Here is a 72089-nt window from a genome sequence, read left to right on the forward strand (position 1 = left end):
GGTCATTTGATGAGTCAACCTACCTGGTCAACAAATATAAAAATAAATAATTAAACAATATTCAAATTGATTAATATAATTTTGATTAATTTTATTTATGGGGACACATGATGTTTCAATGTTAGCAGTTTTCAAGGTGTAATTCCAGAATCTACTCATTGCTTCTAATTGCTGTTTGCATCAGTCTTTGGTTAAGCTAATAACTCAGTAATGACTTCATGAACGTGGCCCACCATGAGCACACTTGTTTTCCCCCTAAATTTAGTTTAAGGCAGCTGGATGCCATCAGGTATTTGTTTTAAGAAAAGTCAGGTAGTTAATACTGGTACTAAATCAACAATGACAGGTAATTCACATATCATTTGCACTGAACATTCAGACCACACAGCGCCATGACAGTATGTCGGTTGTGATGACAGACGGTGACAAGGTGCATGCCCATGGTATCCTGCAGATTCCATATGCAGGATAGAAGAGAATATTACTGAGGTAATATAATTCATTTGTTTGTGTGGGGGCTGCAGTTTTAGGGTGACCTGTTGGGTCTATGTTAAATGTTCGAACATCCAAAATGTCGAACATTACATGATCGAGACCAAATGTTAAACATTTGGATGTTCAAACATAAAAAAAAAAAACAAAAAGAAAACACAGAAAAAAATGCCCCCCCCCCTACTTAAATATACCAACTCCGAGACCGCACTTCAGTGCAGAAAAGGGAAATTCTCTCTATTTGCACTGTACGGTGCCATTGGAAATCTATCTTTGAGCACTCAACATTTTGAACATTTGGTCTCGACCATGTAACATTCGAATTTTTGAGCATTCGAAGATTTGACAGGTACCCGACCTGTCAGTTATAGAAGAGCAGACATACAGATAAGTACAAGGAAAGTGAGAGAAGGGGGGTAGGGACTAGGGTGAATATTAGCAGCATACATATTTAGCCTTCTGTAAAAGCAATAACATTAACCACTCTTACTTTTTAAAACTAAACAAGGGTAATAAAACACTCTATATGCTTTCAAGTCACAAAATCCTGACAAACTTTAAAAAAAAATTCAAATAACAGTTGTGTTATGAACTACTGAGGGGAAATCCAGAATTGATGGGATTAGGTACTGAATAACTGTAGTTAAAGAAAAGGTTATTCAGTGTATCAAGAGGGAGGCATAAAAACATTGAACAAGAAGCCTTGAATGAAATCGAACTCATGTGATGATAGCTGTCCACACCATGCAATTCTGAGGTAGAATGAACTCCTAAACAGTGATAACTACTTAGAGTCACGCAGTATGTGTGATACAGGAAGTTTTGGTGATATTGAAAACATATATATTTTCAATTTTACCTGTATTTGTAATTGAATTTGTTGCTACTTAGATACAACTCTGCTCCTGAGGAAGTACCTTGCAATCCAAGTACAATAGTTGTCAGTCCTGTCTTCAGGCAAATGAGATAGTCTCATCCATGCACAGTATAATTTGGGAAAGGAATGTTTTTATACCTTTAAGAGGACAGGATTAAAAATCAACTGAGGATTAATATCAGAGGGCAGAAGCTCTGAGTGTTTTAACAGCTTCCATTGGAAGCATTTAGAGTATCTTTTGAACCTTGGAAAGGTAAAACTGAAACTGCTTAACTCTGTCAGCTGAGAAGACAGTGTCAACTGATTTATTAAGCTGTATCACTTGCTTCATAGGTTCATAGGTGTGTACTAGGCTAATGGCCCTGGAGCCTTTACAAGCCTAGCCCATAGAAGTGCCCTGGTATCGTGTCACCCAACGTTAGTTTCCAGTGCCTCTATCAAGTACAGCCACTGGAGTGATCCCTGGGGGGAATTTTCTATTTCCCATCCACTCATCAAGATTTCTTAAAGAGGGCCAATGAGGTGCTCTTCTTGACATGTATGGGAAGTCTATTCCAGAGCATGGGCAGTCTCTGGGTTATGAACCTGTCCCTCCAGCATGTTCTATTGATTGTGGTAATGAGGCTGAGGTCTCTGGAGTATGTGGTGCGGAGGGATTTGGGATTTCTTTAGATGTAGCATTTCTAACAGAGCTGGGTCAGACATGGCTTTGTATGTCAAGCAGAGATCGCCTCTTCCTAGACAATATGAGACAGGGATTTTGCTCTACAAAAGGCTTCTGCTGCCTCATAGAAAATGGCATCCTCATAGAAGTGAGCTAGGTTTGGGGGCTGTGGGAATAGTGCATGTAAGCAGAAAGAGAAAGAAGGAGAGAGCTAAGTATTGCTTGAAGCCCACTTATTTGAGTTAAGAGTGATGATGGGCAGTTTGAGATGCAGCTTGTGACTTGCCTTTAAACAATCCAAGGACACTAACTGACTAAGATATCGGGTGATAGTTTCATAGCAAGAAGAGCTATCCAGCTTCAAATAAACAGGTGAAAGTTGCAGCTTTCCAGGAGCTGTCCCAGTCCTTGTAAGATGGTGAATATAAACAAGGACAGGCTAATTAACTAGAGTAAATATTCTTGTGCATGGAACAGCTGATTACTTCAAGTTGCATTAAGTGTTAGCAGTTTGCAACCAACTACTGGCTAATTTGCTAGGTGTAATTTAGTAGAAGGGAGGCATTAGGTTTGGGAGCTTCAGTGGTAGTGTGGGTTGTACCAATCCTAGAGACAGTTCTCATATCACAGTAAGAAGCAGACAAGGCAGAACAAAACAGTGAAAGGTGGGCACTTGCAGCGCAGGTCCTATGGTTTGGAATGACCTAAATGAAAAGGAATAATTAAACAAGTAGTCTGAATGGAAAAAGAAAACAGCTATGCAATGTCTTTTTAGTTTGATAGAGGTTGTAATAAATGGAGGGAAGGGAAGGAACTCTTGTTATTTTTTCAGAAGATGTTTTTTTTCCTCAGAAATATTTTTTATTGTTTTTAGAACACCCATACATATACACCCCATACATATATATATATATATATATATATACGTGTGCAACAAAAAAAGTTACAACAGAATCAATAAAAACAAATACAAATAAAAGGCAAAAATGAATTTTCTGTTACACAGCTATGTACACTATCAACAATATAAACAATGAGAAAATAACTATACATACAACTCCCAACTTCTTTTATCAATAATTCTGGACAAAGTAAAAAATAATGAGTGGACAAATGGCAAAATCAGGGACCAATTTTATATATTGTTCTTATAAAATTAGAACCTGCTGGCATAACAGGTTTTGCACTGACATGCTTATCTACAGGATATGATGTTCAAAAGTTAATGTCTATCATTAGTTATTATAATCCTCCATGGTTTACCAGGAAGCCACAAATTTTATGAGGAAAAGATCAAATATATGAGTCAGAAATATGGATAGTTTCCAAAATTCTGAATAGTTAAGAAGTATTACATACAGGCAATAAAAATATTCATACAAGATTGGCAGGGGTGTAGCAAAATATGCATATGACTAATGAATCTTGATTACAAAATGTTGAAAAAAGGTAAGCTAACGAATTCAGTAAACTAAGAAACCTGCATGTCACATTGCTATCTTCTTGGGTAGACCAGCTATGTACTTACTATCTTATATAAAATGTTTGCAAGAACAATGCCAGTTAGTAACTTTTATTAAATGTATTTGTTAACTTATATTTAAAAAAAAATATTAAATCTGATTTCATTTAAAATTAACTTCTATGTTGATATAAGGTATATTACATAAGCTAAAACATAATTGACTTAAACGCATTTCTTCTTCTACAAAATAATACTGGCCAAGCACAGAATGACTAGATCTACAGTTTCAATAAGAGTGCTCCAACAACATCCCTTTTCCATTAAAGCATGGCATTACTAACATGACAAGGCATTAATTAAATTATTGCAGTCTCTCCTGATAGATGTGCTCAATTTCAAAGCAAGATACAAACATATTCTAAAGCTGTATCAAGGTCTAACTGACTAGGGACTTATCCTAAGGAAATATTAGGCTACAGACTGTTACAAGCTTAGCCAATAAGCAGAGATCAATAACTCTGTACCCTGCATTGCTGAGGTAAAGACTAACACATGCCAACCCTTTCCCTGCTGCTATTTACTGGAGGCATTTGGCATTAGGAGTATGTATTAATAATTATTGACAAATATGATAAAAGATTTAAAGCAACTGTTTGGGTGTGTCCCATACTTATGACATTGCTATCTCATCTACCTACTCATCTAAAAGCCAGTATTGCAAAGGTAGGATTGTCTGTTACAGAGCCTATCATAAAAAACAAACAAACAAACAAACTCTGGCATGAGATAACTTGTACTGTATGTTCTTGTATTATTTCACAAGCAGACTACAGAACTGCATTCCTTTACTGTCCTTGCAAAAGGAAAAGTGCTAACGACAAACCAGATCCATGGATCATGCCTAAACTGAATCAAGCTTTGGCTTCTTGCAAGTTTACCAGAATAAAGCACAAAGACACCATGTTGCATGCTGACCATCAGCAGTTCACTAACAAATGAATATGAAAGAATTTTCAAAAAAATGATGTTTTGTTTTTAAGCAGCATAAATAAATAATGACAGTCTTTATATTTGTGGAAATAAATAAATAGCAGACCAGGTCTGATCTCTAAATGTTCATGGTATTGCTATTTGCATAACAGATGATACAAAAGAACCAGAACCAGGCCATGCCAATCTCAACTCTTGAAGTTCACAGTTCCTCCAGTTCTCATCATTGAGTCGGTGCTGCATACATCAGTTCTCTCACACTATGTCTGGGCAGCAGAAATGCAATTCTGCATGCAGATGACATTGTCATCCAGGAATCAGATAATTTTTTTATTTGTAAATTATCTCAACTTCAAGCTATCTTAGCTTTGTTATTCTTGTTGCCAGTTGGGATTTAGAGTTACTCCATGAAAGACCAAGTCAATACTATCTGATGTACAAATTCATTATCACATTCATATCAAAATTAAAAACCATTGGGTTGGATGGAAATTCTCTCATAAATGAGCAGATGTACAAATATCTAGGAGCCTGGCTTGATCTAAATTCCACAAAAATGGAAGCTAGCTCAGTGAGACAGCCTCTACCAGATACTATCGGATGTAGTGGTGAATCATCTCTGCTTTTGTCTATTTTGTGTACTCCACTAATAACCAGAGTTACTGGATCATTAACTCTCAAATAATCATATAAGGCTTCTGTGATGCCTCTCATCTTTAACATGTCATACAAGGTACTAAAAAGACAAGAGCCACTATTCCCCAGGTACCTCCATTGCAAAAAAAGCAGAAATCAAATTATGAAGAACAACCAATGCAGGCAAAGCTCCAGGTTCACAAACGAACTTTTAATGAAACACACAAATGCTTTCACCAAATGCTTCTTCAGGTGTGACATTAGTATGAAAAATGTAAAAAGCAACAAGTTAGGCAGAGATTATCAAGACTTCAGAGATGGGAACATTTTTCAATGGCCAAAATCACAAGGTACTGCCACTATGGAGAAAAGTAAGGAAGAATCCAATGATAATGGAAACAATTATGTACTACAGCACTCATCTGCAAAAAAACCCTCCCTCCATATGAATAATGCAAGGGATGATGAGTCCGTCACAATGCAAGGAGTTATAGACCACACTGCGCATCTTAAATCCACCTTGGACTTCTTGAACGGTACAGCTAATTACAGCAACCATCAGAATGGAGAGAGGAAACAGATCGAGAGCAATAGAACCAGCACTAATGTGGAGTTGAGCACTAGACCCAAGGATAAAACTCTTCACATGCCATTTTTTGGGACTTCTTGATCCATTGAAACAACCTTTTGTACACAGAGATAGGTCTCACAGCAGGAATAGGAAGAGACAAATATTAACAACATGAGTGAATCCAAAGAGTCCCTGACAGTGAATCTATCAAGTAGTCAGCTGATAGAGGCACAAATTTCTCTTTTAAATAAAGGACTTTCTTTTATTCCTGCACTTCGGTCAAGGTTGAGTGAATTTACAGTAGATATCAAGTGCTTTGGCAGGAATGTTGCCTTAAGGTATTACTTTGGGAATGATTGTAATGATTATAATTTAAATTATTTCAGAAAGCCGAGTGTTTTTATGCCCCTTTTCACCCTGTGATAGAGACCTTTATGCGTGTCTGTGAGAATGAAGTAGTCAGCTATGATATGGAGGCAACAATAATCATGGTTTTTATGACTTGAATTGATATGAAAGGGAAGCCCTACAAGAGTTGTTACAGAACAGGATTTTTAACCATCAGACCAGCTGATAAGAGAGTAGCTATCGTGATGATGCAAACTACAGATTATCATGACAGAATGCTGAAAATGCTTAGTAATGAGACTACATACAAGAAGATACCTAAATGCAAAGTAGAGATGACAATAAAGAAAGTTAATGACACTTTGTATGACAGGTTAATGATGAGAGGCATCACAGAAGCCTTATATGATTATTTGAGAGTTAATGATCCAGTAAGTCTTGTTATTAGTGGACTACCCAAAATACACAAAAACAGAGATGATCCACTGCCACATCCAATAATACCTGGTAGATGCTGGATCACCAAGCCAGCTTCCATTTTTGTGGAATTTCAACTGAATAAGGCTCTACCTGGGATGAGAACAGTTCTATGAGATATGTCTCATTTCCTACACATATTACATGACTGTGTATTGAATTTGGACAGAAAAGAAGGCCTTATACTAGTAACAATGGATGTAAAAAGTTTATTTACAGTGATTCCTAATGAATATGGGATAAGATCTGTTCTGAGAAAGCACACAGATTTTGATGGCCCTACTATCTCACAGATCTGCTCATTATTGTGAATTATACTGGAGAATAACATCTTTGTTTATAGAACAGATCATTACTGGCAAAACTGGGGCATAGCTATGGGCACCTCATGTGCCAATAGCTACCGCAATTTGGTCATGGCGTACTGGGAAAATGAGTTTGTATTATATGAGCAGAATCATTGGCTGAGACACGTCATCTTGTATGGTGGATTTGTTGATGACATATTTATTTTATGCAAAGGTAATGATAATGAACTATCAAGTTTTGTGGAATACTTGGGGAGTACTACATCATTTTTGGAGTTTGATGTCAGGAGTTCCAAGAAAGAAACAGACTTTTTGGATGTGACTTTCTTATTGGATGAAGACACCCAATTTAATACATGTCTCTATAGGAAAGAATGTTGGAGAAATCATACTTTGCACAGTACAAGTATGCATCCTAAACATGTGTATCCACAAATAATAAATGGCCAGATGCTATGTGTATCCAGGCTTTGCACTGGTGATGAAGTGCACCAACATAAACTGGAATGATTGCAGAATGATTTATTACACGTGTCTATAAAGATCTTGAAATTCACTGGGGAACACTGAAGGCAAAGGCACAGAGAAATGATAGAGGGAGACTTGATTTCTCAGTCAGAAGAAAGGATGATATGGAAAAACATAATAGGGAACGGACTGGCATGAGATAACACACAGCAGCAACATATTGGCTATTTGTGAAATTGTTAGGAAGAATTGGAAGATTTTATCTTCAGATGATAGCCTAAGAGATATTGTTGGTGATGTTCCCAGATTCACTTTCAAGAATAAGTTGAATCTAAAGAGATTGTTATGTCATAAAGAAGATACTGATCCACTTAGCCTTAAGATGGGCATTATTCCATGTAGAAGCTGCAAAGCTTGTACTTTATAGACCCAAGAAATTGTTTGAAATATCCTGTAACAGGTCATACATACAAATTAAAGACATATGTGGATTGTAATACTAAGAACATAGTATATGCAGCTACTTGTGATAGCTGTCCAGGGTTTTATGTTTGGAAAACCAATAGGCCTTTGAAGGAGAGGATTCTGCACCATCTTAGTGATATTGGAGTTAATGTACAGAGTAATGCTTTGTCACAGCAAATTTAAAAGTATTTTAGACATACATTCTCCTTCCTAGCCTTGGAAAGAGTGCTAGATAATATAAGGGGAGGTTATCTATCAAAGAAAACTGAAGTCTTGGAAACACACTGGATAGGTAATTTACAGGAAGACAGGAGCCCTGGCCTTAATGGAGTGGTGCCTTTAAAACTGATATTGAAAAGCAGGAAGCTCAGGAGATGACTTGATTGGATTAGTAACAATATAAAAAAGGGAGGTGCTTTAGTGTGAACAGGATCTGATGAAGGCACAGCTGAAAGCGTTCATCCTGTTTGTTTGTGAGGCTTCATATCCTGTTGTTTGAAGGATTTTTATCTGTTCATTATTAAATTGTGCTGGTTTTATTTTGACTTTATCTGCTGAACATGCAGTCTACTCTCTCTTTGTGGTGATATTGCAGTGTTTGTGTTTAATCTTCAGTCATTGTTTTAACACTGCAGTCTTCAATGGTTAGTGTTTTTTTGTTTGTTTGTTTTTATATTCATAAACTGGGTGGGAGGGTGTAAAAACTGTACCCTGCTACACGCTACTGTGCCCTAATATACAGTATTACAGGCTTAAAACTGGTTTTAAATTGCAGACTGAGCATTTAGTTTGGCAGTTGGATCTTCTCACCTATGAACATGCTATTTCAGTTGTCATTTCTGTCTCATCCTGCCGCTTAAAAATGGCTTTGGAATATAGAAAACAAAATGTACAGATTTGTGACTGGAGAACATAGGAAATAACTTTGGTGCTTCATAATTTGTGAATCGGTGCCCTCTTCATTAGCCGCTTAATCTTTAAAATCCTGAATATTGACTACAGCAGTGCCCCCTCCCCCCAATCTAGACTAGTCCTTATTTTGTAAGACTAATAACTTCTCTATCAGAGGACAAATGGTCTGTAACTTCCTTCTCAGAGAAGTGTGACTGTACTTTTGAATATTTAGTTAAGGAACCTCAATACTGTTAATGCTGATATATGCTATGCTTCATATTTTGTGTACTCAAGTATTGTTTTTAATGCAAATCTGTCTTAAATGATAAGGCCTCAAGAGGTCCAGTTCACCTAACTCTTGAATAAATACAAATACAACACTTTTAAGTTCCTCAGCTGATAAACAAAATGTACTTGGCAGTTAGACTTAAATGTAAGGGTTTAGATAGTGCTGTATGTAACTCAAGTTTTTTATTAATTAAGACTCAAGTCAAATATTATTGATTTCTGAAAAATGTGCTTGATCTAAATTGTGATATGATCTGCTAGCTTTGAGAAAGGAGGTGTTGAGAGAGACAGAGACAGAGAGAGAGAGAGAGAGAGAGAGAGAGAAAGACAGAGAGAGAGAAAGAGAAAGATAGCTGACTCAGTTTGCTGAAAATAATGGAGGACAAAATGATCAACAATTATGGACTAATCATTATAAGAAGAGGTCCTGTGGTATTAATTATATCAGATATTAACAGCAATGGATGAAGGTGGTGGATGCTTAAAATTGCACTCTTTTAACTTTAAGACTTTACCATTCATTGAAAAACCAGCCTGACAAACAGAGATGCTGAGGAATAATTAAACAGATTTACAGTGAATATTTTGAGTGGACAAAGCATAGGGTAAAAACCCTTCTTTTTTTAAACCTGACTAAATGAATAATAAGTAGGTTATTTTTGACTGAGGTTGGGAAAAATCAGACATTTGATTTATTCCAAAATTTTATGACTCTGATATGAAATGTGCAACAAGAACACTAGCCTTCCAAGGAATCTATCATGTTATGAATTTTGTCCCATTAATTTAGTCAGATTTTGTTCCCTTTAGGTATAAAGAAATGTTGATTGTATCTTCATGGAGCCAGGATTAACTTAAGAATAATCATAAATTCAGCTTAGCATGCAACTCTACTGGCTCCTATATATTGATAGCTGTCTTTTAATAGAAGGTAGACTGGAGGGAAATGAATGTTGTATGGAAAACACAGAATAAAGAAAACAGGCACAGAGAAACCTAACCAGAAAAGGGGAACACAACAATGTAAAATACCTTAATGCATTAAGTATGCATTATATGTTTAAGATAATTTTTGCCAAGCTTTATTACAGAGTTAAGCTATCTTTTTTTATCTATGCATAATTTTTTATTGACTATACACAGACTCTAAGAATATATCCTTGTCTCTGGCATGTCTTATTGTGATCCACTGGTTTCTATTTTTCTAACTCCTGAACCATTCCTGATAACTATCCATGATTTTTCACAACAAAAAGAAAATACAGATACCATTTAACATAAAGGTTTCTTAATGTGTGGATTATAATGTATTGCTTGATGGACAGAGAACCAAGGTTGCTCTGGATGCAGACCACAATACAAATTATACAATGAAAACTAATTTAGATTTAAAAATATGCGCACTGATTGGACAAAGCAATCAGCATGCCCAATGTAAATCCAGCATTACCTACAACAATTTTGGCTACTTAGTCTGTAGCTACTAAATACAAACACCACAGCAATTGCAGTCTCTGCTCTGTTAAGTAGGGATGAGAAACAGGTCTACTTCAGAAGACTGAAAAACCAAAAGACTGAAAATTCAAAATGCTGAATGATGAAATTTGCCCCTTTTCCACTGTTCTGCGATCTTGGAGTTGGTATATATAGTTATCAGGGGGTGTGGAAAGGGCATAGCCCTCCACATGAGGGGTACAGGGGGGCTTACCCCTGCATTAAAATGTGTTCATTATTTGGAATGTTTAATCCTTTGGGATTCGGTCTTTTGTTTTGTCAGTTTTCTGAAGTAGACCCAGAGAAAGACATATGAAAGCTTGCTCAAAGACAAATTTCCTGTCCAGATATGCAAACAAAACCATCTCAAAAATGTTACTAAAAGTAAATTAAAGTTACCAGCATGATGACAGAAGCCCACAAGCATCTTCATATAATCAAAAGAATGCATAAATACTTCTGAGCCCTGAAAGAAAAAAGAAATGTCACAAACTGCATGTGCTACAATGCACTGTGCAAGTGTCAGTATTTACATGTTTCATGTATTTGCTGTACATTATGAAGGCAACCCCAGCTGCAGAAAGTAGTGAAAACAGAAAACGCAAAGAAAAAGGTTGCAGATGTAATGCTATTATTTTTACAAAGTAAGCAATTTCATTCTTTTCTTTTTTTTAAATAAAATTGTTAAGATAGCAATATTATATTAATAGATGATGCTGGTTTATCCATGATCACTTTGGATTTGCTCTTGTCAATAAACCACAATTTCCTTGGGTAACCAACATTACCAATATCCAGTCAGAGTTTATTGCTTAATCAAGAGAGGCAGTTAGTCACAGACTTAAGCAAATCTCTTTCTGTGCCAATGTAGTAAACCATGTATATAGTCCTCCTACATGTCCAGGTTAATTTCAATACTTAATATATGGCCACGCTTACAAAACTGAATGCATCACAAATAAAATAAAATAAATTCAGAAAAGATGTAGTGTTGTTAAATAAGTACAGCTTGCCAAAAGTGTGAGGAAATATCAGGCCCTACAAAGATGGGATAACACCCAACCTTACTGAGCTAAACATAATAGATCATTCAGCCTGAATAAAAAAATATCAACCACAAAACATGAGAACTTTATATCAAAAAGACTTTATATAGTAAACTCAACCCATCAAGTCATACCTTCAAGAAGGAATCGGATGACTACATCAGCTTTCAAAAGTTTGAACATGGGATCCACAGACCAGGCCTTCAAGGTCCTTGACAGTCAATAGATACTGAGTTTGATCAACAAACTTATGAGTATATAAACTTATGAATACATTCATACTAATATATATATACTATACAGTGCATATAAAAAGTGTACACACCCCTGTTAAAATGCCAGGTTTCTGTGATATAAAAAAATGAAACCACAATAAATCATTTCAAAACTTTTCCTACCTTTAATGTGACCTATAACCTGTACAATTCAGTTGAAAAACAAACAAATCTGTTAAGGGAAAAATATAAAAAATCAAAAACATACAATATGCTGGTTGCATAAGTGTTGTGTGTGCACACCCTTAAACTAATACTTTGTTGAATTTGTGTGTGTGTGTGTGTGTGTGTGTGTGTGTGTGTGTGTGTGTGTGTGTGTGTGTGTGTGTGTGTGTGTGTGTGTGTGTGTGTGTATATATATATATATATATATATATATATATATATATATATATATATATATATATATATGGTTCCCCTTTATAATCACGAAATACTGAAATCTCGAATTTCAGTATCTCAAAACCATAAGGGCGAACGCTCAAAATCCCAAAACCCCAAAAGCGTGAAACACAAAATCGCAAACATTAACACACCATACACCACACAACACATACACCATCCTACCCACACTACAACAAATCAAACAACAAAACATACACAAACACAACAACACAAATCAACACACCTACACTACATATAAGCAGGGGGACAAGACCCCCTGCAACTCCCATGACGGGGGCCATGCCCTCCACACCACCCCTACTTATATATACTAGCTCCGAGATCGCACTCACACCCAGACATTCTACAGTCCTTCGCACACACACACACACACACACACACACACACACACACACACACACACACACACACTCTCATCACACATATACGAACACCAACACATCCAACACTTACTTTCACCTGCCTACCCTAAACCACACGTACAACTTACAAACACACTCACATACATACAAACTTCTACCCAAAACCCTTACAAAATACTCACTTACCTTAAATCACACCTAAATCCACGCACTGCACTGGACACCATCTACACAAAACACAGCATATAACGTAGCATAAATCCATAACTGCAAATTCGAGATATTCGAATTCGCGATTATGCACTTTCACTATTTTAAAATTTTGCCTTTATGGTCTGGAGATACTGAAATTCGAGATTTCAGTATTTCAAGATTATAGAAAGAAACCATATATATATGGGATCACTACATAATCTCGAAAGTTTGAAATACTGAATTTCAAAGTTTTGAGACTATATAGCTGAAACCCCTAATTACTGAAAGACCAGAAGTGCGAATTTCAAAATCCTGATCATCGGGCATTTGACATTCGCTCTTCTGGTGTTGCGGTATGGTGGAAGGTCAGGTAAGTATCTATGTTTAAATGTGTTGGTTAGGGTTTAGTGTGTGTTGTGACTGTGATGTGTGTGTGTGTGCGTGTGTGTGTGTGTGTGTGTGTGTGTGTGTGTGTGTGTGTGTGTGTGTGAGGGGAATGTAGGTGTGTGGTGGTGTTTCATGTGTTTGTGTATGTAGTGTGACCTTGGAGTTAGAATATCTAAGTAGGGTGTGCAGTGGGCTTGCCCCCCCCTGCTTGTCTGTAGTTTAGGTTTGTGTGTTTGTGTCCTGGGGGACAGTTTGTGTATGTGTATGTGTGTGGTGTATGTTGAGTATAGTTTTCGGTAGTTTGAATTTCGCGGTTTTGATGTTTGGGTATTTTAGTGTTTCGGGTATTTGCTCTCGGGATTTTGGGCGTCGGTAGTTTGGGTTTTCGGGTTTTACTAGTGGTTTTATATATATATATATATATATATATATATATATATATATGTATATATATATAAATCTCAGATTGTCAGTAGAAATTAAAAAACATACAAAAATACAAATTAATTAGTTAGCATATACTACACAAACCAGCAGCCTCATTTGATGCAAGTAAAACCTGTAAAGTGTAAAACCATTGTTTATTTAGTAGTAAAAGAATGGCTCTCCAATACCTTAACAACAGCACCAGCGTTATTATAAGAGCCATGGGGAAACTGAAACCACTGAGTATAAAATGAAACTGCCATTTTAAAACCACTATTTAGTTCTTTTGTTATTTTCCTCATACTTTCTTCCCCAGTTCTAAAGACAGACATTAGTGGTTTTCTACATGTGCTACAACCAGGAAAGTGCGTAAAGAGCTACAATAACTGTATGTTGTGTTGTGTTGGGAGAAGCAGTGCTTCAGAGATCAACATTTCATCGCACGTGAAAGAAACGTTCTTTATGAATATGAAAAAACATGGTTTATAACAGGAAAATGAAAAGTTTCCACATTACAGCTCTTAAAATTTCAACTTTCTTTGATGAGGACCTTTTGAGCGTGACATTTAAGCATGCAACATTGCAGAAGGTATTTCTTCTAAATGAACCCTAATAGCATGCTTAGATGCAGCCCAGTTTGTCAGATGAGCTAACTGGACTATAGTTAAATACCACTGCACACATCCTTGGAATAAATATGCTTTTGTATTTCTAATAAGGATTGGGTAAAAAACACAATGATCTTTAAAATGTAAGCTCTTAAAATCAGGTTCCCAATTATATGATCGAAGAAGCATTCTTTCGAATGTGTCTTGATCGAGCTTGAAAGCACGAAATGGCAGAATACCAAAACGGCATATAAGCAAATCCTTTCCCTGGGAAAGAAATCGCTTGGCCACCTTCATTATTTTGTCATTTTCGTCACTGTAGTGTGATCTCGGAGTTGGTATATTTAAGTGGGGGGGGGTTCTTTTTTGGAACAGCAATTTTTCTCCTTGGGGAAAAAAATCACTGTTCTAAGTGTTCAGGATTGTAAGCTTTTGCTTACATGGGGTCGATAAATCAGCGTATGCTTTTTTAAGCATTCGCTGATTTAATATAGACCTAAAAATCAAAGAGGGACCAAGTGAAAGTTGCAAATTGTTACCTTTTCATTTAATGTTGTTTTTTCATTTTTCTGCTTGTCCCACCTGTTATTCATTTATATTTATGATTTTTAAAACATTTGACATAATGGCTAAGGTCTTCACCTCGTAAGTACCAGGTAGTGTGTTTGATTCTGACTTCTTGTTACTGGCTATGCATGTAATAGTCTGCAGTCTAATAACCTAGTATTTACCTGTTTTGGTCTGGTAATTGGTGCAGAGGTTAAGATTGCAAGCTATAGTTTCTGTGGTACAGGGTTTGAGTCCTTCAGACTTTTTGGCGACTGTTTGATCTTAAACAAGCCTCTTACACAGCCATTGCCCTGTGGTCACCCCTGAAAAGGCACTGAGGCCTGTGATCCTTTCCTGGTTAACAAATTAAACCTATTCTTAAAAAGATATATTGCAGCAGAGGGTCAAAACATTTGCTGTTAATTTTCCACTGACTTGGGCACACTTAAGTGTGCTTAAGAATATATTATTCTCTACTTTCATACTGATTACTAATTCCCATTTGATCAATGAGGCATCATTTACTTCACTAGTTAGAAAGATAAAACAAATCTCTGCTGAATAATCTCTAGATTCTTCTGATTTGATTCTACTGAATCTCAAAGGCATGTTGTCCTGTGTCTATGACTGCAGATGCCAGATACATCTTTCAACAACACTGATATCCAGCACCTAGGGGCAAGAGGATGGCATGGGTTTGTGCCTATGCCTTGAGTATCTTACAGACTGACCCTGTCCATAAGGGACATAAGCACTACCCCATTTGTGAATTTCCAATTCGCCATTCATTGATCAAAACTGTGTTTGAAGAAGGCCAGGGAAGGGCTCTGCTTAATGTGAATAGGAAGCCTGTTCCAAAGAAGGCACAATCTCTGGCACTCCAGCATGTTTTGTTTTTGTTTGAGTAGCTGACTAAGTTTAGATCCCTAGATTGGGTGACCCTCATGCTGTTTGACTTGCAGATGTGCAACAACTTCATCAGGGCTGGATTTCTGAGTGCCTTGGACATCAGGCATAGGTCATCCATTAATAATCAGTTGAAGACAGAGTAAAGGGATAGGGCTATTAGTCTATCTGTAGAGGACATGTTGTTTACACCCTGTATTTTCTATGTGAGGAACCTTTGAGATTGTTCCAGCTGCTGCAAGTGTCTAGTCAAGTACATTCCAAATGGTGCACTGTACTAGATTATAATGAGGGCTGAGAACAGCGGAACAGTAATTTCCTTGGATCTGAATGCCATAACTTTACTTATAAGTTATGCTACATAGAAGGACATCCTCACCACTGTGGAAACATAATGGTCAAAGTTCAGGCTACTATCTTCCTGTGTACTTATCTCTCACCCCTGAGTCTACCCTTAGGGGTCTGCTATTGATGTTATAATTTGCAGAGGTGTTTAACTTCCCAGAGGGTATGATAATACATTTTTTCACATTTGGTTTTAGGCCATGGTTCTGGCAACAATTATTTTTCTGATCTAGACCCTCTTGAAAGATATCTACATCATTGGGGAATTCAGTGATTTTCCCCAGCTTGCAGTTGTTGGCAAACTTTGTCACCCACAGGCCTTTCACATCAGTCTTGACTTCAGAGAAGCATATTCCTAACAGGAATGGTCCCAGCACTGAGCCCTGTGGCACACCACTATTAACTGGCCTCTTGCTGGATCTGGAGTCACCCACTTTAACCACGTGTCCTGTCTATGAGACAATTGGCTATCCATCTGGTGATGGAGGGATTTAGGCTCAGTTTTATGAATTTATTTATAATACCTGAGTGAGGAATTGTGTCTAATGCCTTGTAGGTCAAGGTTGGTGGTATGTACTGTTTTATCCTCATCCATGGTCTTACTGACTTTCTTAAATCCACCAGATTCAGTAGGCATTACCTGCCCTTGACAAAGCCGAACTGGGTTCAGTCCAGTGTTTGGAGGTTTTCTATATCATTATTTAGCAGGTCCATGATTATTCTTTTCAGGCCTTCTATATAGGACTAATCAGACTTATGGATCTTTAATTTCCTGGGTCAGTAGATATAAATTTCCTTTTATACCTCTCATGGTTACCAGTATAATGTTGTCACATGAAAACAGAGACTTACATGCTGGTATAGATGATGTTTGTCTTTTCGACTTTTCCCCGGTAAGGGGTCACCACAGCGGAACTCCGGTCTGCTAATGATTGGCTATAGATTTTTATGAAACGCCGAGGAGCCAGTTCGACACCCAACCTTCACCGAAGGCACGCCCATGCTGCTAAAGATTATAATCAGATGAATTCAGCTCTTCTTTCCTGTCTCACTTGCTAAAAATGTAACCTGTTTTCTTGAATGAAGATAAGCTGTTAGCGGTATGCAAAACACACCCGTAAGTCACTTTCTTGTCTGATTCCGATTTTAATGTATTTTAACAAAAGACAGTGACATTCTAGAAAACACTAGGTACAATAAATCAGCCTGCTAATTATAGTATGACCACTGGCCTGTGTAAGAATTTCACATTCTTATTGTAACTCTAGCTGTACACAACATTTCATGCAGATTGTCTTTCAGGCACAGATTGGATTAATATTGCTCGATAAACAATTTATCTAGAAAGTGTATTATATTAACAGAATATTGGTGTGCTATTATAAAGTTCAAAAAATATTTAGTAAATTAGTTTATTACTTGCTAAATATAAACCAAGTTATATGTACACACGGGGTTTGCTTATGACTCGGTGATATGAATTGTTAAGTACATGTACTTTAAGCAACAGTAAACAATTCCAGTAGGACAACTATAATAAAAATATTTGCATAGTTCTGTCACAGTGGTTATGTTAGAATGTTTTTTTCAGCTATCTATGTCAGAAGTCCGGTTTTAACTATCACAATCTTCAAATATTTTTTCTGAGAAGACTGCAGAGTTCTCTTCTTTGGTAGCTTATGATCACATGGCCCACTAGAAACAGTCTGTAGAAGGAACTTGGATCAGTCTTGAGTTAGTGATTATACTTGAAATGTTGTGACTAGAATACCTTGGATGACCTAATTTCACTTTCTACTAACTTGAAAGTCAGATAAAATGAAACAAGTACATATCTAGTGTCTGTAATGTACAGCATGAAGTATACAGAAAAATTGTTATGCTGCCTGGACCTAGCTTGGCACTTAGTGTGAGTAAATGGATAATTTCTGGTCTTTCCTACGATAATTCTTCATCACTGCAGGAAGACAACAAAACTGGAAAGAACTTGTTCAGTCTTGTGATTTGCAAAGCATACACAGAATTCATTACTTTACAAAACATTCCTCTTGCAGGACCCAGGCTTTGTTTAGCAAGCTTTCTTTCACTAGCTATTTCAGAAAGTGAAAAACACTTGGGTTAAACCCATCTTCCTTATTGAAATGCAAGCTCTTGGACAATCACTACCTACAGTATAGCAAATTTTCAAAGAAACAGTTAGATGTTACAAAATGAAAACATTTTATTTTTAGTCGTGCCACATGTAATCTTTGCAAGCTGACTGTTACTGACCATGTGTGCACTTCTCTAGTTATAGCACAAAAACGAGGAATATTAGAAGCTGTGGCACTGCCAGGAGCTAAAGAAAATCTAATAATTGTTGTACGTAGCCATTCTCAGAACCCAGGGACAGTGCAGTCCTGCAGAAAGGAGAGAGGTTAGCCCACACCAAGGTAATTTTCATTATCACTGAACATAAGAACAAAGGTAAAGCAAAGGGCCCCAGTCATTAATTTGTGATAGCGATCCACCAAGGGACAGGAATATGAAAAACATAACTATAAATATATAATTATCAATAGCCACTTATGAGCTGATGTGGAAAAAATGCTGAGATATATTATTTTACATAGAGTAATGATTTCTGGAATAAATGTTTGGCTTCAAGTACATCCACTGCCGTCTTCAGAGGACTAATTTCTTTGCTGCCTGCCCCCAGGGACATAAGAGAGCCCTTCATTTTCCCCACTTCAAAGGTTTCATAAAGTTTCATTTCTTTCTGTGATAGAATTTTGGAAAGGATAGCAAAATATTTAAGCCACAGTGAAACAAGGCTCCATTTCCATACATTTTTTAAACTTAACCCCAAAGGTGTACCTTGAGATTTAAGTAATTAGGTATGACAGGGTGTTTGTTAATGGGGATTTTCCCATAAGTTATGTTATATAGCATGATATATCATGAGGTATAAGTGAGCACATTAATCAATTAGTCACATGAGATGTGGATAGTTTCCCAGTACCTACACCCAGGGGTATAATATTGCAATTATACAATGAATGCCTTTTAAAATGTGCATCTTTTCTGAGTTTGTAAATGTTACTGCTGTAAAATGTACCATGAGAATGTGTTATGCCAATAGGATAACGTCCGCAACCTTTTTGCATAAGTCACATCGACAGACTGAGCATTAAGATCTATAGACAGTAAGACATCCACTCTCTGGAGTGCCTTGTAGAAGTTTTAGAATTCAGATATTTGTTCAAATAAAGTAAGGTTATTAATGACCTAAGAATATACATTGCACACTGTAAATGCTTTCCAAGTTGTCATAAACACAGAAACAAACCATACTAGCAGGGTAAATACAAGCAGCAGTATCCTGCAACATCACTGCAAAACATGGACTGGACTGCTTAGAGCTTACAGGAGGAGCAATTATTACTTCAGTAAAGTAGGTGACATGCACCCTGACCTCCATCCTCTGCAACTCCCCCAAAGTTACAGTCACTTGTTCTGGTTTACAGACCATGTGTTTGATATTAAGACCATAGTATAATGTTCTTATAGTAAAAAACTAATTTTGCATTCCATTTTAAAACAATTTTTATGCTTACATACTTCACAAAATTTGCTCAAGTTTTGTGGACATCAACAGGTGCTTGGATTCACCACAGGACAACAAATAAAGCAAACTTTTGACATATAGTCCATACGAGCTATAGTCAAGGAAAAATGGTCTTGTCAGCAAGACATACTCCACTGAAATGAATGTGGAATTCTGTGCCACACTTGCCCATAGTGACAAAATGGGGCATGACAATGCTATAAATATGGCAGAAACTACAGCCTTATACAGTCCAATACACATACTTTTTTATTTCTTGACTATAATCAGTATTTATTTAATTTAACATTTGTTTACAAGGAAAGTTCAACAGGAACAGAGCCCATTTTCAGTGGAGGCCTGGAGAGAAACACCCCAGACACATGTCTTTAGAATGTGGGAGAAAACTGGAGCAGCCAGAGGAAACCCACACAAACACAGAGATGACATGCAGACTCCACACAGAAGGTACCCCAACTAAGAATCAAACCAGAGACCTTCCTGCTGTGAGATGACAAAGCTAACCATTGTGCCACCTAGAATGAATTTTGAATATCCATATGTAGCCTAGCTACGAGTTCTAGGAAATACTGTAGGTAGGTTTACCCACTTTTATTGTAAAGGAGTATACTACCATCCAATAGGGAAAATTAATTAAAGGCATCCAGACATCAAGCCATAATGTGAAGGAGGCTAAATAGTTATACTATTTAACATGCAATGGAAGTTTATTCCAAAGGTAGAGAATTCTTTGGTTAATGAGCTTCTCACTCCAAGACATCCTAGCTATGTTGCAAAGTAAGCTAAAATATTTTAATTGAATGGTCCTAGATTACCAGTGTGTTTCTGAGGCAGAGAAAATATTGTAAAACAGGATGTTTTACAGCAAGATAGAGATCTCCATTAGGTGTTTGTATGAGTTAGAAAAAAAGTGAAAAACTTTTTAATCTGTCCAAATAGATAAGGGTACCTAGACCCTTGATTTTCTTGGTTAGGAAATATTGAGGTCTTTCAAGCTGCAATATATGATTAATAAGATGCACACTAATCAGAGAGTTGGACTGACCTAATAAGGGGGGGAATACAGGAGGCTAAGATCTCCTTGGATCTTGAGGATACCTTTGATAATCAACTTTGTAATAAAAACATATTTACTGTAACTGATACTTGACAATCAAAGGATGCTTCCTTGTTTATAAAAGTGACTAAATCCCTAATAACTGAATCAATTCTAAGTGAGGTTTCCTCAATGTAACAATTGGTTGCCAAGATATGTTTCCCAACTGTGACTGCATGACATGTTTTATATTAATTTTAAGGTCATTGTCAGAACACCAGATGCTGACACTGTCTACCCCTTCATGGAGACTATACAAGTTTGAGGGGGATTATAGGTTTATAGATTTATAGGTAAGTACTAGGCTAGCTGCCCTTGTGGACCATTTTAAGGCTAGCCAGTTTCCTTTATTGAGAATGAGACCCTGTACCTCTTGTCTGTGAGGTAAACCACTTAACTATTATGCCAATCTTCGACTGCAGGATTCAGTAACGGCACCCAGTTTGCAGTCATCCACAAGCCCGGTCAGCCACAAACTTTGGACATCTGTTTTCACATCAGAAGAATAGATACTAAGTAGAAGGGGAACCATCAAGTAGCCCTGTGGGTCTCCACTAGTGACTATTCTGCTAAGTGAGAAGATGTCATCAACTCTCACACTGTGTATATGAAAAGAAAGCCAATTAGCAAACTCTCTTCACTCTAGAGAATGCTGATATCTGTGAGGTTACTGTGACGTTTAAAACCATGAATAGCACACCAACATTTCAAGGTTATTATACCTTCCACACATTAATACCCACTATTACACAGACAGGGTCTACAGATGGAGGTGTCTCGATCTACATAAAAAATAAATATACTTCAAGGCTGGTCAAACACAAACTGTCTGGACCAGATTGTCAATGCACCAGCCAGGGGTGCAACCATACTGGATCTGGTCTTCACTAATATGGATGAGTGCTGCACACCCCCTAGTGTAATGTCTTCTCTGGTAAGGTTAGACCATAAAATAGTCTCCTTTGAAGTAAAACTAAAACCTGGAAGTAGCTAACACTAGAATATTCAAGAACTACTCTAAAGCTAACGTCCTACTGTTAAGTGCTAACCTGGCAAAGTGTCAAGCCCCCATAAACCCTGAGAAAACTGCTGCCTAAATGGAACTGTTCACAGAAACGCTATGCAAGCATATTAATAGCTGTATAGTGGCAGCTGTACCCACCGGGAAGAAGTAAGAAACTAATTCAAAAAACAAGCCACCCTGGTGGAATCACAACATCAATAGGCTGTAAAACACAAGGAAGAAAATCATGGCAAAAATTAGGAGGTGCAGCACCCAGCAGGATATAAGCACTCTCTTCAAACAAAACAAACACCTCAGAGGACAAATAAAGTCTACCAAAGCCAAATCTGAGGTAAGCTTCACCTCCTAGGCCAAGAGCAACCACAAAGCATTCTTTAACTATGTCTGCAACCTCAAGTGCAATACACAATTGTGTGCAGAGCTCATTGTTAATGGAGCCACTTATACTGAGCCAGAAGATGTAGGAACCCTACTGGGAGACAAATTCAGCTCCAACTTTACCCCTCTCTTCCCCTCAAACTTCCCTCGGGCAATACCATCAAATATAAATCCTTCTGCTATCACTAGGAAACAGGTGCTTAATGCTCTCTCTAATTCCAAGAATACTGCATCAATGGGTCCAAACAATATCCTAGGATGCCTTCTAAATATCATGAAACATCAATATGTAAATAAAAACAACACAAACCAGATGAACATAAGTAAAATGGCAAATCAAAGAATGAAGGCTGATACAGTGTAATGTTAAGCACTTTTCATTTACTTAAATAGCAAACTTCTTCAGACAAACACATATACACATTAAACTTATTAAATACTAAAAAAGGCACCAAAATGCCAAAGATGAATTCATAATAAATTCAGTTTTATAAACCTTTAGTCATGGTAACCATAATCATATAAAATAAAATATAATAAATACAAACATGCAAAAATACAAAAGTACAAAATGCAATGGCTTAAAATATTAACCCTAGATGTGCAAATCTACCATAATTGCTTGAATACATTACAGTATGAACTGTTATGATGAGCTATCATCTATTCAAAGCCCTTAATTTTAAAATACTACTTACATTACAAACATCATTCTATCCTGGCCAAGCATATGAAAACAAATTGAGTTGCCAAACAAGTTCAGCTTTATCAAGCATCAATTCCCAGGCATCTCCTCTTTCAAGCACTTTTACCTGCTGCAAAACTGAAAACTTAAATTCGTGACCAGTAAACTCATATATATGCTTAGCAAGTGCATTATTAAAACTGCACTTCCTTATTGCATATACATGCTCATATATCCTTTTTTTTAACACACAGGTGGTTCTACCAACATAAAATACCAAACATTTTGGACATAATGCTACATATACAAGTCCTTTAGAATTACAATTATATTTTCCATTGACAGTGTACATTTTCCCTTTTATTTCCATTGAATGACCCTCATGAATGTATCTGCAATGGTTGCACCTGCCATATTTGTTCATACTACCACGCTTGTGGCCGAAGTATATGGCTTTGTTTTTTCCTCTCTAATAAAGCCTTTAAATTTTCCTAGCTACCATTCTGAAGCCTTGATCCAACTTACCCCTAATATGTGCGTCTTCCTGTATAATCGTCCAATTTTTCAACATAATGGTTTTTATTTCTTGAAAATGGATCCTAAATGATGTTATAAACAGTGCCGAGGCATCTGTTGACTTAACCTCAGCATTACAAGCTTGGTGTCCCCCACTATAACCCAATATAGGGGAAAATGGCCATTCAACCTCTTAATTTTTACTTCCTTAAACAATTCAAGCAACATGAAGGTAGGGTATCCTCTTTTTTACAAACATATCTATCAAATTACCACATTCAAATTCAAAATCCTTATCAACACTTATCATTTTGGCTGCTCAGACAAATTGTCCCTTGACCATAGCCTTTTTATTTCCCATTGTATGTGCACTGGTAAAGTGTAGGAATGAATTCGAATAGGTTGGCTACCTACATATTTTAGCTATATACCTTCCATTTTGCTTATCTTTACTTAAATTGACATTGAAATAATTCATTGCATTTTCATTGACCTCATGTGTGAATTGTAAATAGGATGTTGTGCCATTGATATATTCAATAAATCCATTTAATATATCATAATCACCTTGCCATAAAATAAAAATATCATCCAAATATCGTAAGTATAAATGTATATGCTGAGAAAAAGGACTCTTAAAAATATGTTGTTCCTCCCAGACTGCCATAACAATATTGGCAAAGATGGTACCACATGGAAAACCCATGGCCACCCCAATTTGTTGTAAGAAATATTTGTCTTTATATTGAATAAAGTTATTCTTCAATATCATCTCAAACAAATCAATATACACATTGATTTTGGATTGTATGACACCTTGCTTTTGTAAAAATATGTCTACAGCTTCTACAATATCTTGATGTGGTATACATGAAAAAAGATCTTTTATATCAACCGTCAAAAATAAACTGTCATCTGAATATTCCTTCTTGCTAATTAAATCTAAAAAGTGAATCTAAAAAGTGCAAGGATTCATGGCACCTTTGTTTTACAAAAGCAAGGTGTCATACAATCCAAAATCAACTTGTATATTGATTTGTTGTTGATATTGAAGAATAAGTTTATTATATATATATATATATATATATATATATATATATATATATATATATATATAGGAAGCCAACCTATTCAAATTCAAGGAATATGAGGAAGTAAAAATTAAGAGGTTGAATGGCCATTTTCCCCTATATTGGGTTTTAGTGGGGGACACCAAGCTGGTAATACTGAGGTTAAGTCAACGGATGCCTCGGCACTGTTTATGACATAATTTAGTATCCATTTTCAAGAAGTAAAAAACATTATATTGAAAAATTGGATGATTATACAGGAAGACGCACATATTAAGGGCAAGTTGGATCAAGGCATCAGAATGGTAGCTATGAAGGGTACGAGTTTAAAGGCTTTATTATAGTGGAAAAAACAAAGCCATATACTTCGGCCACAGCATGGTAGTATGAATAAATGTAGCAGGTGCAACCATGGCAGATACATTCATGAGGGTCATTCAATGGAAATAAAAGGGAAAATGTACACTGCCAATGGAAAATGTAATTGTAATTCTAAAGGACTTGTATATGTAGCATTATGTCAAAAATGTTGGTAGAACCACCCGTACGTTAAAAGAAAGGATATATGAGCATGTATATGCAATAAGGAAGTGCAATTTTAATAATGCACTTGCTAAGCATATACATGAGTTTACTGGTCATGAATTTAAGTTCTCAGTTTTGCAGCAGGTAAAGGTGCCTGAAAGAGGTGGTCCCTGGGAATTGATGCTTAATAAAGCTGAACTTGTTTGGCAACCTAGTTTGTTTTAATATACTTGGCCAGGATTGAATGATGTTTGTAATGTAAGTAATATTTTAAAATTAAGGGCTTTGAATAGATGATAGATCATCATAACAGTTCATATTGTAATGTATTCAAGCAATTATGGTAGATTTGCACATCTAGGGTTAATATTTTAAGTCATTGCATTTTATATTTTTGTATTTTTGCACTTTTGTATTTATTAGATGTTATTTTATATGATTATGGTTACCATGACTAAGGGTTTATGAAATTTAATTAATTTATTAATTAATTCAATGACATCATTGGCATTTTGGCGCCTTTTTTAGTATTTAATACGTTTAATGTGTATATGTGTTTGCCTGAAGAAGTTTGCTATTTTAGTAAATAAAAAGCGCTTAACATTACACTGCATCAGCCTTCATTCTTTGATTTGCCGTTTTACATGTGTTCGTATCATGAAACATGGCATATCAGACTATCTGAATTTGTTATTTAATTGTAGCTTCCAAACAGGCTTTATGCCTCATAAATGGAGAAAAGCAACAGTCATCGCTCTGCACAAAGGTGGGTCATTTACAGACCCTGGATACTACAGACCCATACGTCTCACTAGTCTCATATGCAAAACCATGGAAAGAATTGTCACAGAAATTATCAGTAATGACATAGGACACTTCCAGACATCGGACCCAACTCAATTTGGTTTCATCAAGGGCAGGTCATGCCTACTCACCCTGGTGGACTTCATTGAGAAGGTCACCAAAGCAATAGATGAGGACAAAATGGTTCAATCTGCCTACCTTTACTTGGCCAATGGATTTGACACAATGCCCCACTTTTGCATTGTTGGCAAACTCAAGAGGTTAGGTACAAACCCTTATGTCACTGTACGAATAGCCAGCTATCTCTCTGACGGGACCCAGGAAGTTAGAGTTGGGGACTTTGCCTCTACAAAGAGGCCTGTCACAAGTGGACTCCCTCAGGGATTGGTCGTGGCACTGCTCCTTTTTGGCATTTAATTCTCTGAAGTCAAGGCCAATGTCAATGACCTATGGCTGACTATATTTGCAGATGATTGCAAATTAGCAGCTCTCATTGAATCCCCCACTGACACAAATGTTCTCCAGGAAGGGCTGACACAGACAAATAACTGGTGTCAGAGCCATAGACTAAAACTAAATGCCAAGAAATATCCTTCAGGCATTATCCATCCTGGTAACTATCGTATTGACAACACATCCCTAAGAGCTGTCAGGGACTGCTGACAGATATAGACAGTAATCTAGCCTTTCATCATCATGTGTCTTCAGCAGTGAAAGAATCATTTTGTATTGTGCAACTTATAAACAGAGGTATGGCATCTAGGTCCAAGAAAGTCATTGTTCCACTCTGTGTGACATTCATCAGACCTATCCTTGAGTACAATGCCCCCTTTGGTATGCACCTAACCAGGCATATCCAGCACCTAGAACATCCACAGAGGTTCCTCACTAAAAGAATACAGGACATAAGTAACATGTCTTATGGAGACTGCCTCAAGGGCTTATCACTGTATTCTGTCTCCCACAGGCTGTTGATGAGAGATCTGACAGACCCCAATTTGACGTACCTCCTACATATCCGCAAAACAGCCCCATAATTATCCATTCTAAAGACTTTAACCTTGGCTGTCATATAAACAGAACATGCTGGAGAGACATGTATATATCCCAGAGACTACCACTTCTGTAGAGCATCTTTTCATCCATGTGAAGCAGGTCAAGTGTGACTTGGACAAGTGGATGGGGAACAGAAAATTCATCCCTGGTTTGGCACCTATGTTACTAATGGACACTGATAGCCTATAAATGATTCACATTCCAGGCCCCTGCTTGCAAATGTTCATCTCCCAGTCACCAAACCACTAAGTCCATTCCAACAGATTGAACCACAAATAAAGCCACAGAAAAAACAACCAACAGTTTCCATAAGAAGACATTTATTCATGCTAGCACCTTGGCCACAAACCCTTCAAGGAGTACAAAACATCAAAACATTACCCTATAAATACACAAATCAATTACATCATTAACATTAATTAGTTTATTATGTATTTCCAATTAAATTCAGTGTTCAACCCCCTAGGGGATAAAGTATCATACTTTAAAATGAAAAGTGTCACTTTATACAACAATTTATCCTTCAAAATTACTAATTCACCCATTTAAACCTTCACTTGTTCCAGAATACACCCTTTAAGAAGTTTAAAACTAGTTGCATGATGCTTTCTAAAATGCATTGCTAGTAGATTTTCAGTTACCATTTTTATGATTCTAATGTGTGCCTGGAATCGTACCTTAAACATGCTTAAGCTTTCACCCACATAAAATTTATTACATGGACATTTTAAAATATAAACAATTCCCACTGTGTTACATGAAAAATATTTATTAGGCTTAAACATCATGTCATTAATAAGGGGAAAGCTATTCACGACACAGGGACAAATATAACAATTACCACATACAAAAGTAACTACATTAAGTGAAACTCCATAATTAATTTGAACTTCAGGCATCTGAAACCTACTATGTATCACCATATCTGCTATGCTATGGCCTTTTTAAAAAGAAATCAAGGGTTTAGACTTCAAGATATTATATAACTTAGGGTCCATGAATAACATAGGCCACAAGTAATTTAGCAATTGAGTAACCTTTTCATTAAGAATATTAAAAATGATCACAAAATACACATCTTTCTTGCCATCATCTAGGCCTCAGTTATTACTCACCCCTGTTACCTCAGAAAAAGGAAATTCCTCAACACTAGCCCCATCCTGTTTATTATTACCATTATACTTATTCAATAAATCAACCCCATTATAATGCTTCTGAATAATCCTATTTAAGGCATATTCCATTTCTTTACTTTCATATCCCCTCTGTATAAACATTTCAGCTGACTGCTTCACCTCCTTCTTAAAATTATAATGTATATTACCAAGTTTATTTAATCGTAAAAATTCACTATATAGCAGTTAATTCTGAGCATACTGACTGTACCTCATTTTCAGTCATCGCTGTTTCACCAGGTCATGCTCTACCAAGATACCCACCCAGTCTGAAGCACACTTACGGGCTGCAGCAATCCATCGATTTTTAGTTCCTCTCCCAATCCCCTGCTTACACTTATCAAGGGTAAGAGACCTTGTCAGAGATTTGGGATGTATGGCTAGGCGGGTTCATGTCATTTGATCGACAGTTCATTTGATCAACAGTTCATTTGGTCGACAGTTCATTTGATCGACAAGCATTTTAGGTGGGGGGCTTCACCCCCCACACCCCCCAATGTGGGGGACTGTGCCCGCCACACCCCCCCCTAACTATATATATCAACTCCAGGGTCGCATAACACTGGGGAAGGGGGCAAATGCTTGTCGATCAAATGAACTGTCGACCAAATGAACTGTCGATCAAATGAACTGTCGATCAAATGACATGAACCCGGCTAGGCTTATAAAGGTTTTTGAGGTCATTAGCCTAGTAAACACCTATTAACCTATGAGCCTATTGAGTAATATAGGGGTTAATATTTAAGATGGGACGTTTATCAACAATTCCTGTGTGGAGATAATATGTAATCTCTTAGCAGTATAGGCCAATTGAACCCCATCAATGACATCAATCACATCCTCAAAAAAAAAACTCAACCTGTCACAAAAGTGTACTGATTAGGATTGATTGTTTGTAAGTTACCAGTTTTGCTGTTATTGAGATTGACTAAGGTGTGTTGCATAATTTTACAAATTTTTCAAGTGAGGCTAATGGGATGATAATTTTCAGGGTAATTTATAGCACACTGGCCTTATGTGGAGGCACCACAACTATTACTCTTTAAAGCCCAGGTGCATACCCTGTAGAGAGGCTAAGAATAAAAAGCTTCATAGGTTCATAGGTTGGTACTAGGCTATCAGCCCTAGGGCCTATACAAGCCTAGCCATAACCAATTCCCTGGCTATTTTTTCCCACACTGTTTACTTCCCTGGACCCCTGTCTAGCAGGGCGACTGACGTGATCCCCGGGGTGAATTTCCTTTCTCCAATCCAATCATCAAGGTTACTTTTGAAGAGGGCCAAAGAGGCACTCTGCTTGACATGCATGGACAGTCTATTCCATAGTCCGGGGAGTCTCTGGGTCAGGAACCTATCCCTCCAGCATGTTTTGTTTATTGTGATGACAAGGTTTAGATCCCTGGAGCATGTGGCTCTGAGGGATTGGGATTTCTTTAAGTGTAGCATGTCCACCAGCTCTGGGTTTGACATGGCCTTGTATGTTAAGCAGAGTTCGCCTCTGAGTAGACGATATGCAACAGAGTATAGCTGGAGTTTTTTAAGGTGGTCAGCATAGGGCATCTGCTTTAGGCCTGTGATTCTTTTAGTGAGGTATTTCTGCGGCATTTCCAGTTGTTGCAGATGTCTTGAGAGGTGCATACCAAATGGGGTGTTGTATTCTATAATGGGTCTAATGAGGGATGAGTACAGTGGGACGATTACCTCCTTTTTTCTGGATGAAAAGCCCTTAGTGATGAGGTGTGCCACATAGAAGGATTTCCTGACTGTTGTGGCGATGTGGCTATCGAAGGTGAGACCACTGTCCACCTGTGTCCCTAAGTCTCTTATTACACTTTCGGTTTTTAGTGTACTGCCACCTATGTGGTAATTCATGGGTACATGTTTTCCCAAAGGGGATAACTATACATTTCTTGGCATTGAGCTTGAGCCCATGGCTGTGGCACCAAGCATCTAAAGAGGAGTTCAACAATAATGCACTTTGTGATAACAACAACATATTGATGGGCCCATGGATCTGTTAGTTTTAGTTTTGATAATGACAATGGGGGGAGCAGCTTCAAATGTTTCTGTGAGTATGGTAGAGGAAATTTGAACTAAGTATGTTAGACAGGGCACTTGCTGTAGCTTTGGTATAAGAGCAGGTACTTCAAGTTACTTTGAGTTTGGTGTAGCACTGGACAATACTTCTAATACTCTGAATGTGGAAGAAAAAGCCTTATGATTATTCTTTGAATAGTTAGCTAACTTTACTCCATATTCAGGCTTATTTTCTAATGATGCATTTAAGATATCTGCAGAACTGGTTACACATCTTATGACTGATGGCAGAACATTTTTTTATACAAGTCATAACATTTCTGTTCCTGTTATAAACTTTGTTAATCTGAGAGTCCTATGATATGGGCTTACTCCTGAATTTCCCACCACCCTTATACATAATAGGTATTGATTTAGCTATACACTGGTTGAGATGGCTGCAAAAAACACATGGTTAAATGTGGTGGCTTTAGAAATCAGCTCAGCAGAGGACAAAGTAATTTTGAAATTCTTAAGGCAATCAGATAAGAGTAGAAGTTTGGCTTTGAATTAGTCCTTAAGTGCAGTTGCATTTGTGGACAATTTGGTACTAATTTTGAATGAAAATGTGATAACCTGGTAGTCAGATTTGATCAAGGAGTAGATAATGTTTGAAGGTGTACAGGGAAAGGCAGTATTCTTAAGGGCAAAGTCAAGTATATTTGCTCCATTTGTGGAAACTTGAACAATTTGAACTAGGGAAATGGTATACATGCTATTATATTTATTTGTTTATTCATTTTCACACATTTGGCAACTGGGTAAGCCAAGTGAACACAAGTGTCCCTTTTCAGGGACAAGCCAGTTTTGGTTAAGTGACTTTCTCAGAGTCAGACAGCAGACAAATGGAGGTGGAAATAATCAAATTGTGTACCCTTGATTAAAGGAAACAGTTCATTAACAGCCTAAATCATCTGCGCTGCCTGCTAGGTAACATATCATACAACTGATATTTAGGAAAAACTGGGAATATTTATTTTAATCACTTTAAGCTTCCCTAGAATAGGATAGATAATTGAAGTCATTTAGATTTAAGGTACTGGGATTCATAGATATAGGATCTAACCTGTCAATGTATCTTCTTTGATCCTATAATTTGAAATACTGTGGAAATTGATTTCCTCAAAAGTTTTCAGGAGCTGAAATTCAGAATTTTGAAGCATTTGGATTGGGGTAGCATTCAAGTTGGTAAAATCAGATATCCCTTTACTTCTTCATATGGTCAGAGGGAATGATATGTGGTGTAGCCTATTGTAGAGGGAGTGTTATCAGCACATTGAATTCAAGGTTCTGTAACAACATATATATGGAAAGACTTTTAAATCAGGCAACTTATTATTCAGACTTTTAACACTGAGCTCCAGGACTGTACAGGGATAAAGCCATGACTATGGCTAAGGTGGCCAACATTTGATTAGTGATTCAGGTAATTAACAGAGTTGGTAGGGGAGGATGGGAGAGACCATCCTGGTGGAGAGGACACATACTGCCACAATCCTTTGGAGGAGAGGCAACATTGCATAGATACCCTGGGGAATGGACCTTTGTCTACAGAATAATTGTACTGTGGATAGATACTCTGGAAAATGGGCTTTTGGCTTACAGAAGAATGACAATCTGGATCTCTGATGTGGTGCTGGGATCATATTCCTTTGCAAGGGGGGTGAGGTTCTACCATTTAAATTTCCTCATAACTGGTTTGCCTGAGAGGCTCATGGCTGACTATATAATTGTCCCTCTAGGTAATACTAGAGACTTCATCCAGCAGAATAAGTGGATTTGAGTCCAGTTGGGGGAGAGTTGATGGTTGGCAGGAATGGGGAGAAAAGAACAGAGGAAAAACTGCTTCCTAGAATTGTTCTTAGCCATCTTAATGCAAGCTGGGTTAGAATTTGCTAGGCTGGAATGTCTTAAAAATGACCTCTTCCTAAAATCAACACCATGAGTGTAGAAAACATCTTAACCAGTATGTGGAAGCCCTGAAGGGAGAAGTGAAGGCCATCCCCTGCCAAAGGTGGATGGCCTGTCATTCTGCAGCTCCCCTTCAATGTACCAGTTAGCAAGCCAGTTACTATTATTATTGTTATTATTATTTTAATTCTCCTCAGAGAAGACAAGATACTGTTCAAGACATGCCTCAAAGTCATGTTGAACTATATCAGTCTGCTTCTCCCTAGAGAAGAGCCTCTAATGCCATTTACCCTGACGTGGGTGACAATAGCAGTGTACTCATACTTGTGGTGAAGACACCTAAGGGATCTTATCACATCCCAAATCCTGGTGCCACAGAAGCAGCTCACTGAGGCCTTTTTTCTGCATGGCTTAGTTGGTGTAGCATTGGTACACTTAATTCAAGTACCAGGTACATAACTCTGCTACAGCCTTGGGAGTTATTATGGATCAGACATGGAGACAGGGTTAAAGTACAAGAGAAGATGTATTAGATCAAGCAGTGTTATATGACTGAGGTCTGGACAGATGAGGTCATGGCAGCTGCGACAATGTTTTCTTAACAACCTCGGCAAAGAAGGATCGATTGATAGAGGCTTGCAGTATAGTACTAAGCTGCTTTTTGACATGTGTAGTATCTGAAAAGTTATTTACACCTCCCACAAGCAGTGTCAGTAAATGAGAAAAGTATTTTCCAATAAGCATGGAGCAGTTGCCATGCTGTCTCAGATTTCCAAAACACAGTAGGTTGGCAACAGAAGGGGTCAGAGCAAAATGTGAACCTATATTGACAGAGACTTATGCATAACTAATTATTAGTGACTTCCTAACAGACGCACTATGATGAAGTTTATGTGGAAGGAGCACTCAAGTGTCCCACAATTAAGTAATCAGATCATGACATTCAGTTTTAACTTGAAGAACATTCGAAAAAAACATGGTAAATGCAGAAAAGCATAGTCACATCTGATAATTTCAAATCAAGATGATGAAATTAAGAATCACAGTGCTATACGCAAAATACAGCTTGGTACAGAGAGGTACAAACTCTGGTGAAGCAAGGGAAATATACAAACAAAATCTGGCCTGCGCGACAAAGCTCCTTATATACTCCAACGTAAAGGGAAGAAGTATTGATCAGCAACAAGTGATCAACACTCAGCCAATTAGTAAGAAAATCTCAGAAGAAAGAGCAGCCAGTTAAGCAGTCAGTAACAGAAGTCTTCCTCCTCTCACTAGGAGCATTAACCATAGCCTCCAAGCCCAAGATCAAAATAGTCAGCCCCAATTCATTTACTTGCTGATTGAAAAAAGCCTGGATGAAACAAAGGCATATAACAATAAAATCCAATTATCACAACAGTATTAAACCAAGACAAAACAAGGGTAGTAGAGAAATAAAATCCTCTTGGTGCAACATTTATCCAAAATGCTTAGTACAATGCAGATCAGCTCCGTTATTTCATATGTCATCTCTGGAAGTTACTAGTGCTATGTGAGAGAAAGAAAAAATGTGGGGATGATACTGAGCTTTTTGAAACTAGAGGTAGGAATTCAGTTAAGCCTACATGATTTTTTTCATGAAAGCATCATGCTGCAATGCATACGTGAGCACAAAAATTTTAGATTCAGTAAACTTCACTTAGTGGTGCGAAAGCACGGGCAAATAGGGAAACTTCCTTGCAATGCAAATTTCTGGTTAAGCAGGTGAATATTATGCAAATGAGGCAGGTGGAGTGATCCAACAAGGCAAAAGGCATCCATGTAGACTCTGTGTATGTGGTCATAGTGTATGCAGGAATTTTCCATGTGCAGGAGTCTAGACGGGCAGAAGGGGATGTAAAAAGCCACAAATGTGGACATAACTCCCCTGAAAATAGTAGATTACATACATGCATGTGCAAAACATACATTGGTGATGTTTGTAAAAGTAAGGGGATATATAAAATTAACAAATTCCAAAAAAGCTTCCACCAATAAGGCAAGTGCAAAGGCCTCAAAACAGTGAAACAAAAGGAAAAATGGCCAGCACAATGGTGAGAGAGTCAAAAGCATTTATTGACAAAACATACCAGTGTTGGCTGAAAGCCTTCTTCAGTGTACTTACAGCCATTTGAATAACTCAACTTTTAAATGTAAAATGCACCAATCCTGTCAGTTTTTTCATTAAGTATTAAACACATGATGTTTCAGCAGAAATAATTCATCCCTGAACCATGCTTTTGAATCAAAACCAGGTAAAAATGGTCATAATAACAGCCAGGACCAAGCCCAATGAACATAAAAATATATGAAAAAATAATTATCTGGTATAGCTGACATTTAACAAAATTGTTAAAGATGTTCATTTAAGCTAGGTGAAAATAAACCACTGAGTTGGATAATCCAAGTACGTTCCTTTTTATTAAGAATACTATGCCTACCCCCTTTCTTATTTCTGTTGCCAATAATCCTATCTATAGCATCATGTTCCCGTTAGGGGTCGCCACAGCGGATCACCTGTTTCCATTTCTTCCTGTCCTCTGCATCTTGCTCTGTCACACCAACCACCTGCATGTCCTCTCTCACCACATCCATAAACCTTATCTTAGGCCTTCCTCTTTTCCTGTTACCTGGTAGCTTCATCCTTAGCATCTTTTTCCCAATATACTCAGCATCTCTCCTCAGCACATGTCCAAACCAACATAATCTTGCCTCTCTGGCTTTGTCTCCAAACCTTCCAACCTGGGCTGACCCTCTAATATACTTATTCCTAATCCTGTCCACCCTCGTCACGCCCAGTGCAAATCTTAACATCTTTAACTCTGCCACATCCAGCTCAAACTCCTGCCTTTTTGTCAATGCCACTGTCTCCAACCCATATAACATAGCTGGTCTCATTACCCTCTTGTAGACCTTCCCTTTCACTCTTACAGGTACTCGTCTGTCACAAATCACTCCTGACACTCTTCTCCACCCACTCCATCCTGCCTGTACTCTCTTCTTCACCTCTCTTCCACACTCACCGTTACTCTGAACTATTGACCCCAAGTATTTAAACTCATCCACCTTCGCCACCTCTACTCCTTGCATCCTCACCATTCTTCTATCCTCCCTCTCATTCACACACATATATTCTGTCTTAGTCCTGCTGACCTTCATTCCTCTTCTCTCTAGAGCATATCTCCATCTCTCCAGGGTCTCCTCCACCTGTTCCCTACTCTCACTACAGATCACAATGTCATCTGCAAACATCATAGTCCATGGGGACTCCTGTCTGATCTCGTCTGTCAATCTATAGCAATGAATTTAAAACATTCTGTTTGATGTTGTATGGAATACTTATATAAAGCTTTAGAGATATTTTTATTTCTAGTACTACTCAAATGTTTGGATATACATAATTTGAAAAGCCGTGAGGTTTCACCAGTATAGAAGGCCGAACATGTACAAGTTGCAAGATCTATAATCCAGTCAGAACAGTTTGCAAAGACATTGATAAGAAAAAGTTTTGGAGTATTTCTACTAGTGAATTCTTTAGTCTTGCTAACATAACTGCAAAAACTATAGTGGCCGCAAGGAAGACAGACAGATAAAACCACACCATCTAGTGTCACTTGTTCTGGTACACAAAATTGTGAGTTTTGTTTGTAATGACTGAAAAGACTACCTAGCATTTTACCTCTTCTAAAAGAAAAGTGGAACTTGTCCCCCCAGCATCTTTGATAGACGTTCATCGGCTAATAGAATATTCCAGTGTTTATGAATCAAATTCATGAACCTATATGTGTTACATGCATAAGTTGTATTGAATCTAATCATATCTTGTTTCCCTCTATTATGCTGTTGATATTGTAATAGATCACTCCTATTATAAGTACGAGCTGAATTACTAGCCTGAATAACTTGACTTTTATTATAACCCCTATTGCAACATCTAGTAATAAGCTCTTACTTTTGATGTTCAAATGCTTCATTGCTTGAACAGATCTGATGTATCCTAAGGAAGTGAGATTTAGGAATGTTTCATATAATGTGTTTAGGGTGACAACTAGATGCAAGTAATTAGCTACTGGAACTATGTTGTTTTCTAAAAACATTACTGGCCAAAGTACCATCAAGTTGATGGCTGATTTGAACATCTAAAAAAGAAATGCAGTTTGCATCATAGTGAACGGTAAATTCTATACCCCACTTATTTTTATTGAGATAGTTAACAAATTCTTGGAGATACACTAAATCAGCTCTCCAAATGAGCCAGCAATCATCACGATATCTTCTACAGATACCGATATCTTCTAAGAATAAGTTGTGGTTGTGGTCGTAGATGATTTGTTGATCCAAATAACCCATAAATAAGTCAGCATGGATGGGTGCAAAAGATGTACCCATCACAGTGCCCTTTAGTTGTAAATAGCACTTGTTGTCAAAATAGAACACATTTTTAGTTAAAACATGGTAAGCTAAACATACCAAAAAGGTATTAAAACCATGGCTATACTTATATAAAGGAATATTTTCCAGCCCATACTGTAAAGCAGTCAAACCTGCCCAATGAGGTATACTAGTGTATAGTGATTTAACATCTAAAGTGCACATAATCCATCCTGGTTCAAGTTGAGAATCTGAAATAATGTTCAAAAACAGGATCGTGTTCTGAATTATAGCTCTAACACCTTTGAGTAATGGCTTAAGATAGACAGTCAGAAAGGCAGAAAGAGGTTCTGTCAAAGAACCAGGCAATTATACTGGGCTATTTGGACAGAAGTTACAGCCACATGGAACTACAGACACCCATTCCACTGACATGTCACCACTTGTAGTTTGTAGCCCTCTTACATGGAAAATTCATTCAGTCTTACTGGAACAGGTTACTGGTACTTCATTCAAGGGACATGATAGACAGACTAGTGTGTGTCCTAGCAGAACATGGGCTTTAGTTTCCACACCCCTCAAAACAACAGTGACCTTGTAACTGCCATAACAATAAATCATCTATGATTTATGAGCATTTCACACAGTTAGTATGCCACACAGCATCAGAACAGTAATGCACAATTTGAACTTACATATCATATGTTAGTTAACTGAGAATAGCAAAGTACACATTTATGCAGGTGATGGTGTGATGAATGATCCCCTTTTGATCAAGCAGCCTCTGTGGCTCGAAGGACTGAGGCACGTAGCCAGTGTGATGGTGTTCAGGGCTCTAATCCAGAGATATCCAGATATTTGGCATGTTAAGGAGTAATATGTATTATTTTACTGAATGTGTGTGTGTGTGTGTGTGTGTGTGTGTGTGTGTGTGTGTGTGTGTGTGTGTGTGTGTGCTATACTGGTATTAACCTATTGCACATATCGCTGACACATTTGCATGTGTGCTGCATATCCATTTAAAAAGTGATAGGTAATATTGATTAGTCAGTATCAGAATTGTAAAGGTTGGGACTTTAAACTGTATATCAGCATACATTTGTTGAAAACAGATCTAAGTACCACTTGCAACATGATGTACTATGACAATATAATAACAGAATGATTGAAAAATGGTACTATGATGTAATTTATAGAGTTTTGTAAGGGCCATACACAAAGCACAACTCAATAAACTAGAACAACTAGCTACTGATGCACTCTTGATAAGATGGATAGCTGCATGGCTTACATATAAAACATGGCAAGGATCATACAGCAACTGGACAAGTGGAATAATTGATTAGAGCCAGGGTATCTCACAAGGCTCTGTCCTAGGTTCAGACTTGTTCAGATTTCTCTTTAGACCTATTCATTTAATTTCAGTTGTTCTACAGTCTGTATGCAGGTGACTTGAAATTGGGTATACTGTTTAAATGTGTTACAGATGGGGCATGTCTACTAAATACTGTAACTTGACTAAATTGGCCATTTGGTTACAGGAGTATAATATGCTGTTAAATGTATCACAAATTAACCATATCAGATTTGGAAGACATAAACAGAAAGCTGAATATTACATACAGCACACAGTGATTGAAACTGTAGATTTGGTTATGGACCTGAGTATATAGGTAGATCCAGCTTTGAGGTTTTGTAATCATATCATAATCCCAGCCTGGAGTACAGCTAGCTGTGGACTGGAGTCAAATTATGGAAGAGTAAGGCTCTGTTGTAAGCAAAGCACTGCCCATTTGCACATTGCTTAGCAACATGCAAACAAGCTGAAAATCGCACTGCGCATGCCCATACACTTAGTTAACAGAGCACAAATCTTTTGCTCCTTGTGCAATTTTGTTTAAAATTTTATATATAGGTATATTATTTAATTTATATACATATATATGTTTATATTTGTGTGTATGTCTGCATTGTTCTAGATACCCAGATCAGGGAGGGTAAAGTTGCACTACAACACTTATAATGTTGGACGAAGGACTAAAAGGAACTAGGTAGAACTGTGTAGAATAACATGTTTTGCACCTGAATGAGTATTGGGATATCTGACGTTCAGAGCTGTGGCAGCCTTCTCTCATGTCATGTGCAAATGATACCACATTTAACAGTAAACCACAACTTCATGTGAAACACACAAAAGTATGAGTCAAAACTGTGTACTTGCTGCAAACATCTGGACAGTGGTGAGACATACCATGTCTCCCTATTACAGCATGTGGAAACCTTGAAAATGTATGGCATTGTATATGAATATGTACATATATTATTGTCAAACCATATGTTTTAATGTATGCCACCAATAACACCCACATTCACTACATTGACAGGGCTAATTTAGCATTGCCACGGGCCTGCCCATCAAAATGCAAACAGGCAATATTCCCAAAATGGGTGCTGTAGTCTCATAGCAAGGATACAAAACAGTTTCCTGACTGTTATGCTACAGCAGGTGACAGTAGAAAGCAATGTTACTCTGCAGGCTTCTCCAACTGTTCAACAGAGGCCTTGTTTATGTTCTCTAGGATTACTTCACCTGCAGTCATTTAAAAACAGGCTTGAGCTGTGGAGCATGTTTTAAGTACTATGATCCATTGTGTGTAAGACTAGATAGGTAGGGGTTCTACCTAATCTCACTCTGACCCATTTACTGTGTATGTGTAACTTCCTCAAAACAAATATGAATCTGACACTGGCTTGCAAACAGGGTTTTGCACTAATTTGGCCTAGCATGTGATGCAGACCTCCAAACTCTTGCCCTCCCCACCAGGCCTGCTGATGTCATCTATCATAAGACAACTTAAAGCTATGTTAATGTCAGACTTTAGCCGTGGTGGGTGTGATAAGTATTGTGACCTGTAGTGTGTAAGACTGGATAAGTAGGAGTTCTAATCTCACTCTTACTTTGTTTGGTTGTGTATGTGTAACTTCCTAAAATCAAATATGAATCCCACAGTGACTTACAAATAGGGTTTTGCAGTGCCTTGGACCTAGCAGGTGATGCAAGCCTCCAAATTCTTGCCTGCCACCAGGCCTGCTGATGTCATCTCCCATAAAACTACCTAAAGCTATGTCAATGTCAGACTTAAGCCGTGATGGGTGTGATAAGTATTGTGATCTGTAGTGTGTAAGAATGGATAAGTAGGGGTTCTAATCTAACTCTTGCTGTGTTTGGTTGTGTATGTATAACTTCCTAAAATCAAATATGAATCCCAAAATGACTTACAAACAGGTTTTGCACTATTTTGGGCCTAGCAGGTGATGCAGTCCTCCAAACTCTTGCCCTCAGCCAAGCCTGCTAATGTCATCTACCGTAAGACTACCTAACGCCCTGATAATATCAAGCTTAAGCCTTTGTAAGTGCAATAAGTATTATGATCTGTAGTGTGCAAGACTAAATTAGTAGGAGTTCTAATCTTATGGCAGCAAATGAATAGGTTCTGGTACTATTCTCATTACAGCCACATTTGTATGTTAGAACATTTTACATCTACCTATAGGATCATAGGCTCATTGGAATTTACTTGGTTAATGGCCCTAGTACCCTTAGATTCATAGCCAAATTGTTACCCTTATGTAAATGATCAGCACCTATTGCCTCTGTACAAGAGGGACCCAGGTGAAACTGCCATGGTGAAATTATGGCCACCTATCCAATCATACTGATTGCATCTAAAGAGGGCCAATTAGGTGCTCTGGTTGACATGATGTGGGAGTCTGTTCCAAAGGTGTGTTAAACTCTGGTAGACAATTCTGTCCCTCCAGCAAGTTATATTAATGCCACATACCAGGTTAAGGTCTATACAGCAAGTAACCCATGTGCCATTTGACTTACAGATATGCAGCATTTCCAATATAGCAGGGCCAGAGATCGCCTCATATGCAAGCCAGAGATTACCTCTGAGTACTCTGCATGTCACACACTAAAGTGACAGTGATATCAGATGATCACCATGGACTGATGCTGAAGACCTCACTTCCTCTTGTGAGGAAACTATGTGGTCTCTCCAATTGCTGCAGGTGCTTTGAAAGGTACAGACCAAAAGGGCCTCTGCAAGCAACTATTGGTTTGCGGAGGGAAGAAGACATGAAGGTCATGTTGTCTACTATTTCTGAAGATAATGTCCTCACTTATTACATGAGCATGATAGAATCCTCTTATTACCATTGCAGAGACATGGTGATCTAAGGTAAGTTAGCTGTCATCTTTTGTGCCCAAGTCTTCCACCCCTGAGTATGTATGTCAGGTGTTGCTATTGATGTGGTACTCAGCAGGAACATCACTGTTACTGAAAAAAATGATAATACACATTGTTCCATTGCCTCTAAGGCCATGACTTTGGCAACAATCATTTGTTCAGGTAAGACCCCTGTGTAGAATGTTTACATACTTTGGAGATACTGTGACTGCTCCCAGTTTGCAGGCATCAGCAAACCTTGTCAGCCACAGACATGTACTTTGTACCTGTACTTTGGAGAAATTAATTCCAAACAGTAAAGGACTCATGACTAAACCTTTTGTTACACCACTAGTTAGATCTTGACTATTGGAGGTAGATTCCCCTATTTTGACTCTATGACCTCTATTACTGAGGCAGTGAATGACCTCTCTAATGATATAAGGGTCAATGCCTAGTGGGTGCATTTGTCAATGATGGCTGAGTGGATGATAGTGTCAAATGCTTTGGCTAAGTACAGGTAGGCTGTATGCACAGACTTCCCTTCATCTAAGTCCTAGGTGACTGTCACAAAAACTTCCACCAGGTTTAGCAGGCATGATCTCCCTTTCAGATATCCAAAGTATATAGTGTCAACTGTCTGGAGTTTACCTATAGCTTTGTTGATAAGGTCCACTATGATTTGCCCCATGGCATTGCAAATGTGGCTAGTCAGGATAATAGGTATATAATTTCCAGGGTCAGTGGACACACCACCTCTGTGCAAGTGGATAACATAGATTCATAGGTTGGTACTAGGCTATCAGCCCTAGGGCCTATACAAGCCTAGCCATAACAATTCCCTGGCTATTTCTTCCCACACTATTTACTTCCCTGGACCCCTGTCTAGCAGGGTGACTGACGTGATCCCTGGAGTTTATTTCCTTTCTCCCATCCAATCGTCAAGGTTCCTTCTGAAGAGGGCCAAAGAAGCACTCTGCTTGACATGTATGGACAATCTATTCCAGAGTCTGGGGAGTCTCTGGGTCAGGAACCTATCTCTCCAGCATGTTTTGTTTATTGTGATGACAAGGTTTAGATCCCTGGAGCATGTGGCTCTGAGGGGTTGGGATTTCTTTAAGTGTAGCATGTCCAACAGCTCTGGGTTTGACATGGCTTTGTATGTTAAGCAAGGATTGCCTTTGAGTAGACGATATGCGACAGAGTATAGCTGGAGTTTTTTAAGGCGATCAGCGTAGGGCATCTGCTTAAAGCCTGTGATTCTTTTAGTGAGCTATTTCTGCAGCATTTCCATGTATTGCAGATGTCTTGAGAGGTACAAACCAAACGGGGAATTATATTCTATAATGAGTCTAATGAGGGATGAGTACAGTGGGACAATGACCTCCTTTTTTCTGGATGAAAAGTCCTTAGTAATGAGGTGTGCCACATAGAAGGATTTCCTGACTGTTGTGGCGATGTGGTTATCGAAAGTGAGACCACTGTCCACCTGTGTCCATAAGTTTCTTATCACACTTTTGGTGTTTGGTGTCCTGCCACCTATATGATAATTCACAGGCACATGTTTTTTTCCCAAAGGGGATAACTATACATTTCTTGGCATTGAGATTGAGCCCATGGCTCTGGCACCAAGCATCTGTTTCTGTAAGGCCCTTTTGTAGAGTACCACATCATTTGGGGATTCAATAATGGCTCCCAGTTTGCAGTCATCTGCGAACTTTGTTAGCCAGAGTCCCTTAGTGTTGGTCTGTAATTCAGAGAAGTAGATGCCAAACAAGAGCGGTCCCAGGGCTGAACCCTGAGGTACTCCACTTGTCACATGTCTGGAGCTGGATTTGGAGTCGGCTACTTTTACAGTGTGGGTTCTATCAGTAAGCCAGTTAGCAACCCATTGGGTGATGTAGGGATTAATGCCCAGCTTAGTAAGTTTATCTTTGATTCCAGAGTGGGGGATGGTGTCAAAGGCCTTGGCAAGGTCTAGATAGGCTGTGTAGACCACCTTACCCTTTTCCATCACTCTGAAGACTGATTCAAAGAAGTCAATCAGGTTCAGGAGACAAGATCGGCCCTTCACGAACCCAAACTGGGTGGGGTCCAGTGTTTGAAGGTTGCCAATGTCTTTGTTTATAAGTTCCATGATAATACGCTCCATAGCCTTGCAGATAAGGCTCATCAGACTGATGGAATGGTAGTTTCTGGGATCCAAGGTGGATCCCCCCTTGTGGAGTGGGATAACTGTAGCTCTGCACCACTCAGTGGGCATGAAACCTGAGGTGAGGCTATGATTAAACATGACACTTAGGTGAGGTGCCAGTTCATATTTTATTCATGTGTTACACAGCCCGGGATGTCATCTGGTCCCATGGATGCTGTATTCTTAGCTTTGGAGCGTGCAGTTTTTACCTGTGTGGCTGTTATTACTGGAATTTGGCAATCTTCCGGTATTGAGATGGGCCAGTTAGGGGGTGGGAGGGGGGGGGTGAAGTGAAGTTGGCACTGAATCGATCTGCCAGGATATTGGCAATATCCTTGGGATCAGTATATTTAATGGTAGAAAAACAAACTGCAAAAAGATCCAAAATCACACAAGGAATGCTGAGAACAAATCACTTTATAGCATAAGCTTTGTATGAACCCTTTCTCAATACTAAATACATACATATACACAAAGCAACTGCTTTTATACAGGCCTAGTAGTCATGTGACTGCAGCCAAAGTCACATGACCTATTTAAATGTGCAGTTTTAAAAAATTATTTAAAGAAACATACTGCAAGAAAACATTTGTTAAAAGAAGCTACACATATGCATATATGATCAAATTTCAAAGCAATATGAATCTAAATCTAGCACATATATATGCTTAATTATAAAAATATAAAAATATACATATATACCTATATGTTTAATACAAACTCTAAAAACATTAAAACATAGGTGTACACATACATGTACACAACAGATGCACTTATTAACATCAATGTATAAACATGCTCATGTGCACAGGTTGATAAAAATATCATTTCAACCTATGTTGTAATCCAACAAGAATAGGTTTAATGCTTACTGTACTGTTAATAATTTTCTTGAAACTAAAGAATATCAATGGATAGTACGTTTGGGAGCTGATAGTCCTCCTGGCCTTAACAGTACAGTAAGCATTAAACCTATTCTTGTTGGATTACAACGTAGGTTGAAATGATATTTTTATCAACCTGTGCACATGAGCATGTTTATACATTGATGTTAATAAGTGCATCTGTTGTGTACATGTATGTGTACACCTATATTTTAATGTTTTTAGAGTTTGTATTAAACATATAGGTATATATGTATATTTTTATATTTTTATAATTAAGCATATATATGTGCTAGATTTAGATTCATATTGCTTTGAAATTTGATCATATATATGCATATGTGTAGCTTCTTTTTTAACAAATGTTTTCTTGCAGTATGTTTCTTTAAATAATTTTTTAAAACTGCACATTTAAATAGGTCATGTGACTTTGGCTGCAGTCACATGATTACTAGGCCTGTATAAAAGCAGTTGCTTTGTGTATATGTATGTATTTAGTATTGAGAAAGGGTTCATACCCGAAAGCTTTGCGTTATAAAGTGATTTGTTCTCAGCATTCCTTGTGTGGTTTTGAATCAGTATATTTAATGCCATTCTGTTTTAGCTCAGAGCAGATCTGAGCATTGCCATTTAGATTCTTGACATAGTTATAGAATGCCTTGTGGTTGTCTTTGGAATCTTTGGCAAGTTTATTTTTGTAACGGTGGCTATTTCCATTCAGCTGGGACAAAGTCAATGGTTACACTATAAGTGCAAAGAGTTTCTAATGGTGTTGTTAGTACTCCATGTTGGAGCCCATGTAGGACTCAGCCTGTGATGCTATCATGTCTCATAGATGCTGTGTTTCTGTCCACAGAGAGGCCATTTATGACCTACTCTTTACAGTTGCAAGGTAGGGGGCAGGTGGTAGGGATGTCATGAGGTACATGTGGTGGGAAGATAGGAGTGATGGTTTCACAGAACCTGTTGGCTAACATGTTAGCTATGTTGATAGGGTATGTATATGAGGTATAATTAACCATGAGTTCAGCATAAATGTGGGCCTTTTATTTTGGGCTACAGATGTAACTATAGAATGCCTTGTGGTTGTACTTTCTGGAGGAGGCTAAGTTGGACCCATACTTTGTTTTGGAGGACTTCACAACAACACTTATTTGCTAGTTTAAGCTGTGGATGGAGTGTTTCCACTTTAGAGAGGCTCCTTCCCTCATACCCTTAGACAGCAATGTCTTCCTATTATTGTAAAGCATGTTACTGACAGTTGTCCACGAGGCAGGCTTGCTTTGCCATGAAGAGCTTGTTATGCTCATGTCAGGTACAGCTGAGTCAGTGCAGTCATACAGGTGTTTGTATAATGCATTGGTGTAGATCTTGGCATAGTTGCCAGTTACATCTGAGGGAGGAGGTACAGTGAAACTATGTATACCAACCCATAGGAGGTTATAATCTGGAGTGGTGAATGCCTGTAGTGTATTTGCTACAGGGGAGGGTGTCAGGTGTGATACCTACTTTGAATAAGACAGATTTGAGGTCAGATCTCACCAGGGAGGACCTCACAGTGGGGGTGCTATAGTGATTGCTCATATTGGTAAGCACCCAATCCAGTATATTAGCTCCCCTTGTGGAGGTGTCAACTAGCTGTTCCAGGCCACTGGAGATAATGAAGTTGAGTAACCTTTGGGCAAGTGAGTTTGAGCACAACTAATTTGCCCAGTGGGTGGGTAGTAAATGTCAACCCAAACCATGGTGTCCAGATGCATCTTAATAGAGTCATGTAGATGCAAATAAGCACAGTGGGTGTCTTAATTCATAGAAGGGCTCCTGTAGCTGGCAATGACTTGAATAGGTGCCCCATAAACAGTCAATAGCACCTGAAGTGTATCCATGGAATCATACTATGTAACCAATGTGGGTGTGTATGTATCCTTTCTTTAATGAATATTTATACAACTCCAACATTAGCCTGCATGCCTTCAGTTTGAGGTCTGCATGTGTGGAAGGAGGTGTAGCCTGGTATGGCTGTGGTGCTCACCACAGCCTTGAACCAGGTGTCTGTGACTGCAAAAAGGTTTGCGTGTTCCAAAATGAGGACAGCTTCCAGTGAGTGCAGTTTCCTGTTGCCACTCCTAGCATTTAACAGCATAACCTTGAGGTTCTTTGTACATGAGGTATTTACCTTGGAAAATGTGTCCTTGAGACACCACGTAAAAAGGGCACTATGGGGTTGCCAGTAGCCTAGGCCAGTATTTGAAATCCCAGGGGTGACAGATGAAGACCATCTGCGGCAAACCATCGAGGTCTGATGAGCATGTCATCCAAGGCTAGCAGGCAGTGGATCTCCTTAGACTGACACAAGACAATAAGTCTATTATTGAAGTCAATCATGTTCTGTTTGTACTGAGGCATCATTCTAGCTGAAGGTAAATGCAGAGGACAGCCAAGAGCATACCTGCCTGAGACACATAGTGCAACAGCTTAGTCATGTCTGTCGTCACACAGTCTGGAGAGGTATGTTCAAGTCTTACACAACAACAGGAACTATGATGTAGTCATAACAGTACCTGTTGTTGACAGATTTGACTGTATGTGTAATATGCCATATCCTGGCACCTCACAGACAGCTGGCTGTGACCCTTATCTTATCTAACCTGGTGAGGGGACATCAGTGTGGCTCATGATGTAATCATCTAATATGCTTGCATTTGTGTTTTGCGGTAAGGGTTTGACCAGTGACACAGAGGTGCATTAGCTATTATGTGTACTGTGTTCTGCAGAGGTACTCTTATGTGTAGTGTGCTTACTTTGCTGTTTGTGAGGTGTCTGGTGATTAGGTATATTTCTGGTATGGACCTCTGCATATGTAGGTATATGTGATGTGGGTTTCGGTGGAGTAGGAGGTGAGGTGGGCATGTTGGCACCCCGCTCATTGTCATATCTACTGTCAGGTGTGTGCAAGCACATGGATACAAGGTTTTTTTTTTTTTTCAAATTAAATTTTTATTTCAATTTCACAAGAAATCTAAAATATCTGCATATTATAAACAGTTAATACATTGAAGAGACAAAATAGCAACGGATTTTACATAGGATCAAATAACACATACTATATTGTAGATTTACAAAATTATGACCTTATCACTGCAATTCAGAACCTAATTCACTTTAAACAGAAAAAGGTAAATATTAATAGTGTTAAAATAAACTTGATGCATGACAGAAGAAGAAAAACAAGAATTCTTAATTCTATACCATATCTATCATAGAAACTATTTACATTATTTACATATATTTACACTGGGTTGTCACTCATTAAGGTATATTATGGTAAGAATTAGAGTTGAGAAAAAAAAAATGCGATTAATGGATATTGGTATACCTAGCGCTCATAACATAACTTCTTAATAATTATGTTGTACACATCTCAGTTTTGTGCTTGAGGAAGGACTAATTATGAGTTGATTTGAGGGTAGTAAAAAGTGAAGTACTATATACTATTTTAACTTAGATTAAGATAGAATTTCTATAAGTTTTCCCCAATATTTCCTGAAGGATACAATGTTTTTAATGTAGATGCATCTCATACACCTTGTGTTTGTGTGGAGTAGGTGTACAGACTTGATGATGCTGTCCACATCTCAGCAACAGTCAGAATGCCATTAGCACTAGATTATTGCTTGTGTATACATCACAACAGGCCATGGTTAGGCAGTGGCCTGACAGATGCTTACATGTAACATGTTATTACATTTATGGTGTCATCCTAAGGGAAAATAGTACCTGACAGTGTAGGATGGCTTGGTAGATTGAGTACACTGCTTTGCCAGCTCATGGCACTTGAATGCACCATAATCCTTTTATTAGGCATGGTTGGGAAAGCATACCTACAAATGTGACAATGTGCAACCTAAGGGTCATAATGCTACACCCTTGGGGTTCACAGCCTCAACCACCCTCTCTGTAAGCACTCTTTGCAGTTAAGATGGGCATTTCCGTGCATGCGCAGAAAACTTGTCCAACTTTGCTGTCATTACTTTAGCCTTGCAAATCTACAATGTCTGTCAAACTACCAGACAGCAAATGTATGTTGTGTGAAATGATGTGGGAACACAGTTTAGTGTTCCAGGAACATCAATGTACAGTATGACATGCCTAGGACATGTGGGAGGGACAGAGACATTGCCCGAAGCTGGCCACCCATCTGCAGTAGGCCTCACATCCATGTCATGCAGGTCATCACCATTACGCTGTTGAAGGCCAGGCTGAATTAATTGCTGTGAAACTGTTACCTAACATGGATTACTGCTGCTGTGAAGCTTGATGGAGCAACCTTAGACATCTGCGTCACCTGAGGCTTAACCTTATATTGTGATGCATCAGCTGTGCTCCTAATCACCATCAGGGAGATACCCTAGTCAAATGCTACAACCCACAGAACCCAAAGCATAATACATGCAAATGTCGATTGGGATGGTTGCTAATTAAGGCATGTTCCTGGAGATGGTTACAACAAGACTACAGGGCCTTGCATCAATTTGTCTTATACTTTCAGGGAAATTATTCCCACTAGCAAAGAGTTAAAATCTGTACTAATCAATGGCCAGCCTATAGGAACCTAAATGTAATTAATTGAACAATTAGGATTATTATTTAAACTGAGGATGTAAGTAAAAACACAGATTCTGATGAAGTCTCCGTGCAGGAGATGAAAGCGCTCAATCTGCTTGTTTTCTCAATGTTTTTCAACAGTTTTTATTCAGTTATTCAATAAATTTTGTGGTAATTGGTTGAACTGCGGTGGACTACTGAAGGACTTTTATACTAAGAATGGAGGAAAGCCTTTATTGGTACTAGATTACGCATTCACTTATTTGCTTCTTTTTCGTGGTTTTGTGCTACTTTGGTTACCTTGCATCATGTGTGACAAGTGTGGGGATCAGCAAACAGGCTGTGTCTAACTTCATACATTGAGCTTGGTGCTAACATTTTGCTTCTGGCGAGAGAGAAAGAATAGGAGCTTTGTATCCCACCACAGTGAGGCTGTGTTGAGACCAGCAGTATTAATAGCGAGGGAGCAACAATTCAGTGACTCCCCTCTTTTCAGCATTTTTCTTAAGGTAAATGTTCTTTCCCAGTATGCGGTGCTTGATTAGTATGTAATTCAGAATAAGTGCCTAAATATACCATCCTTAACTTTATAGGGTGTATGGATTACTTTACCCTCCAATATTTGTCAGTGTTCTGTGCAGGACCAGACATCTTGAGTGACATTTTTCTCAGAAACCAGGATGGCATTAACTCCGATACTGATTTGTACACAGGACAACCAGCATGCACTGTCAAGCATTGTCCCCATAGTTGCTGAACAGATACTTGTGACATTGAGTGATATACTCAATACAACTGTGTAATCAATAATAAAGGATCTGTTGCCATGGACATGAGGTTTCCCACTGTGACCTTTACCACCCTGTTGGATATGGTCATCCTGAGGCACTGTAGAAATTGCAGCATATTTACCTACAACCACTTCATTATCAAACAAACTGATATGGTATGTGAGTAATGTATATACACTTCACTGGAGGCAAAGCTCTCACGTAAAATGCTCCTAATGTCAGTAAGGTAGTCAGCGGTACACACGTCTCAGCCATCACACAAACTCCAAAGCAGCAATGAGATGAGGCACTGACATGTAACTGACATAAATCACAAAAACCACAAAGAGAAAGTCCAGATGACAAATACCCTCAGCAGCTCTATATGCAGTCTGTGAAGACAACACACTTATCAACACATAGAGCAACATGCCATGGAGGAACAACCTATAAGCCCATAAGTGAAGCCAACACACAGTCCAACATTCTAGCCATCACTGACTTCATGCAGATGAGGAGCTGTTACTGAATCCTACACAGATACAAATGTTCTCCAGGAGGGGCTGACACAGACATACAGTTGTTATCAGAGACATGGACTAACAATAAATACCAAAAAATGCACAATACTATCCTTTGAAAAGCCATCCACCCCTAGTAACAATGTATTGCCAACACACCTCGATCAGTTGACGAAGTAGTCAGTGACTTATGGACACAGATATTGATCTACCCTTTTCCTGTCACATGTCTGTAATATTGTGGATATCATTCTATGTGGCACAACCTATAAACAAAGGTATGGATGTAAACCAAGGAAGCCATTGTTCCACTGTAATTGGCATGCAACAGACCTATCCTTGGTGCAATGCCACCTTTGGTATGTAACTAGTCAGGCATATCTGATGACTGTAACATCCACAGAGGTTCCTCAGAAAAGCAATACATGGTGTATGTAACATGTCCTATGCAGAACACGTAAATAAACTATCCATGTAGTCTGTCTCCTACATACTTTGGAGGAGTGGTGTATACCTGCCATACAGGGTGGTGTCAGACCCCAATGTGGACCTGTCATTGCACCAGAATTACCTGCTCTACAGACCTACACCTTGACAGTAGTATATGCAGGACATACCGGAGAGACAGGTATGTAACCCAGAGACTACACCCTGTATGGAACAGGCTCAACAGCCATTTGAAGGACATTTCCACCTTAATGCAAATCATTTGCAGGCTACACAATTGGATGGGGAACAGGACAATCATATGTGCTTGTGGACCAATGTCTACAATGGACACAGGCCGACTGTAGATGGTTCATCCTCACACCCCAGCTTGTAGATGTTTCAGCTCTCAAAATCCTGCTTACACTTATCAATGGTATCATACCTTGACAGTGTATAGGGATGCATAGCTAGGCTTGAAGGAGCCCTTGTGTTCATTAGCATATTAAAAACATATGAACCTATGATCCCCGGAACATATACTGTGTTACTTTTCTGACAACATTTATCTTGTGTGCTGACATTCAATTCTGTGCTCTGACATTGATGAGCTGATTACAGATGTGTACCCATAGGTGTGTCTTACACAATCCTGAAAGTGACACATAAACATTTCCATGTGACACCTGTCATTGTGTGACTACACAGCCATTACAATAGCATCCATCAAAATGTACACACACTATTATGATATAGTAATTATAAATGACAATGTGCAAATTCAGAAAGTGAACAGTACAAGTAGAATGTCAAAAACAATACTGGCTGAAACAATTTCATATTAATGTAGATAGTCACCCTGTACATCAGACACATAGCTTTATTTCCCTACATCCATGAGAGAGATGAGAGGGATGTGGCACCGGTAACATTTGCACAGGGTGTTGTGTGGGTGTGCTGGAGGCCTAGAATGACCCAATAGATTGGCAAGCTTGTGTGTGAGTCCTGAAGGGATGCAGGCAGAATGGACCATGGTAATATGGCTTGTATGTCTGTAGGTGACCTGAATGGGACATTGGCATGTGAGTGTCTGTATGTACACAGCCAAGCTCAGTGCTAGCCCTACATGACTGTATGTTGGACAACTGTGAGCTGTGCATGCTAAAGCTGACAGTTCATTGACTCTGCCGCTGGCTCTGCCAGGAGTTGCACTGGCACCTCCACGCCCAGGGTCAGATGCTGGGCTATTACCTGAGGGTGAGTGGTTTCTGCTGGGAACGTGTCCTCTATAAGACCATCCAGGACCATGAGGGGATGGCCTGCAACTTCTTGGTGTGGACAGCACACTCCCCTCTGGAGTGCTGGAGGTACTGCCACTACAGGAGCATGATTGTGAATGGCCTTGTTGACTCTCCGTCGATGTAGTTGCTGCCCTACATTCATGAGGCCAATGCTCATCTCTAACCAGATGTTCCATTGCAGACAACGTGTGTTCCAAGACAGATAATGTGCAATCTCTCTTAGATCAACATTCTTTCCACTGTCAGTGAAATGATCCAGGGTATCAGCAATCCATGGAGATAGTCACGGATGTCAGACTGCGCTGCATCCATAACCCTGAGCATTCATCTGGAGTTCCTTTCAGAATGTGCCTGTGCCTCCATGACAGCCCTGAACATATGCTTTATTTCATGCGATGAGACACCTGCAATAGCTGGTGGGATAGTAGGCCTCCTATGAGCATCCCTATCAATCCACCTGTGTGGAACCTTGTCAACTGTTTGGCTATGGCCAGCATTGACAGTCACTGAAGCCACAGTAGCCACACTTCCCTGTTCAATGTCCCCACCCTCCGACTGTCCAATATCTATGGCCACAGGGGACTGGGTATGCATAGTCATATTGACTGTGTATGGTGATAATGAGGTTGTGCCTCACTTTGCCCACCATCATCATCAGAGTCTGAGGAGTCACTGACATCAGGTTGTGAAGGGGACAAAGACGAATCTCCCTGCTCACCTGTGAAAAGAGAAAAACATCACATTAATACCTGCACTACTATGCTCTGCAGTACTATGTTGCAATATATCTTAAGCTGTATACTACTGCTGTCACTAGTACTCACTTGTATAACTCACAACCTCATGCAGTAGGACATGAGGGCATTATTTTCTCACCCACATCTGTGATCATTTGGAAATAAATGTTCTTTGAACAAGAATCTAATGAGCAAAACATAAATGATGTACACTGTTGACATTTTGAAAAACTCTGCACAGTTGATAGTTATGGCAATCTGTAATGTCCTGAAAGAACTGTCAAATCAATCACTGTTGTCTTACCTACAATGCGTATGTACGAGTCTAAACTGTGTACAGTCAAAAAGTGTCTGTACAGTTGTCAAAAATGCAGACAGTACATCAATCCAGCTAGCAGGCTTGTGATGACACTTGAGGGAATACATTGAACTAAATCTACATCTCTGACAAAACAGTTTTGTACTTATCAGCAGCAGGAGCACATCCTCTTTCTATGATGGTCCTGGAAAAATGTGAGGGAGAGGTAATGTACACAGCAATGCATATAACAGGGGTAATACTTCAAAATATCTCACATTTACATTAGCTGCTATGTTAACAGGTATGTGGGTCACAAACTATGCATGAGCTTAAAATTGCAGCTAACCTTCCCCCCAAAACACCTGATAGCCACGTAACACTATGTGCACCCTGACACACTGACTGCTTCAGTATTCCAATGATGATCCAACTAAGCATAACTGGATCCTCCACTTGAGTGGAAATGATTGCACCTACATCCATGACATATGGGGTGATGGATGCCTGCGAGCTGCCCTGTGTTGGAAGGTTTGCCAGGAATTCTTCAGTGGCTGACAGAGGTTGTTCTGCTGCAGGCCCCCACCAGTGACCTGATGATCCCTGGCTACATTTGGTGCATGTCTACATGCCAAGCTGATCATATCTGTTGCACAGTGTTGCACCTGCTCATATGTGAGATTCTGGTGACCCACAGTATTAATGTTGTGAACCGGCTTGTCCCACAAGGCTGTACGCTGTTGCCTATTTTCCCTCCCTCTGGACAGCAAGACTTGGTGGTGTTGTATCAAGACATCAATACTGAGGTCATTTTCTGCCTTAATGAAAGGGAAATGTCATCTGGCACGCATATCTCCTGAAATAAAAATGAATGAGAACACATCAGTATCACATACACTGGAGTAAAGTATGTGGAGATACAGCAATAAAGGAAGCCTATGGGTATTCCCCGCTTGATTACACATCTCTTAATCAACAGTGTGCCAAACATACAAAGGTTGTGGAAGAAAGTAGGATAGTAGCAATAGGGACCCACTACTGTTTATGACACGACAGATTCTCACGTATGATCACACAACAAACACAGGAGTCCATTGTAATGTGCCCCATGGCAGGGAACCCCCACCCATAACATATGTGTAAAGAACAGTACCAACCAAATAGCAGGGTACTACTACAACTGCTAACAAATGAAGTATCCAGCAAACCTGTGTACCTAGTTAATACAGAGCATTAAACCCTTCTTTTACTCTACATCTTCTGTACGTGTAACACATCTGGAGATCACTGGGATGTCACCATTACATTTGTAAGAAAGGCTTACTGATGTAATCCCCATTACCCCTGTGTATATTCAGATGTATGCATCATGTTGAAAACAAAATGGTTACATACCTGATGGAGTACAAAACTCATCTGCTATATGTGTACTGTGTTACCAAGTTAAGCATACAAACTAACTCTCATACACAATGGCACCCTAGCTAGGTGTCTGCCTTTTTTAAGATGGTTCTCATTAGCAGGTGATTGCCTCTGAACCAAACTGTGGTTCAGTAAAGCCTGTTAACATAGCAGCTAATGTAAATGTGAGATATTTTGAAGTATTACCCCTGTTATACTGTCACATGCATTGCTGTGTACATTACCTCTCCCTCACATTTTTCCAAGACCATCATAGGAAGAGGATGTGCTCCTGCTGCTGGTAAGTACAAAACTGTTTTGTCAGCATATACAGCTGATCTGCAATATAATCAGCCAATCCCATGCAACTACTCAAAAATGTAACAGTAAGGCCTCAATGTAGATTCCATCCCCTTTCTCATAATAATTGCTGGGGTAGGGAATATGTCAACACCAGGTAATGTTTGTAGCAGCTACAGATGTGTGTGCTACAGGCTGAAGCTCATGATGCTGCTGCAGGCAACAGACATGGTTAGAGAGGCTGCAGAATGTGCAGGGCAACAACACTTAAGAGTAACTGTGTGACCTGTGGCAGCTTTGGTGTACAGCCAGAGCCTGATTGAGGGGACCCATCCCACTGGAAATTACGGTATGTGTTTAAGGTAAGCTTGTTAGCCAAAGATATCAGTAATAGAGTGAAGGGAAACGTGCCTGTTGTATTCTAGAACAAGGTAAGGGGTACATTAACTAGTATGTCAACCAGCTGGATAACTGCCGTGTCATGTATAATATCATGGTAGTCATCTGCAACATGTGTGTTGGCAACCATTGCTTCTATGACAAGCTCAATATATGTATGTTACTTGTGTTGCTGTGGTTGTTTGTAATATCACTAGCAAATCATTGTGGGCTGAAGCCTGCTATGACTGGGCCTCATTTAAATTATGTACTTCAAAATCTGCTGGGAGTTCGTACTGATGCATAACTTGACATTCTATGTGCATTCTAGTGTTGTAATAGGAATAATTTATATGTGGGCCTATCGGTAGGCCTTTCACTGCCATTATTTAGAAGGAGACATTCCATATGTACTACTTTGAGTGGATAAGTAGGTGATGAGACAGTTCTACATATAGATTTTATGTTGGTGATGTACACAAGCATGTATTTTAAATGCTAGACACATCTGTATTTGAACCCAGGACCATGTAGACCAAAAATTAAAGTTTTTACAACATTTAACAGATTGAGCTACTGAGTCATTGTTATAGCAGGTGTATTTTTACATACTGTACATATAATTTCAGACTTGTCTGCCGTTACATACCTCACTAGCAGCTATTTTATGTGTATAGCTTTATAGTAATGTATTTATCTGCCATAGACACAGTTCCACACTTATTTTCCATTACTCATGTAACAGGTGTATTTTTACATGTTAGTACAATTACCTGCTGTTAGATACCTCACTTACATCTATTTTTATGTGTAGGGCTTTATAGTGATGTATTTCTCTACCAGAGTCCCAGTAACACTAATATTTTTCTATTAATCTCATAGCAGATTTGCACAATACGCCTTGATGCGCAGCGTTGCTTTAACACGCTTAATGACAGGAACTTGACAATTACTATGTTTGGCTTAAAACACCTGTGTTAATTAACAGCTGTGTGGCTTGGTGGGTTGATGCACTGCCCTGCAGGTGTGATGGTCCTGGATTTGAAATAGGCCACAGGTGTACTGTGTTTGAACGTGATTACTATTTTTTTCACAAACACATATCAATATAGTGCCATTTAGCTTAGCTTAGTGATGCTGCACATCACGCAGCATCATGCAAACAATCTTTAAAAAAATGAAAAATGGGGAGATAGGACAGTGGTGAAATGGGGTGCAAGCAGGAGGAAAAACATAGTGAAAGGCAGGTAGGTATGTGCAGGAAGGGGGAAGGAAAGAACCATAGCTATCCATTTCTTGTACAGCAACAACTGTGCACTTTAACAGATTGTTCAGCTGAATTTGGACTGTCACCCCCAGAGAGAGGGGTGAGGACAACATAACTGCATTGTCAAGCCAGTTGGAGTAAAGTAAGCGTGTCCAGTGGACACATGTGCAAAATGGAGAGCTATGTATGAGAAGATAAGCATGGTAGACTTAAAACAACTGAATATCCAGTTTCTATTTTTAGCAGTCTAGCAGATGTGTACTGCTTAAATACACCTTGCTACTGCTAGCTAAGCAGAATCTCGCAAAGAAGCACATGTAAAAAATGTTAATATTGAATGCATCTGGTTTCTGGTTTTAGATGTCTAGCAGATATCTCCTGCCTAAATATGCTGTGCTACACCTAGCTAAGGGGTGCACAGCATCATGTAAACAAGCACATAAAAATATTTTTTTTTTAAAAAAGTAAAAATTTAAATTATTAACATTTAATGCATCCAGTTTCTATTTTTAGATATCTAGCAAATGTCTGATATATATTTCTGCAAAACTAAGCATAGCTAAGTAATGTGCCACACTGTCCAAGCAAGCACATAAATGTAAAAAAAAAAATAATAATAATAAAAGTGCAATGCAATGAAATTAAATTTCTGGTACATCTAGCAATCGAGGTTAACAGGCTGAAAGGTATTGTGCAGTACTTACCAAATGTCCAGAATTTTTCTGGATAGTCCAGAATTAAGGGACAACTTGTAAATTCAGTCTTTCATGGATTCAATCTGTGTTGCTGTGATCTCCCTATGCAACACACCATAATTAATATGTATGACATGCTGCAGAGTAGGAACCGTGGCCATCAACATGGATATATTCCATGTAGGTTCCACAAGGAGCCTACAGGATTTTATTGAATCCTTGGGAGAATCTATGCAATAATACTGAATAGTTAATTCCTGAATCACAAAAACCCAATCCCAAAAGATCAAGTGTGTTTAGTGTTATAGTACAAAATGTTAATTAATAAGAACCTAAACACAAGAGACTATGAAAAGGCATGTATTATTATAGCACAAATCTTGAAAGAGAGTGGTAATATTACTTTCTATCTCTTTAGTAAAAGTTAAAGTTTAATTGATCTTATATCGTGAAGTTTAAGATTCTTTAAGACTGAAGCAGCCATTCTACAAATACTAAGTTAGCAGGCATTGCATGATGGTACAATTCACCTCTGATTCTAGATAAATAGCATGTATTTAAAACTTGCAAACATCAGCAAATTAGAAGATGTTCTGTGGAAAAGGCTGGCTTCCTGCATCTCCTTTTGGACTCATATACCTCTCAACCCTATTTCCAGATTATTCCATCTCCAAATCTGCAGAGCCTTGGAAAATAAAAGCTATGCCTTAGATTGGTGTGACACTGACTGTGGGACATGGGACATACTGCTTTAGGACATATGTAGTCAGCATTTGTACTCCCATTTGTGGGATCTCTTTTGCACATAAAATCACACTTCAGTTTCCTCTGAAAACATGTTCTTAGTGATCATAGTTTGCAAATTATTACTGCTGCAGCTGGCTTGCCATGGCAGTGTGTATTGAGATTATTTGGACTGTGACCTCATAACTGCATAACAAGCCAACTCCAATAAAACTCAAACAGATATATATGTGGTTAAATGGATATTATCTGGCTATATATATCTATATATATATATATATATATATATATATATATATATATATATATATATATATGTGGTTAAAGTGATATAACCCGGCTATATATATGTGGTTAAATAGATATTACTTGGCTCTTTATTGACTGTGAAATAGATACAGTTTCACCTGGCTGATTTCAACTTACTGATGTTCATCTCAGTGATCAGTATTCTATTTACAGAATGGGTACTAGTGTATTCTGTGTGAGTCAGAGTGAGTGTGTGTGTGTGTGTGTGTGTGTGTGTGTGTGTGTGTGTGTGTGTGTGTGTGTGTAGTGATGTCTCCTCTTTTCATTGTGGCTGTGTGACTCTGGAGCTGGTATAAGGAAATGTGAATGCCAAGCTCTCCTCCACATTGAGGGTGCATGGGGACTTTAGCTGAAAAGTGGTTGTTTTCATCTGGTTTAAATTTTGGTTCATGCTTGGATGAACTTAGAGAAAGAATTAAAGAAAATGTAAAAGTCACTTCTAAGTTATAATACTATGGAAAAATTGGGACTTATAAAATGTACACTTTTTAGAAAACAGACCCAAGTTTAAAGCCATATTTGATCACCTAACAAAAAGGATGCACAAAATTTTAAAGATATTGGGAAATTAAGTAACTTCCAGGTAAAACAACTTAATGCTAAACTAGAATCATCTTGATCCATCAAAGGAACTTTCAGTCACTTTCAAAATTGTGAAAATACCTCACTGAAAGCACTGACTATATATATATATATATATATATATATATATATATATATATATATATGTTCATTTGTCACACAAATATGGGTTTTTATATATACCTGCTCCTTGGTCATACAAATGTGGGTTTAAGGACAAAAGACTCTGCTTCTGAAAATGAGTTTTACTGAGTTTACTTTGTAACACCAACACTCATTGTTAGAGTGTTCAAACAACTGTGAAACCTACTTGTTAGCAAAACAGAATGTGCCATTCAAAATAACATTCAAAAGAGAAATAACTGTAAAATTTGAATATTTCAGATATTAGAAATTAAAACAAAATTCCTATTTTCTCTAATTGTTACACCATCCAAACTAAAGAATCCTGAGGAAGTATAACTACATCTGCACACAGACTGAGATCTTCCAAAAATACTTTAGAGTAATACTGAGCATTCACGTATTAATGATCCCTCTTATAAATGGCTGTTGAATACAGTACTGTCACCAGTACTATTAGGAACATAGTATCCAATAACCAGAATTTTTTATAAGGCTATTCTGTCTTGTTCCAATTGGTTGGTGAACAATCAAGACTCATCAGTAAAAGAGCTCTTAATATGAAAACACTGGAAAGCAATACTGACCAGTGAGCATTTATAAATGTGTCTTTTGTAACCAGTGAAGATTTGCAGAAAACAGTCTTTATGTCACTGTATTTGGCTGTAATAGATGTACTGGAACTAATAATCAGCAGATTTGCTTGTGAATCAAGATTGTGTACCTAGCTAAATGTAGCTCATGTGAAGTATTCTATGTTGGTAAAAAGCATGGGGAGATTCAATCAGAGCAAGGAAGACCATTCGTATGCTGAAGTCAGAGAAAAAAAACCAACAACAGGTAATGCTTTATACTGACATAGCACTGTTTGTAGAGAATTTAGAAAGTTTATGTTGTTTTTCACTAGATCACATTGATTTAGATTTGAGAGGCGGAGATGTCAATACACTATTTGAAACAAAGGAACTTAATTGACAAGAAAGGTTAAATGTTAGGGTTTTCCTAGAATGTAATGATTCAAATTCTAACACGTTTGTTGAAACTCAAAGCTCAAAAATGAAACCAAGTGTGCTCCTTTTATGGAAACATTTTATTTGTGTTGATTTCATATGTATTATGTCTCAAAATATTTTTATTTGATGAATGATACGTCTTAGTGTTTTGAAAAAAATGAATAAACAGTAAAAGCACTAAATTAAATTATTATAGATTAGAAATCACACCAACAAATTATTTTTATGAAGAAAAGTGTTCAATCTTATGCTGTTTAAATTCAACAACAAAATCAACAGAGTGGGAATGGGCAGAGACACATGGTGAAACAGTGAAAAATAAATTAAGCTAGTGGCAGGTCAAACAATACATAGGTTTGACCTCTGTACACAAAACTGGCTTATAGTACATACTAACATTGTTGCATTAGGTCAGACACTAGCACAGAATACCATAGCCTTTATAAGCCAATTGTGTATGCAAGCAGAACTTTGACAGGCATACAGAAAAAACAATCTCATAAACAAAAAAGATACATTAGCAATACTACTGAGATATAAACACTTCAATCTATAGTTATATAGTCATATGTATAGCTCCAATCTGTCCCTGATTTTGCCACTTAGTTTTAGTATGTTCTAAAACAAAAAAATCTTGCTTTTTTCCCCACTTTCTGAAATTTAAGAAAGTTCAGTTACAGATTTGCTGTTCTGAACTGTTTGTAAGTTTCTTGGAGGCCAGTACTTGCTTGGGCTAAAGGGAAGTCTCTGTGTTCACCAGAGGCAGTGGTTAACACTGAGCAGCCTGCCTGTCCCTGTAGGAGTGGTTACTGCCTAGAAGCTGTAGTTTTATTGGCCATTTTGGGTCAATTCCAAACTCCTTCACCTCTCTCTCTTAAAACCCTGCTGCCTTGTGGTTTTGGCATCTTTCCAGGCTTGTTAGTTCTTGCTAAAGCACCTTCCAAGGGGAGAAAACGCTGAGAGAAGAAAGGAGCCACTTTTGAGATTTTAAGTATTTTCTTTTGATTTTTTGTTTAGAATTACTGCTTTGCCGCCTGCTTTTTGGCGTTTTCTGGCTTGCTAAAGTTTATATCTGTATTAGAAACAGTATTTAGAACACATCTAGAGCCTGTTTACTGCATTTCCTGTGTTGCACTTAATTTAAAATCATTTTTTTTTCTCTTAAAATTGCATTTTACCTGACTTTGGCCTAGCACTCAAGTGTGGGGTCATTTATTGCACTGTTGTGAATATTTTGCTACTTGTGTATCTCTGCTACCTTTAAACTAAAACAAAAAAAGAAAAAACAAAAAAATCTTGCTTTTTTCCCACTTTCTGAAATTTAAGAAAGTTCAGTTACAGATTTGCTGTTCTGAACTGTATGTAAGTTTCTTGGAGGCCAGTGCTTGCTTGGGCTAAAGGGAGGTCTTTGTGTTCACCAGTGGCAGTGGTTATCACTGAGCAGCCTGCCTGTCCCTGTAGGAGTGGTTACTGCCTAGAAGCTGTAGTTTTATTGGCCATTTTGGGTCAATTCCAAACTCCTTGATCTCTCTCTCTCTTAAAACCCTGCAACTCTCTTTTTGCGCAGTGTTGCACATAGAGCAGCGTTGGGCAGTGCCGCTTAAACAGGTTTAAACTATTCCCGGCTCCACAAAGTCTGCTCTTCACTTTTTCCCTTAGAACTGCTCTAAATCTCTAATTAAGCACTGTATTTTCATTCTAAAGCACTGCACTTGCTCGTATAAGTAATCTCATAGGTAAACACAAACTAAAGCACTACATCCTCTTATTCTCCTTCTAAGCACTTGCTCCCTATTGGTTCTTTCTGATCAGTCAATAAGTAGTCCCCTATATTATTCAGTCATTTCCAAAGGTCAGTTTCGGGTTTACTCTCCAGTCCAGCTGGTGAATCTGGGAATCTTGAGTTAATGTTACAACTGCCTTATGTATACAGACCACCCTCTCCTCCTCCCAACAAGCTCAAATATATGTGAGAGATGCAACTATATAGCCAAACTGGAGGCTAAGCTCTCTCAACCCAGTACTGGCACAGCCTGTCAGGAGGAGAAGGTAACCACACACACCACAAATCCAGTCTCACATAGACCTATCGCATCAGCAAACCAAACACATAAACACACAAAAACATACCTGGAGGCTCTAAATAAAAATCTGCGTAAGCAGCAGAGACCTCCAAAGTAGACATCCAAGCAACACCTACCATGAAACAATAGCCATGTAGCACATAGCTCACAAAGTCAGTGTGCCACACAGTCACAGCCCTTAAGGCTAAACAACACACCTAATACACTTGTAATAGGTGACTCTATTGTCAGACACACTGACGTCCCACTCACCAGGCTGAACAAGGAGAAGGTCACTGTAAGCTGCCTGTCAGGTGCCAGGATCTGCCACATAACACAAGCACTCAGGTCACTCCAAAGCAAGTACAAATATGACTCCGTCATTGTCCATGCTGGTGTGAATGACCTGAGACGTACCTCCCTGGACTACATGAAAAAAGACGTACAGGAGCTCTTTGATTATGTAGCCCAGGCCGGTATGACCCTGACCTTGAGTAGCATCTTCCCCTCACCAAGAATGATGCCACAGTATAAAGACAAAATGATCAATTTTAACAATTGGCTAAAGTATTGGTGTCATTCAAAGGGGATCCAGTGTCTGTCAGCCTGGGATGACATGCTCGACAGGCCACATTGTTTCACTAGGGATGGCTTGCACCTGTCACCCCTGGGTTTTTGAATACTGGCAAAGGCTCTTGCCTCCCCCATAGTGCCTTTTTTAGGCAAGGCTCAAAAGACAAACCCACCCCCATAGACAACACAAAGAAAAAAAAAACTAAGGGTAGTACTGCTCAACGCCAGAAGTCTAAACCTCAAGATGCATGCACTCGAGACTCTCCTCAGTATGGAGAATATTGATATCTGTGCAGTAACAGAAACCTGGTTCAAGGCTCCCGAGAGCACCCCAGCACTAACAGGTTATACTTCATACAATGCTTTCCGGCCCCAAAACTTGAACCGAACCACAAAAGGAGGGGGAGTATCCATATTTATCAAAGATACCCGCACCTCCAGGTTAGTGGCACTGCACGAAGCATCTGAGACCATCCATGTGCAACTAACAGTGAGCAAAACTGCCTTTCAGTTTGTAGCCTGCTACAGACCACCCTCCCAAACACAGGAACCTCACTCGGCTTTCCTAAGGACACTGGAGAATATGAAGGTCTCTCCAAACATTATTATTTTGGGTGACTTCATCTACCCAAACAATGATTGGGAAAGCTACTCAAGCACAAACACCCTCACCCAATGGTTCCTAGAATTTATAAACTCAAATACTATGGAACAACTGGTCACCACTCCCACAAGAGAGAAAAACATATTGGATCTGGTCATCACCAACATGGGGTTTCTATATTCCACACCAGAGGTATACCCCTCATTGGTAAGATCAGACCATAAACAAATCTCACTGGACATCCATATTCCATCCCCACCCCTAGCCAAGGAAACCACGGTAAAGAACTTCTCAAAAGCAAACTTCACACTTCTCAAAACTGAGGTGGAATCCTTCAAAGCCCCTGGGCCAGTGGAAAATACAGCCCAAAATGCAGAATCCTTTACAAAAGCATTCTATGGACACCTACAGGAATGCATGGAGCATGCTATCCCAAATAAAATCAAGACTCACTCCTCCAAAGGCAGGAGACCTGTCTGGTGGACCTCAGCCATAAATAAGCTATACAACAGAAGTAGAAAGCTACTGCATGACAGAGCAAAATCCCAAAAAGGGAAGGCGTCACTGATCAGTACTAGGAAGAAACTACGATCCCTCATAAAATCATCTAAGGCCAGCTTCGAAAGAAATATTGCATAAGACACTATAAAGATAATCACAAGGCCTTCTTTAGTTATGTCAGAAACCTGGGAGGCAACTCCCAGATATGCTCTGAGTTAGTGCAAAATGACAAAAAATACACTGAACCCACAGACATTGCCAACATCCTGGCAGAAAGGTTCAGTGCAAACTTCTCCCCCCCTCCCCCCCTAAAAGAGCAAATATCTATCCCAACAGAGTGTAGCCTTCCTGAGATCACAGATGCACAGGTGAGAGCTGCCCTCTCCAAAGCAAAAAACACAGCATTAATGGGACCAGATGGTGTCCCGGGCTGCATCTTACATGAGCTCCAAGAAGAACTAAACCCTCATATAAAGTCACTGTTCAATCTCAGCCTTACTACAGGATATGTACCCAAGGAATGGCATACAGTAACAGTGGTCCCACTCCACAAAGGTGGTGCCACAACAGACCCCAGAAACTATCGCCCTATAAGCCTGACTAGCCTGGTCTGCAAAGCTATGGAGCGTATCATCATGGAAATCATATACAAAGACATTGGGAACCTCCAGACACTGGATCCTACCCAATTCGGCTTCGATAAGGGCAGATCTTGCCTCTTGAACCTGGTCGACTTCTTTGAAACAGTTACCAAAGCCATAGATGAAGGGAAGGTAGTCCACACAGCCTACCTGGACCTCGCAAAAGCCTTCGACACAGTACTCCACTCGGGCATCATAAATAAGCTCACCAGCTTAAATATCAACTTATGTCACAAGATGGGTTGCAAACTGGCACAGGGATAGAACCCACATGGTCAGAATAGCAGGTGCCATGTCAGACTCTAAACCAGTTACAAGTGGTGTCCCACAAGGCTTAGTCCTGGGACCTCTTTTGGTCAGTATATATTTCTCCAAGGTACAGGCTAACACGGGTGGACTATGGCTGACCAAGTTCGCAGATATCTGCAAACTGGGTGCCATAATCGACTCTGCGGCTGACATAAGCATCCTCCAAAAGGGTCTCACAGAGACGGATAACTGGTGCCAGAGCCATGGCCTAAAGCTAAATGCCAAAAAGTGCATAGTCATCCCCTTTGGGAAAAACAATGTGCCCACAAATTGCCACATAGGTGGTAATCCATTAAGTACAGAAGAAGTAATTAGGGACTTGGGGACCCAAGTAGATAGCAATCTCTCCTTTGACAATCACGTTGCCAAAGTGGTTAGAAAGACCTTCTATATAGCCCGCCTTATCACGAAAGGGTTCACATCTAGATCAAGAGAGGTCATTGTGCCCCTCTACTCATCACTTATCAGGCCCATAATTGAGAACAATACCCCGTTTGAGATGTACCTTACCCGACACCTGCAGCAACTGGAAAGACCCCAAAAGTATCTCACCAAGAGGATCAAGGGGCTCAAACAGATGCCCTATGCAGTTTGGCTAAAGAAACTCCAGCTCTACTCAGTTGCGTACTGCCTACTCAGAGGTAATCTGTGTCTGACGTATAAAGCCATGTCCAACCCAGAATTAATGGTCATGCTTCACCTCAGGAAATCCAAATCCCTTAGAGCTACATGCTCCAGGGACCTGAACCTCAGCAGAGAAATAAATAGGACATGCTGGAGGGACAGATTCATATCCCAGAGGCTCCCCTCACTCTGGAACAAAATCCTAATCCATGTTAGGCAGAGCCCCTCACTGACCCTTTTCAAGAGAAATCTTGACGAGTGGATGGGAGATCATAAGTTTACCCCTAGGATCTCTTCTGTGTCCCTGCTTGACAGAGGTACAGTAAACTAACCTTAAAAGGGCTACCTTCTGTGACCTACTATACAGAGGCACAGTCAACTAATCTAAAAGGGTGGTGAAAGCCAAACACACTCTGGCTAGGCTTATAAATGCCCTAGGGCAGATAGCCTAGTATCAACCTATGAACCTATGCAAATTCTATGGCTTTCTGGACAATAATTGAGGACTGCAGCCACTAAATGAATAGCGATGCAAAACCTGTTATTCCAGCAAATTACTGGATATATGACAGCAATATTTAAAAAAAAAAAATTTAAAAACTGTCTCTGATTTTGGGCCTTTGTTGTCACTTATGTTTTTGATTTGCCCTGATACTTGAGCTAAAAACCACAAGAAAGACACAGAAAAACTAGAGTTGTTACCATATAATACCTGAACCCTCCTGTAGTGGACTTCCATAGTATATATGCAAATGGTCCCTTAAAGTCATATGAGTATTTAAGCTACATGGCTTCTGAATGCTTATAATTTTTCATTTAAGTCTTCATAGATAGATTCAGGACAATAAAGCCAAATACCACTAACTGTCGACATACATGTTTCACTTTTTTTAATTTCATCAATATAACATAATTGGATTATTTGAAAACTTTTTAAAAATACAGAGCTTAAAATCAAATCTGATGTCCATAAACATTAGGTTGCTTGCTATATATCCCAAAGAACATTCAAAACAATGGGTAGAAGGGTCACACAGACAAACCATACAGTAAAAACTGCACATTAAGGCCAACCAAACTAGAGTCTTCATGGTATAATACCATAAAACTCCAATAGTGGAGACCCATGGGATATATGCAAATGACCCCTTAATGACATAGCAGTGATTTTGAGAGGTATGATCAAAAGGTTTCTAATTCTCATAAGCCACAAAAATTTATATGAAATAACACAAGACCAAACCCATACAGACAGAATGGCTAAGGCTTCTTTCCCAGTTACTTATAAAAATGGAAAAAAAGAAACTGAGTTTATGTCAAGGCATTCTTTTAATAAGAAAGTAGAAAACAGGAGATGATCTAAAATATCAGAAGAACAGGCTAACTCTGTAATACAACATATATTTCCTGGGTCTATATTCATAACGATGGAAGTTCAGTATTTCGAATGCTCACATGAGCAGAAATTCAGGAACTCAGTGTTGTTATTTTTTTTATCACAGTACAGTGAAGATCAGAATATTTGCCCTTTCCTCACTGTAGTGCGATTTTGGAGTTGGAATATATATTTAGTGGGGGGGTGTAGCGATTTCGAGTTCTTGAATTTCCACTCGTGAGTGTTTGAAATTCTGAACTTTTGTCATTATAATCTAGACCCTATTTCCCAACACTTTAGCACTGGAAGAAATTCAAACATTAACTCATTAAGAGCAAGGCATGCAGAAACGTAAAACATTGGGCCACACCAACACTTAAAAGAATACCAATAATGAAACTGCCACCATGACCTCATAGTCTGCCAAATAGCAAGTTCATATTAAAGGACATAATTGGTTACCCCAATTTCATTGCAGACCTATGCCCTAGATATTATACATTAGACCCATCAAGAAATAGTAAGGACAAAGCATTACTAAGAAAAAAAATATGGTTTCTTAACAAAAATATAGATATGGAAACAGTCCTTTATAGTTGTTTAACATCCCAAGCATATATTGTCATCAGAAATTGAGTTTTTAATGAAGTTAGAATTGTTGACACAGCCCTGTACTGAACTAAGTGCAGAAATGTAAGTATATTTGTTCACAGACAAATCTTGTTTGGTAATAATCAGTGTCTGCAGAAGGTTCCTAATAAGTGAACTGGAAATATCAGTTTAATTGCATTGTACACAGCAGGCACTGAAATCATTAGCATGCACAGATGGGAGAGATTTATAGAAACATGTTGTGCAACAGTGCAGTGAGATGCTCATTACACTATGTATGGAAATGACTGCTTAACGATATAGATGAATGAAGACACATACCTATATATAAGGTGTTAAGGATGTGTAAAGCAAAACAGTATCATGATTTGCAGTTGTATCTGGAGGATCATGTACATCATAATGCACAACTCTACAAAAGCCAGAGCCTGCAGTAAATACATCTATTACAGACAACAGAAAATCTTCATGTGATAACATAACCTTCACTGCAGAATCTTAGTGAAACATAACAGATAGTGGCAATGAGAGCGCTATAGCCTGTTTATAACCAACCACAATTTGACCTAGCAGGACACTGCTGTCCATTTTCCATGTTAACTGAGTCATTGTGATGTTATAGGAAACCTAGTATACATGTACAGTACACATTGTAGAACTGATAAGAATGTGTGGTCTTCCTATTCCTGTGTACACAAAGGTATCTGTAGCATTTACTATCCTAGTTACTGGCACCTTTCAGACATCAAAAGTGGACTCATTAGCTATACTGTAGGTATGATAATGGTAATCCTATTTATTAAGCAGGTAGATCCATTGGACATACACAATCCCTTTTCAGAGGTAACCCAGAAGTAATGTCAGGTTAAATTACTTGCTCAAGATCACACAATTAGGCAAACAAGGGTAGAGGGAATCAACCCTTGTACCTCAAGAACTATAGCTTTCAACTTTGACATCTGTGCCAACTGCAAAACAAACCTCGGGGAAACGTAACAAATTCCTTGAAGTTATGCTTCTGCATGTATATGAACATATCTGGTTTCCCAGGACAACGCAAAGCGAAAAACTCACAAAACGATAAACTGTTTAAAGGTGAACCAAAACACGATGAGAGAAGGCTGATGAAAACACAAGTTTAATATTCCAATAAAAGTTAAAATCGAAATTGCAAGGACCAATCATAAAAACAGCAGCGTGTGCGTTTTAAGCTACGACAATGTTTAGCATGGCAGTATCTGAACTGTAACTTATACATTCGTCTGTTACTGCTTTAAGGTTTCCATGGGTTCTGATATATTGTAGAATGCTTGTTTTTATGATTGGTCCTTGCAATTTCGATTTTAGTATTTAAACACTATTGTAATGTCATCCTGCTGTTTTGTCTGAAGAAGGCGAGTTATTTAACTCGCCGAAAGCGCTAACTTTTATCGGAATATTAAACTTGTGTTTTCATCAGCCTTCTCTCATCGTGTTTTGGTTCGCCTTTAAACAGTTTATGGTTTCCCAGGACAACAGAGAAGTAATTTACCATTATGCATGCCTTCTATGTCATTCCATGCCTCCTTGTGGTACTGGGAGTTTTAGGGTGAGCACTTGTGTCAATAAAGGGCACACCTTTTCTGCACTCACAGAGTATGTTAACAGGAAAGGCTACTGATCTGTGAATTGCTAGGTTGTGTTTTATGCACAGGGGATTATTACCAATGTGTCTGCATGCACCTCGGTAGTTCTCATGATTCTCACATATAGTACATGACTCCTATATTGTTGATTCCAGTAACTTTTCACAGGATCATTTAGCTGGCAAGTGCAGGCAGTGTGGACATAATATATTTGTATAGACACAAATAGTTTGTAATAGTTTGCACATATACACTAACCCATTTCAAAAGACATCTCTGTACCACATAGGTGATGCTGAATACCCCGTTAATCTCTAACATATGACAGCCATGTACACTTTTCAGACTCTCACCAAACTCCAATACAACATAATGCTTGCAGAGACAGGGAACATAACAGAAGCAGCAGTTGGCTGTTGAAGTCATGCCTTTGTTGCATTAATGCATCTTTTTTGCAGGCGGGGTTGCTGCAGCACTTCCCTGCCACAGCCTGCATGCATGACCTAGCTTATGCCAAGCTGTGTAATATAATACTAAGGAAACAAGCAAGCCAGTTCCATGATACTGCTGTGTTAGGATCAGGCCTAAATGACATAGTCAAGGAAGCTGGAGTGACAACATTTGTTGGGGAATTTTGGTGGAACATGAGGAAACACATGCCAGACAACACACATCAGATGGTGATGGGCACAACACACAGTGGCACAGATGAAGTGGTGTTATCTAATCCAGAACTATAAGCCTCACTGTGTACACAGTGACAATGCAGTACCACACAACATAAACATAATGCATACAGTGGTAATGACAGGCTATTCTGGGCAGTGCATGCTTGGGCAGCACTGTCCATCAGACAGCAGAACTTATGGCACATTTGCTAGACAGGTTACAGTCATCATCATCATGTACAGAGGCGTCAAGGAACACAGTGACTCATGACTGTTGACACAAACTGGTTGGAGAGATGATGTCACAAGATGCAGAAGCTGGGGGTCTTTTGGTACAAAAGTATCTCTAGTGTCAGGTATTATATCCTTCTATAACATGGATAGTTTGCTATGATATAATATGGTGCCACCCCACTTACTTTGGGTGAGGGGGATACAGGCCCTCCTATAGCAGGGATGACATGCTACTGTGGGGCTCTAGCCTTGATGGAATACACTGGTGAGATATCCTGTCAATGGAAGTTGCGAGTTGTCACTGTCCACAGTGAGGGGTAGCAGATCATTTTACACTTCCTTACTCTGGTGCTGAGTGTGCACTTTGTGAAGGTTCCCATATATGTACTCTACTACCCTGGACCATGCAGCTAATGTGGGCAGTGGTGATATCATTTGAAAATCTCCATGTGGACAGGGCAAGTGAAATGGCCTCATGCCATTTTGACCTCATCAAATGAATCACTACATTATCTGTGAACTCCATGCCATCCTAGAGCTATTGATAGTGCTATGCAACATCCTTCTGAATGCAGTGGCACCCAGCATTCAGCTCTGTCTAAGACTGTCTGGCAACAGACTTTACCTTAAAGACATTTCTGTACATCTGCTGATTGAGTGCAAGTATGGCTAATGTGTCAAGGGCCATCTCTGTTACATAATGGCATCAGACACCTCTTTGAGGCCATGCTTTGGTGGGTATATCTGCATCTGATTCCATGTGTAATCAACTTTGAGAGCCACAGGGAGATTACTGCTGGGACTCACATCCTTTAGAAACCCTTACCCCCTCTGGGGACATTGAGCATTCATAATGTGGTTATGGCTATACAATCACCATGTATAGAAGGTGCATGATCACCCAGAATTGAGACAGTGCCACTGTGCTGTCTGACAGTGATTCCTGTATAATTGTTTTGGCATCATCAATCACAGCATAGATGCAAACATCAGCCATTGCCCCAGATTCTACATGTCACTATTGCACCACTCAGTTTGGATTATATGCAGCATAAAAACATCAACGTGAACATGATTATATCTAGTGCAAGTGTGGCTATGTGGCATGCATTCTAGCGGTGTTCACAGTAACACTCAATTGTTCAGATTTTCAGAGAATATCCAGATTTTTGTCTGATATTTGGTCCGTTCCTCATACAATGTGCATTTTTCTTAAAAGAAATTGTGGACTGAGGTCAGTAAATAATGACAGACATTTCAGTTTCAGATGTTATTTTCTTTAAAAAAATGCATGCTAATGCAAAACCTCTTACTGTATCAGTGTTCTAAGTTTACAAGAGCAATATTTAAAATCTATCCCTGATTTTGACTTTTTCCCCCACCATTATTTTTGGCTTTATCTGGATTTCTTGTACTGAGAGGTTGAGAGGCAATGTGTTTACGCAATATCAGATGTACAACACAAGTTTACCATTCTCTGCTACCATGCTGTTGCTGCACTCTTGATATTACTATGGCAATAAATAGCTAATAGGATAATGTAGTCAGCCTATGCTCTATATGTGCATTGCTACAATTTAGACATATGCTGTGTGTCATACTAACATGATGTATCACCCCTGAGATAAGTGGTGGTTGAGCCATTTTGACATCTCAGTACTAATGTTCATACCTCCAGTCATTGTCATAGCACCTTTTTTTCCCATTCAGGGATATTATAAGCTCCACCATGTCCACTGGCAAAATTATCCTACATGGGCCACCACCTCTGGTTAACCTTTTGTCCACTATATATCATGCTGTCCCTTTGGCATAATCGATTTTGTCTATAACATGCCTACAACATTGCTACAGCGTGTGATTATGCCCATGCTCAGCATCGATGTGGAAAACTGCCTGCCATACCTGCTTGTGTATGGGCTGGTCAGAATTATATATCCCCAGATGGTGCCACGTCTGGATTCCAGGGGTTGCAGTAGGATTTAATTCTTAGCAGTGCTGAATTTATCAAACATTTGCCTACCACTGTGCCTTGCGGACATAGTGAAACCTGTGAAAACAAGGGAACTTAACTGTGCAGTCTACACTAATGAGAGCAATTAAAATGATAGCTATAGAAACGCAGGTAGCATACCTATGCACTACTATACTGGTTTGAACAGATATGTGTACAGATATCAGTGGTGTACCTACCATATAGAGGCTTCCTTATATTCTCTGCAGGACGCAGTCTCTCTGTTAGATGCTATAGGTATGCCTAAGTGAAGATAGTCTCACAATGTGGGCTGAGATGTTGTTCATAAAATCACAGAGTTGCACACAGGCAAAATAGGGGACAAGTGTTCCCTGATATTAAACATAACATAAGATACATATGGCAGAAGGGTTGGCAGTTCCAGACATTGAGGTATACACATTCCTTATTGTTATCTATAGACCTGAATCAGTTCTGAATCAATAGAGATGTACAGAATATGTTTAGCACATTATCCTAGGAAATGCATGGTAAGGAGTGAGAAAATTATTCATAAGTTTAAGAATGCAGATGGCAGTTTGACCAGGGCTCAAATACCGGATTAATGAGGTATTTAAGTATTTTATTGGAATCCATATTTTAAATGATGAAAATATTCCTATTTAGATCCCTGTTAGGTTCATAGGTTCATACTAGGCTATCTGCCCTAGGGCATTTATAAACCTAGCCAGAATGTGTTTGGCTTTAGCCACCCATTTTAAATTTATTTTGCTATGCCCTTTTTCGAGGTTAGTATACTGTGCCTCTGTCTAACAGTGACACAGAAGTGATACCCAGGGTAAAGCTACGATCTCCCATCCACTCATCAAGATTCCTCTTGAAGAGAGTCAATGAGGGACTCTGCCTAACCTGGACTGGGATTTTATTCCAGAGTGAAGGGAGCCTCTGGGTTATGAATCTGTCCCTCCAGCATGTCCTATTTATTTCAGTGCTGAGGTTCAAGTCTCTCTAGTGCGTAGCTCGATGGGATTTGGATTTTCTGAGGTGCAGCATGTCCATTAATTCCGGGTTGGACATGGCTTTATACGTCAGGCACAGATCGCCTCTGAACAGGCGGTATGCCAATGAGTAGAGCTGGAGTTTCTTTATCTGGGCAGCATATGGCATCTGTTTGAGCCCTTTGATCCTCTTGGTGAGGTACTTTTGGGGTCTTTCCAGTTGCTGCAGGTGTCTGGTAAGGTACATCCCA

The sequence above is a fragment of the Protopterus annectens genome, chromosome 3.part0 (genome assembly GCF_019279795.1).
Source record: "Protopterus annectens isolate FY-2018-M chromosome 3.part0, PAN1.0, whole genome shotgun sequence".
Lineage (NCBI taxonomy): Eukaryota > Metazoa > Chordata > Ceratodontiformes > Protopteridae > Protopterus > Protopterus annectens.